Consider the following 72,089-nt stretch of genomic DNA (forward strand, 5'->3'; position numbering starts at 1 on the left):
AGAACATTAGTATTTGTGCACCAGGTTATAAGTGATCGTTTCATTCTCACAACACAGGAAAATCAATTTTATATGGAAACAAAAATTCACAGGCACAACTCCTTTCAGCTATAATTGTTAAATAAATAATTAAAAAGTTGTAATTTAAATATATATATTTTTAAACTGTTAGGAAAATAATGTGTGATTATTAACCCTTTTGCTGTGGGTAGGGGTCAAAGAGCATCATCATGCTTGTTGACTTGCATTTAAAATTTTACTGAGCTACTATGCTGTGAATTTGGTATCAACCTGTTGACTATAATTCAAAGTTTAGTATTATAAATTAGTTAATTTCTTTATTTAAAAAATAAATATAAAAAAAAAACAACAACAACTAAATGCTGATTTTTGTATGTCACGTGGTATGTTGAATGCAGCTTTGGTTCAAATCAGATGTTTGTGATGCCCAAATGTCTATAGTTTCTTCAGATTAGAAACTCAAATTGCTTATTTTGATAAGCTATAGAATAATGTAAGAATCTCCTATCTATTTTATTTTCTGAGATATTATTACATTTATTGAAACAACCTAGGTGGCCCCAACATCTCTTTTTTTTTTTTTTTTTGAATTACTTGCTTACATACATCTGCTTCATTCAGTGATGCATTTATAACCAATTGAAAATTCAGAATGTCTCCTATGCAGTTTCTAAGCATTTTCAAAGTATTTACATAAGAAAATCTTTCTTTTCATGGTAGAAACAAAGCAGAGAAGTAAGAGAAAATAAAGCATAAAATATCACATTCTTCAGATCAAAAACAGCTTAGTTATTAAGCTCTATAAATACAGGGGAATTCTGCAGCATTGACACAGTAATTTATGATTTTTTTATTTCAAAATACATACATAAAAACTTAATTTTTTTTTTTACAACAATGAAAATAACAGAAAAAATATAAAGTTACTCTAACAAAAATGTTTGATAAGTATCTGGAGGTTATAGAGGTCTCACATTACAAATTTGACAATTTTCTGATGTGTAAAAGTATTTTTGATCTTAAAATCTAAATTTCATTGCATATTAGAGAGTTAATATTTGAAAAGAAAAAATGCATGAGCAAATTGTTAATTTAAAAAAAATCTTAAAATATTTAAGACATCTGATATTTTGGGTATTAAAACTTTATAATATTTACTTATAATACACAGAATCTTTTAACATGTGTATATTTTAAATAGTTATTAAGCTCTATAAATACAGGGGAATATTGCAGCATTGACACAGTAATTTATGATTTTGTATTTTAAAATACATACATAAAAACTTAATTTTTTTTTAACAATAGTGAAAATAACAGAAAAAATATAAAGTTTTTCTAACAAAAATGTTTGATAAGTATCTGGAGGTTATAGAAGTCTCGCATTACAAATATAACTGGTTTTGGGGATGTGGGCTGAGTAAAATTCACCAACTTATAGTAAAAGTGTTTATGTAAAATTTCATCTTCATTTCAAAGGCAAATGTACAGTATAATTAAGTGAAAACCAAACTACAGAATGTACAAGTACTTAAAAAATTTAGCACTTGGGAAACATTTATATAATAACCACACCACTGGAAAACTAGCCAATTTTTAATACTGCTTTCAATATTATTTTCAATGGCTTAAAATAAAACAATAGAATCTACAAGCATTTCCTTATCAGCATTTTACTTCAACTAAAAGCATATTTTAATTTTCTGAATTCATGGATATACTATATTTATATTAGGATAGTTTCACATGCACACAATTTACTGACATTACATATCCATGCTTTCAATAACTTACAAACTACTGTATAAAAATCACCAACTTCCTTACTGTCATCTATAATGTCCTGCAAAACGACCATTTGTTGAGCATTAACTGGGCTTTTCCTTAGTTCTGATGACAGACTAATGAAGTACAAAACTAACTACATTAAGTTATCAACAGGTTTCCACCAGCTGAAAAAATATATACGTGGTTATGTGGCACGATAAGTTATTGAAGAAATGTTATATGTAGTTGATAACAATAGATGTAGTGTAGTATGAGAAACAGTAAAATGCTGAACTTTAGCATTTCTATAAAGTCTACAGATGACTTACAAATAATACATGATAAGTACAAGCTGTCAATATTTAAAAAAACAAAAAAACAATGCTTTCTAGGTCAAGACCTAAAAATATTCAATTGACTCTAGGTGAAATAGGTTATTTTTAGGTAATGATTAAGCATGAGAAATCTATATCTAGTGATAATTGGTCCACTTTATTCTTCCAACTTACACATCATAGATGAAGTAAAAGAGGGAACAAAATGTAGATTTTTACACGACTTGAAAAAAGGCCAACAGTAAATCAGCTGTTTATCCATTAATCAAATAACATTTCCAATTTATCCACACAAAGAAGTGTAAATAAGAGGAGTTAGAAAAATCTCTTACTAATGTTTGTGCATTAAGGAGCCATTAACCTGATGCCAGTCTGATGATATAAAAAGATTAGTTAAATTCTACTGAGCAGTGTGTCAAATTATCTTTCACTTCATACATTTCAGTTGTGTATTTGCAAAATCTCAACTTAATCTCAAAAAACATCCTACAGCCAACTTTTTGTAGTTTTTATTGATCATGACAATGTATAAAATCAGTTCAGCTGTAACAAACATCTAGCTTTACAAACTATATATCTCTCTCTCTCCACATTTAAGACTATACAGAATAAAATAGAAACTACATTCAGCTGTGAAGAATTTTTAACCAAAGAACAGACATTTCACACTTAGACAGAAATCTACCCTCAAGACTGTACATCAGGACTGTTTTCTGTTGCTATGTGCATCTTGCCCATTGCTGTTGTTGCCATAGCAATGTCTGGAATGGTGCGATGAAGATGACTTGTCATGTCTCTACCTGTAGCCTGGAAAGAATAGTATGCATGTTGAAAACAAATAATCAGAAATTAAATTTCAATAACTGAAATACTTTTCAGAAATTTAAGTTTATTTTAAACTTTTTGATATTAAGAGTTTCTACAAACATGCAAAGAAAAATAGGTTTATGAGTGACTAGTGGATCATTCTACATGTAATAAAATATCTTTTACATAAAATATGAGTAAAGACCCTATTTTCTACAAACTCTCACACTTTCAAGAAACGTAATTTAACTTCTCTGAAAGAACAGTCTTATTAACAATAATAATAAAAACAAGACAAGTTTCTTATTTTGCAGTCCCTCCTCAGTTAAAAAATTAATAAAGTTTTGGTCAATTAAAAAAAATTCTTATAATTACATCTTCCATTTAGGAACTACACTGACAGTAATGTACGAGAAAAAATGAGACGAGCAGTTTTCAACTTTATGTTGACAATACTGTTTTTTGCATATTCCTTCTGTAAATATTAACATTAACCACTGTCATAAAAATGTTTAACCTATTAAAGTAGCTAAAACCCTGAAGCATACAAGTTTAGAAACTTACACACACACATAATCTCCGTTACCAAATTGTGTTGTGCAACATACTTTAATAATAAATAGAAACTATTCTATAAGCTCAGAAACATCTGATGGAAAATTTAATTTAGCAGTAACTAATTTGTGGTTCATGAGCAGCACTCCACAAAAGATAAAAAATATAGTTATTTCAAAAAATGGTGTAAAATATTAATACCATAGACTTTTCTTCAAGATTTCAAAGGAAAAATATCAGTTATTTTAATTAATCTCACCTGATAACTCCAATGAGTCTCCCGGGAGTTGTAGCCACTAACATGTGGACTAGCATTGCCATCGTGTCGGATACGATCCTGGTGCACTGGACATGTTGCAAGTCTGTCACCATCATTCAGCTCCTCTACAAACAAATAAATGGGTCGGTGCAGAACTTCCACCACTGAATCAGGAAGGCCAAATTCACGAACAACTTGAAGTTGGATTAATCTGGTGGCTTCACAACGAATCTGCTTAAATGACATTGCTTGTCGAGCACTTTGGGAATGTCTTAATTCTTGTTCCCTCTTCCTCATTAATCTCAGAGTTGTATCACTGGGAACTGTTGAAAACTGATGATTAGACCAAATATATATCTTCTCCAAATTATTGTATTACACTATTACTTCAGAAGGCACATGAAGTACAGTGAAACATACTCATCTTTGGATCAACCAACTATGGATAGAAAACATTTTTGATAGATAATCAAGTTCTACTTTTCTGTCTTTTCACTCTATAATAATGTTTTGACTATATCTTTAACAAGTGCAAGAAGATCCATAGTCTATCAGTTTCATGAACATGACACAATAAACCTTGTAGTCTTCAATCCCAAAATGTGTATATTTCTGGCTTTTATATTACTTCAGCAAATGAGGCAAACCAACAGGTAAGATGTATCTTGAGATGGCTGGTATGGGTGTTAAAACATTGTTCTCTACTTTATTATAGTAAAGGTTTTAATGCCCATACCAGCCATCTTGAGATACATTTTTACTTCAAGTGGGTTTCTCATAATCATAACAGGTACAATGTTTTACATCCAAACTTAAAAGTTTTATTAAATTAATCCTTATCCAACCATAAAAGAATATATTCAGCTGCACAATATTTATTTATTGATAATTTTTATTCTATTGGTTGTACTTACATTTAAAAAGTAATAAATCATTTTCAACTGAAAAAACATAATTTATATTACCCAGACGTACACTGTTTGACTGCAAATAAATTGGTTAACATGAATCACTTGATAGCCATATTTAAATGTATAAACCAATAAACTTTTTAATCTCTGACTGATACAGGGCAATGTAACTTATTAAGATCACAAAACATGCACAGAAACACAATGTGGATATAATAAATTGAAACAGTAATATCAAATTCTCTAGAAAAACAAAATGTTTCAATCCTGTTAAACTCTATAAAAACAGAACCAAAACTGTAACATATACACTGCTGGTCAAAATCTTAAGGCCAATGAACATAAAGACAAAATATGCATTTTGCATTGTTAGACTCAACCACTTATTTGAATAGAGCTTTGAAAGATGATAATAAGAAAAGGGAAAATAAAAATAAAAAACCTTTTTAGCATTTAATAGGGAAAATGTGAACACTATAAAATTAGCCTAAATACTAGCTGGTCAAAAGATTAAGACCATACTAAAACAAAGTGTTAATCAGTAAACATGTAACGAAATTTAGTCATTTGTGTTCAAGCATTGGAGTTGTCAACATCTCCCACTGAATCTCCTGTGTTACATTGGATAAAAACATGGCAAAGGCTAAAAAAGTTGACAGAGTTTGAACGTGGCAGAATTGTCGAGCTGCAAAAGAAAGGTCTCTCTCAATGTGCCATTGCTGGTGTGATTCGGCATAGTAAAACTGCAGTTGCAAATTTCTTAAAAGACCCTGAGGGATACGGAACGAGAATTTCAAGTGGTCAGCCCAAAAAAATTTTGCTAGCATTGAGAAGGAGGATTCGACAGGTTGTCCAGCAAGACACCAGCCGATCGTCAAACCAGATTAAGGCCCTTACAGAGGCAGAATGCAGCTTAAGAACAATAAAATGACATCTACAAGAGAAAGTCTTTAAAAACCATAAACGTCTACAAAGGCCACGCCTCCTTCCACACCACGAAACAGCTTGGTTAAACTTTGCTGTGAAGCACCAAACATGGGACGTAGAAAAGTGGAAGAAGGTTTTGTTCTCTGATGAGAAAAAATTTAACCTGGATGGTCTAGATGGCTTCCAATGTTACTGGCACAAAAAATATATCCCACCGGAGACATTTTCTATACGACACAGTGGAAAAGGTTCCGGTTACATAGGGGTGTCAAACAGCAGCTGGCCACATTGGCATGTTGGAGAGAGCATCCTTATTGACTGAAGGCCCTTGCTTGTGTGGAAATGACTGGATCTTTCAGCAGGACAACACTGCAATCCACAATGCTCGCAGGACGAAAGATGTTTTCATAGTGAATAACGTTATTCTTTTGGACCATCCAGCGTGTTTGCCCAAACTAAACCCAATTGAAAATGTTTGGGTGTGGATGGCAAGGGAAGTCTATAGAAATGGACATCAATTCCAAACAGTGCATGATCTTCGTGAAGCCATCTTCACCACTTGGAATAACATTCCAGCCAGCTTTCTACAAACGCTTATATCAGCCATACTAAAGCAAATGTTTGCAGTTATTCGCAATGACGGCTGTGCAACTCACTACTGAGACCTCTTGTTGGGCATATCCTACCCTATTTAGGACTTCTTTTTGGTATGGTCTTAACCTTTTGACCAGCTAATATTTAGGCTAATTTCATAGTGTTCTCATTTTCCCTATTAAATGCAAAAAGTTTTTTTATTTTTATTTTCCATTTTCTTATTTACATCTTTTGAAACTCTACTCAAATAAGTGGTTGAGTCTAACAATGCAAAATGCATATTTTTTCTTTATGTTCATTCGTCTTAAGATTTTGGACAACAGTGTATTTGTTTTCACAGATTTTATTTACTGCCAAACTTAGTTTTATAAAATGTTTATAGGAAAACTTTAAACATCTTAAAAATGTGAAGCTCGACTGAACTTACACACTAATTGTGTCAAAGGATGAGACTTACAGATGTTTCAAATATAGTTTAGTATGTTCACGTGACACAGTTTAAGGTAGATAGTAATCATACAAATAAGTACTTAGGTTCTTTTTTTTTAATACCTTAAAATGCAATGAAATGTAAAATTCTGATAAAAGGGTGAAACGTTTCAAACAACTATACACATATTCTTATTCTACATTAATTTCAAATTTGTAAAACTAATTTCATATGCATTTATGAAACAAAATATTTGAGGTTGAGAAGGATAGTCAATTTATAGAATTTAATGCTAAAAATGTTCACAAGAATTCATACCAATGGAAAATAGAATAATACTTAGATCAGACTCGATAAAAAACAGAAATATAAAAGGGCTTCATTAAATTAATTAGATATTCATATACGAGAAAGACAAAAAATTAAGAATTTCATAAAAACCATATGGTAAAGCTGTCAAAATCAAATACTGATCACAATAACATATATATTAAAAAAAATTAATTCTTCAACACATTTACAGTTTCACCAGGAAAGAGAAACAACAGCTATTTTTGTCTAGGCAGTAGAAAGATGTATTCTTACTGTACTTAACTATTCCAGCTAATCAAACTGTACTTTGAAAGCTCAGAGCAACCATCAATCATGAAGCTGATATCAGCTTGATCTGTGAAATATACATTTTCTCTGAGCCCATTTAAACTTCAATTACAATGGAATAGTATTTATGCTGACACCTCTGCATGCCAAAGAGTTTTTCCATGTACTAAATTCCTGCTCCACGAAGAAGAATCAATATTATTTAACATTCCATCTTAGTACTAAAATGAAAACAGTCTAGAGCTTAGTCACCTACACTAGAACTACTGAAAAGTCAAAGAAAACAGACCTAAGAAGAAATACTCACCCACAGTCAGGAATACAGCATTTATTAAAATACAGTTTTAATCAACAGTCAATGTCCAATAAATAACAAGCATGAAACTGAATGCATATATTAAGAAATGTACAAAATATGTATTAACCAAAATCTAAACACTGAAGCAATCCATGATTATACCTTTCCAAGACATTACTTTTCACCAAGTATGCTGAATTACACATTTTCAATATGACATTAAATTGACAATAACATCTCAAAGGCTTAAGATCTTGTACAACAAAAACAAATAACAGGTTAGTTAAATAAATAAGGTAAAACAACAACAAACAATTCTATTGTTCAATTATCAGAAGTAATTGTTTCACATAATATCTCAACTCTCTCATTTAATCCTTTTGTTACAGACGGGTCTAAGGGTGCATGTCACTTCTTTTCATTAGTTACACTAAAAATTTGATTAAGCTGCATTGTTATCATTGTATACAAATAAAAATTGGCATCACAATGCAGTTAACATTTAAAATATTAATATTATACAAGTTTCAAGTTCTTAACTTCATACAGAAATACAAAATGTTCGGAAAGTAACTGTGCAGTTTTGTAATCATATGTCTATTCAGTCTATTTCAAATCAACTACTGATAGCGGTGTTTAGAAACAAAATAAGAAGGATCCAGGCCTGTATTGATGCCAATGGGGGTCACTTTCAACATTGTTTATAAGTGTCATTCATATTTACCTCCTGTATTCTATATTGAAACATGTCTGTTAATAAATATATAAGTGCACAGTGACTTTCCAAACACTCTGTATGTTAGAAAATGCCTCAATCTCCCTTAGTATGAGAATTGTAACATTTGCTGTTTTGGTCTTTCCTCTTCTCTAATTTATTTACCACTCCTCTAAGAAATCCAGAATTTAACATACATTATTATAATAACAATATTACTCAGGAACAGAATAATTTTTTATAGCCTTCAATTTTATTTGTTTACAAAGTCAAACTAGAAAATTAAACCCATTTGCTCTGCTTACATCCTCTCACAAATTGCCAATAGCTCTGACATTTTATATTACTTATAATTAATAGAAGACCAAAGTTTTAACATACAAAATAACAATTTATATCACATTGTTTTCTGTACAAAGAATTGTCTATTTTGTCTCCAGTTCAAAATTTATTATCATTAAGAATCACACTGACAAGTTTAGCTGAATTTTTAAAGGTTTTCTTAAAAACAGTTTTGTCTGTTAATCACACAAAGTCAGAAAAATTATGATAGTTGTAGGACATTTTTTGCTTTGTGTGTTATTATTATGTGTTCTTAAATGCATTATTTAATTAAATAAAAATTACTTAATGTAGTGTTACCATTAGCATAAAAAAGGAGGCTCAGAGTTTATTGCCAGTCAACAGCAAAAGAAATAAGACCCAGTTAAGTACTATATTTCTTGTTTTACATGCATTTTCTTTATCTATTATTATAACAGTAACTAAAATATAAAAATGTAAACTTATTACATTAGATAAAGTAAGATTAGGTAAGATAATAAAAGAGAACTTCAAGTGGTATGTTTGTGAATAGTACATGCAATATGTAATTTGATAGAGTAACATTGGTTGCAAATTCAAAGAAAAATTTATAATTTGTGTTGTGGAATCATTAGTTAGATATGGTTTAAAAACCAATAAAATTAATTATAAATAGATGAATACTGTTACAATATGAAATCTTTCTAAAAAGAAAGAAAGGAAAATTATATTTATTTCCTGATTCCTTATAATGGTTATGGGATCAGTTAATTTGACCAGTCACATATAGTTAGGGTAAAGAAAGTAAGAGAAAAAAATGTAATTTTTCTGAGAAAAAAACACTTGATATTTATTTATGTTTTACACATTATAAAATAAATATAAAATAAAATTTTACAATTTTCAGATGAAGAAAAAGTATTTTTAATCTTAACATAAAAAATAACTTTGCACTCAAAGCAGTCAACATTCTGAATTCATATATTCACTGACAAATATTTTTTTAAAAATACCTCACTAAAAATCCTGATTTTATGTCTACCAGAAAGTGGTACTGTTTACTAAATGCATGAACAATTTCATAAAAATATACAATACATATTACAAATTATAGTATAGAAATTCTGATGGACATTTTAGAGTAATAAGGTAATCCACTAAGCCTGTAGCAAGAAGGTTAAGACATGCAATAATTTAAAAAATCATTTTCATACTTAATTTTTATTGAAACTAGATCTGCCAGAACCAATCATTAGCATGTAAAGTTCATATTTTTATCTTTTACAATTTAATTACACAATTAGAAAATCATAGGATTAGTTTTGCTTTTATCACCTAAATAAAATTGAATTTATTTTTTTCTACCTATGCTTATAACATATTTTCATATTAAAAAACAAATACATAACTTGTAAAGCTGTAATAAATACAAAATTTTAAACAAACCTGGAATGTTTCCATCCAAAAACTCAATACCTTCTGCTGAATCTCTTGTGTTGAAAGCAGAACTTCTGCTTTGGTACAGAGAGGCTTTATCCCCTGTTGACTGACCTTCAGTGCTGTGAGAAGGAGTCCATGATTCCAACTCACGGGCTGAATGCTCATCAAGCCATGCCTATCAAATAATTCAAAACTAGTATCTTTCAAATGGTTAAATTGTTCTAAATGGGTTATCTAAAATAATAATTAGTGTGTGGATTTAAAATAAATAACAGTGACATGAAAAATAATGTATGCAACAATTTTTAACCCTCAATTTTATACACTGTGAAAATATGGTTGAAAAAATGTTTTCTTTGATATTTTCTATTTAAATAGGTCTATATTGCATGAAACATATGTTTGTGTGAAAGATATTTTAATCAGTTCTACACGGGTGCATTACCTAGAAATAACACTATTCAATTTGGGAACCACTGAAAATATTAGGTTGTTTAGAAATAAGTGTTGTTTTGAAAAGTATGAACCAGAGTTGTAAAACATGCTTTAATCAAAGTATCATTTGCTTCAACAAACTTTTGCCAACATGTAACAATGTTGTTAATGTCCCTGCTGTATAAATCAAAATTTCTATGATAAATGAATTCCCTGAAAGCTTCTTCTGCAGCTGCCTGGTTTTGAAAAAGTTTATTGTTCAAAAAGTTGTCAAGGTGCTTGAAAAAATGAAAATCTGAAGGGTAAATGTCTGGAGAATAAGGTGGATGAGGCAGAACATCAATTTCCAATTTGTTCAACTTTTGGAGCATCATCCTTGACAGTCAGCTTATGAGGAACCCACTAATCTAACTTTTTTGTCTTTCCAATTGCACTCAGCAATGCTTCATTTGTTTTTGTCTAGCTTTTCTGCAAGCTCACGTACTGTTGTGCAAGGGTCTGTCTCAACTTCTTCCCTTAATGTATTTTCATCTGAGGATGGCTTCCTTTCATGACTTTCATGGTCTTCAAGACTTTCATCTCCATGTCAAAACCTTTGGAACAAACACTATTATAAACAGTAACAGATCCATGGCTGAATGCTTGGTTGATGTTCGGTATAGTTTTGATCACTTTTCATCCAAGTTTGAAGTCATAGAGTAAAATCAGATGAAAGTCCTTCCTGTCCACACTGCCTTGAAAGTTGCAAAAGTCGCTCTGAGTACAGTTGGAACAGCAAACACTTAAGACACCTTGTAAGCAGCAAATGTTGGATTAAACCAATCAACCAATGGTAAGTTACTCAATATACAGCTTCTAAATGTCATTGTGAGAATTCCAACATTTATTTCTGTATAACCTAATAACTCTTTTATTTAGTTACTGTTACTTAGAAGAAAGAAGATTATACTATAAAACTGAAGCATTTGTATGTGTACTAAATAACAGAGACAGATTTATTACCTGTACATTACAATCTGCAATAAATTAAATCCTTTTTCTTTACCTTTAAAGTTCATATTCTGTTTATGTTGTCATTATCTATTATGACAAGACAGTCTGTTTTAATATCAGTTCTGAAATAAAAAATACACAAATGACCTGCATCATTTCTCAGATTATTATACTAACTTGAAACACAAAAAAAAGGGAAAGTGTTTAATACCAAAACAAAAACCATTTTAAGATATCACTCATTCTAGATTTGTAGGGTCTACAAACCCAAGGGGGGAAAAAAAAAGTCAAATAATAATATTAACTACACCTTTACCCGTGCTTCTTCCACATATGGCAAAAACAGCCTGGGAATGCTCAGTGGACCACCTTTTCTTCCATGAATCCAAGATGCTATTTTATGATAAACACCACTACTCTGTAAGTGGTCATCATCAAGCATACATGAAGGAGGGGATCGAAATAAACCTCGTTTCACAGCACTGGTTAAAAGTTCACTATCTGGTGGAACAATATGATCAACTCTAACAAAACATATCAGATCAGAGATTATATCCCTCAGCTCAGCAACACACAAGTCCCTTCGTCTGGGTCCTCTTCGACCAACCATGTAGACTGATTGTGGTGCTACTGATGGTTCTATAAAGAGAAAATTATTATATCTCTGAAAGATTTTATTCATGTTTAAAATTATAACTCAGAATTCCTTTTAAAAAAATACATTAGTACTATTTAAATAGCTCCAGCTGACTATGTACATATAAGGTTAAAAATAATAACCAAAATATACTTAAGAATCATAACTACAAACATCAACTTTAGATGTTTCAAAGTGAAAGGTAAAAAAAATTCCAAAATTGGAAATACTTTATAATGCACGTAAAATCACTCATGTAACTCTCTTCCATGTGCACATATATAGTATATATAAAAACATATCTTTCAAAAATTAACATTTACAATAGTATGTATTAAAATATCATCCCTGAAGCTTAAAATTTATGGGGGGATGACTGCTATGTTTTTCTCTGTATACAAAGAAATTGAATATAGGACAGTTTATTTAATGTTCTATTTTACTAAATACACCATTTTTCAGTTTAGTCATTTTCAAAAGCATGAACTGGTCTAGTTTTTTCTTGCATTTAATCTAAATGACTACTAAAATGTCAAGCTTAACAACACTGTATCATCAGTCCTATCATATAAGAAAAGGAACCTTTTTTTTGTTATTGGGCCTCCAACAAACATCTGCAGTTGCCAGCCTTTAAACCAGAGTAAAATTGAAAGAGGTAATCCAGCTTTAAACTTGCTGTGCTATAAGTAATTGATTAGTGAGGTTATCTGAGAAAAATAGTGTTTCTTCACAGATCATTCAATGAGAACAACATTTGATTTGTTACATACAAATTACCTTTTCTTCTAAACAGCATTTTCATCACTAAGTAAAACTAATCACTTTGACAACTAAAAACTTAAAACTTTTTTGTATATTAAAAGCATTTTGATATGAATTGTCACATGACAAATTTGTAACAACTCACTTACAGAATAAACTAGAAAAACAAGGAAAAAAAATTCTAACAGCAGGTTAAAATACTACTTGCACATTCCTGAGAAATAACTTTACATTTTCAAATACAATGTTTTCTTCTCCATAAGCTTCTTGCATTAAAAAGAAAAAAGTAACTTAATATAGTATTAACTTATGATGAAATACCTCTGTCTCCACTCTGTTTGGATAGCTGAAATTCACCCCATCGAAGTACAGCCTGTAGGATTTCCAGTTCACTTGCCTTAAAAAGGAAAATGCATAAGGATTTAGCACTAATCAGGTACTATGTGCTTTTATAGCATATACTACTGTCCATCAGTAAATCAGTTCATAAAAAACAGGCCTATGAATTTAAATGTCATAAAAGTTGTTTTGGTTTTAATAATGTTATTTTCCATAAATTAGCTAAGCAGAATTTGAAAATATTAATTTTTTCTATTACTTAAGGATTTTATTTACAAACTGAAAAAAACAAACTTAAATCAAAGTATTATTTTATTTACCACAACAAACAAAATTAATGAAAAACACAAACTGAAGAAAAGTAAACAAATGTTGTTGTGAAGCAAATATACATCTTCAAATCTCAAAACTCCATGTTGTAGTATTTTATGCGCTGCATCTGGAGCATCCTGTTTCAATTACCAGCAGTAATCAACCATCATGCTAGCATTTCACCTTTTCTGATGCCTCCTATCCATATTCCTGATGTCTTGATGAAACCTTCCCCTTGTTCTTCATTGACAGCCCCAAAATACACAGGGAAATAGACGACATACGAGTGCAAGAAATGAATTTAAGCTCATATTACACCTTACTCTTTGAATCTATCATGCATATTATTGACAATATTTTCATAATCTGGGTCACTGTTGTTTCTTAAAAATTGTCAATAACATCATTAAAGGCAATTCATGCTTTTTTTTTTCAATTTTTCTTGCTGTTCTTTTAAGCTCTTCATTTGAAGTTAATTTTTTTAATCTGAAGTTCAACGCAAACTGACGTGGCAGGGGGTTTAGTTTAGAGAGAGAGAAATCGTAAGAATTCTCTCTCCAACTGGGGTGTTCAGAACATTGTGGTTCCTCTTCATCCCCTTTCTTGGAAGGTTATTGAATTTAGCTTTTTTTCTTTTTTTTTTTTTTTAAGATAGTTTTTAAATTCTTTTTTGGGTGAAGGTGGTCATACTTAATATTATCCATGACCGAGGCAAAGGCAGCACCGGAGAAAACAGTCAGGTCCCGTCCTGAAAGGCAGATGTCAAAGTAAATACCAACACAAAACACAAACGACCTGATTCAGGGCCTGGCAATGAGTTGTCTGGGCTGGGATCTAAAGATCCAATGCCTAAGTTTTTGCTGTGGGGGGAAACAGGAGTGCCCTGAGAAAAACCCACTTTCACAGGACAGGCGCTGAAAGTTTTACCTGTCCTGTGCCGGAGACCTAAAAAAGAAAGTACATAGTATTAACTTGAGTTTTGTCCTTTAAGTGCTTTGTTGTGTGATTCTTGAAATATGTTGTAAGGTGAAATATATTTGGTTGGTGCACTAGTTAATTTGTGGAGTGATGCCGTTAGTTTGTTTCTGTTTTCTGCTTTTAAATAGTATTTGTGTGATATTTCTGTTAGTCTATTTCTTAGTGTTGGTAAGTTGCTGATTTGATGCATATAGTTTACTGGAATGAATGATGGTAGACTGAATGCAGATCTTAGTATTTTGTTTTGTTGAACTTGGATTTTCTGGAGTGTGTTATTTGACATATTATATGTGACTTGACATCCATACTCTATTAGTGGATGGATGCAAGCCTTGTATATTTGAATAATGGTGTTTGGTGAGCATTTCGAGTGTTTACTGGTTAGAGTCATTAAGTGTGAAATCCGTTTTCTAATTGATGAGCGTATATTGTTAACATGTTTTTTCCATGTTAGTTTTGTGTCAAAAGTGTTGCCAAGGAATGTGATGTTTTTGCTCATGTTAATGGGTGTATTTCCGAGTGATAATTTTACTTTTTCTAGATTTTTTTCTTTGTTTTTTCAGTTTCCTGTAGAAGGTGATTGCTTGTGTTTTGGTTGGATTTAAAACTACTCTCCACTTGTTACTCCAGGTCGAGACGTTGTTCAGTGATTCTTGCATGCGAGACATGGCCATTACTGGGTTTCTGGAGGTGCTCCAGATAGCGATGTTGTCTGCATATTGTGAATTATGCGTGTATGTTAAATTGGGGAAAGGTATGTCACTGACGAAAATAATATATAGAAGTGTTGAAAGGATTGATCCTTGGGGCACTCCTGCAGTTATATTGAATGATTTTGATATAGTTTTGTTGACTTTTACTTGTGCTGTTCTATCTGTAAGAAAATTTGATACCCATTTAACTATGGTAGGGTTTATCTTTAGGTGGTTTAGTTTGTTTTTTGATGGCATTGTGCCAAACGCTGTCAAATGCTTTTTTGACATCTAGGAATACACCAATGGTTACTTGGTTGTTGTTAAAAGTTTTATAGACTGATTCTGTGAGTCGTATGAGGTGATCTGTTGTTTGCCTGTTTTTCCTGGAGGCATTTTGGGATTCTGGATGAATGTTATTTGATTCACAAAAGTGAAGAAGACGGTTATGATGGCTATTTTCCAAGTGTCAGGGTAATATCCAGTTGTTATGAAATGTTCATGATGTTTGTGAGGTGTCGTAATAGGAGAGTAGAGCTTTTTTTCAGAATAATGTTTGGAATTTGGTCATGTCCGGGGGAAGTATTTCTCAAGTTTTTAATATTAATTTTTAGTTCATTTGTGGTTATTTTCCTATTAATTGAATTTGAGTATGCTTCCAGTGTCTCGCCAGGGAACCGTGGTGAGAATGAAGCTTGGTTTGTATTTATGAAGTTGTTGACATGATGTTGGTGTTGTGTGTCAAAGTCGACTGAATTTAGGTTGCTGAAGGAGGATTCGTTGTAGTCAGCTGATTGAAGTTCAACAAAAAAATTACCACAAATATAACAGAATATGTTTGAATCATTTATACAACCTCTTGTTGCCATAGCAATGAATAAATTATATTGAAAAGAAAAAAATAATGTCAAGGTGCATACACATATAAATACAATCCAGAAATGATGTCACACAGCCTGTTAATCATTTATGTACTCGTGGGTTCTAGAATGAACAATAAGACTCATGTTGTGACTAGTCTAGAGAAATCTAAATCCAGTGGTGTTCAACATTTTAAGCATAACAAAATTTAACCTGATTTCAATTAAAATGATTCACTTGTGTAAAAATACATATGACTCTTCATGAAATATCTGGACTTGATGAAGAAAAAAAATTTTTTTTTTCGATTCAGTGTACAGGAATTACTGAAGAACATATATAAATGTTTAAAAAATAAAATCATCACAAGACTGTGGAATTATCTCTAAATACCTCACATACACACATGTACATGTCTAAAAGTTCTATTTATTTTAAACTCTCTTTTTTAATGTTCACTTAATCTGTGACACTGGTTTCCTAAAACTTGATGAAACATTAAAGTATACAAATATTCTATATTCTTTCTTTAACTAAAATACCATTAATATCCTCCTGTAATATTTGTATTTTGATTATTATTTATCTAGAAAATATAAAAAAGTGCCAAATCCTAAATCAGTCCATTTCAATATGTAGGATTGTTTCAAGATATATTCTTACAAAGAACATTCATATTGGCCAAATTATAGAGAAATAGTAGACCAAAGTCCAAGGTCTGTAAATTACATTGAATTTTGACCTCTGTAAAATCTCACAAAAAGCACAAAACTTCCTATTTAGTCTATGAGGGTTGTTATGAGGCATCTTTGTGATTAGTTTCCATTTGCTTTCTACACCTGGTCCCTAAATATACATGAACATATATAAACACACGCATTTCTGAAATATAACATTTCTACTATTGAATCAAATCTACAGTTTTAAGCTTTAATTATTGAACAACTTGTGATACAAAATGTATTAAACTATTTAGTATTCATTCAAGTTTAAGATCATATAAAAAATTTGCAAAAACACAAAATAATTTCACAAGTTGGAGCTCACCTTCAGAGGTAGATAGTGTATATTCTAACACATATTCTAAAATTTTGAGAGTGATTTGATATGTTATATAGTTAACTAAATGGCACGATTATATATTTTATACGACCTTGACATCATCACTAAATCTTAGGTAAGTAAATATATGTAAAAACATAATTTTGAGCTTGAAAACATATGTACAATCAGTTGAAAGTCTTCACAAAAAAACATAGGCTTCAATCTAAAAAAATTGGTTAATTATGCCTTGTATTACACAACACCTTTTCAGATAAAAATGTGAAAAAACAGAGAAAACATAATAAAATGTACCAGTTTCACTTAAATATTTTAAGTTTTTATTAAATAACATTATTTCTCATGCAAAACTATGGAGCCTTTTCCAAATTTTTCCATCATGGTTCATTTACTGACTATCAAAAGTATAAAAATAATTCTAAATGGTTGTTTTGCTGTAATGGTTCCTCCTTCACATCCTTATTGTAACACATTGACATGGTTGAGCATTTTTTCTTTTAATACTAAAAATGTGTTTTCAATTTGGTTATAAGTAGGTTTGTATGAAAAAACTGTACTTATGGTATCAAGATAAACAAAAATATCAAACATGACTTTTCAATTGTGATATCAGATGCAATACAAATTTTAATCTGTGGAATATCTACTAAAATGTATCCTAGTAAATTACATTGAGTGATGAGACATGTATCAGTTCATGATTTTAAAAAATACATGCTAAGATACTATAGTCATTGTATTTATAAAGCATTTAAGTCTGTGTTCCAATTTATCTACAGTAGCAATGGTGGAGAAAAATATATTAGTGACCACTTTTTGTCTTGGTTTGGAGATTAGTGCTCTAGTAAAGGGGCCTCCAAACCTTTCTGGACAAGAGCCAGAAGGTAAATCTTTCCAGGTTTCATGGGCCAGATGGGTTGTGATAAAATTAAGAATACAATATCACAAATTTATTTCTCATAAGAGTACATGATGAAAATATTTAAGATGCACAATTGTCTTTTCTTAGCATTAGTGAGAAGCATGAAACTGGTGCTTTTCTGAAAAAAATTAAACTTAATTAAGGTTCAAAGTTAGTGCTTCCTATCATCAAAAGTGGTTTCAAATGCTCATCAGATAAGGCTGATCTGTAACTAGATTTCACATACTTCATCTATGAAAATGTCTATTCGTAGAAATAGGTAGTGCCAAAAACTGAAATGAATCCATGAGCAAAGTTTTTTTAAATGAACATATTGATCATTTGGAAAGCATTTATTAAACTCTATCAGTTTCCTTTTGTTGTATTTGTCCTTCAACACATCATTGGATTGCACATCAATCACTTCAATTTGAACTTCAGGTAGCAGTTCATCAATAACACAATCAAATGGTTTTTTGAAGATCTTTATTTCTGTTGCACTTGCATTAAGATTAGAAGAATGCTTCTTGAGCTGTAGTTTCAGGTCAGAAAGGATATATTGTGCAAACCTGCATGGGAATAGAGATCTTGCTTCTTGTTTGAACTTTTCAAAACATGGAAAGTTTGTAAAGCAACTCCTCATCAATTGGGACTCAAAACGAATTAGTTTTTGCCAAAATGCTTTTACATTGGTGTATACATAGCAAATAAGCATGGTTTTGCCTTGTAATCTAAGAGTGAATTCATTCAGGTACATGGTCAAGTCTACAGAAAAAGCTAATTTTCAAAACCATTAACCGTTTCTGAGTAACAGTTGAGGGCAGTTCTTTTTATTTAAGAAAAATTCAGTCTCAGTTCTAAACTCAAAAAATCACGATATAAACTTCCCACAGACAAGCCATTGAACTGAAGTGTGGTGCAGCAAGTTGGGATATGTTGCTCCTATCTACTAAAAATTCACAGAATTGATGATGGTTGAGTCCATGAGATCAAACAAAGATCACTATTGAAACTACAGGTTCCATGATACATAACAGATCCAGATATTTTCCACACAGTTCCTGCTGATAAATAATGCACTGAAGAACCATAGGCTTGGAACAATCTGCACCTTGAACAGCTTTGTAAATTTGCCCAACTAAATCTTTTCCTGTGCCACACATATTTCTACCATCATCTGTTGCAATAAACTTCAGCCATTTCCATTCCAACTTGTACCGAGTTAGTGATTTTTTGACTTCATTGAAAATGTCCTCACCTATGGGTGTTTCATGTATACTGTGCACAGAAACTAATTCTTCAGTCACTTCAAAATTAATTTTGACTTTGCAAATAAACAACAGCAACTATGAAGTGTTGGAAACACTCTGTTGACTCGTCAAGCACGATAGAAAAACACTTGAACTCTTTGGCCTCGTCTTTCGGCTGGGACACAATACTGCTCACAATGTCCTCGAATCTACGATGAACTGTATTTGCTGAAAGGCTAATAGCCTTAAATAAGTCTACTTTTTCTCGGCACATTTCTTTGGCTACTTCAATCATATATAATTTAATTAGCTCACCATTGGTAAATGGTTTTCCTTGCTTGGCGAACAAGTGTGTCACCTGGAAACTTGCTGTTGTTGCAACTACATTGTCGGCTTTCTTCCTCTTAAATACAAACTGTGCAATAGCTTTCCCATGAAATGAGAATAGTTTGATGAGTGCTTGGTTTCATAATGTGATTCAATAAGTAAGTAGTCCACAGTCCACTGTTCTTTAAAAACACTACATTAAGAACAAATTTTTCTCTTCTTCTCTTGTCTTGACATAATGACAAGGAATAGCTATGAACTCGAACATAAAGTAAACAACAGCATTCTCTGACACACACTGAGCTACACAGGGTAGGCATAGGAATTAACTTGCTGCTTCAGGGCACTGGGATGGATAAGTGAGATGATGCAGTGCTAAATAATATGACATTTTCCAGCAAATATAAAAGTGTATAACACTAAGATTGGCTTTAGCTCGATTATGTTTTATTTTTATATAAATAAAAATGAAATCATTTTTTTACTTTAATGGACTGTTGGCAGGCTGTATCACAACTAGATTGTCTTTTGCTCAATTACATTTTATTTTTTTGTTTTTATAATATTGAAAAATTATAATGCTACTTTAATAAGTTTTTTTGGTAAGCCAGATAAATCAAAGTTGTGGTCCATAGTTTGGAGAGTCCTACTATAGAATGCTGATAAATGTTAAATAAATTTTACTTTGTGCCACAAAAATAAATCTGAAGTTAAGAGGAACTGACTGTAAAATACTTCCAAAAGTAAGAAATAGGCATTAGGTTGGTATAAATTTATGCTTTAGGTTTTATTAATTCTTCACATACAATTTTAAATGCATTTAAAGACAAAAAACATTGAGTATGAAGCACGCAAGTCAATATTTGAAGTAAAAATAGAAAGAAAAGAAGATTCTTATGAGAAAGGTTGGCAGCAGATGGAAATAAAAAGTTAGATACCAGAAGAACTTGAAAGAAATATCAACACCTGGTGCTTTTTCACTGTAGACTGCTAGTACATGCTGCTTTATCCCTACCATTAAGGAATGGACATATTTCCATCTATTTGGATATTTAGGGTCTTTTGACAAGCACTTACCACCACAAATGAAAGAGTTGATGCTGAATTCATAGACTTACTAATTAAATCATCTTTTTTGAGGTGGCATCTCCTTGGAAGATCACTTACACCCAGTAAATTGTCATTATCACTAAAAGTAACTATTTAATGAGTAACTTAAAATATTTGTATTTTGAAATTTTATTGTAAATTTGGGATCTTTTTCTACACTTTCTTGCAGAACGTCTATGTGAAGAATATTTTTTTTATTCAATGTCAGATTCAATGATTTTCTTGATTGTCACTTCTCTTCTATTAAAGACTGGAATAATCTTCTAACATTTGATGAAACAGCTGAATGGTGTTACTGTCATACTTAAGCATTAATAAAGATAAGGCTTACAATAATTATTGTATGTCTTAAGACTAATGCATCAAAAACCATATTTGTAATATTGTAAACACTGAATGCTTTTCAACTAAAACATTTTGATTGGTTTTTGTATCCTTGGTCAAATAATTGATAAGACATATCAATGAACCAAGCATATGTCCTCACTTAGAGATTAGCTTAATTGTTTTTTTCATATCTCTATTTTACAACATTTATGAGTGTAGAAACCAATGCTCTAATGTGTCATATGGGTATCTGTCAGAATATTTAACAAAACATATTGAAAGATTCATTTCAGGAAAAAACTAAATAAATGAAATACATTACTTGCATGTATTTTTACAATTTGCTCTATTTTCAGAGCCTAACAACCTGACTATCAGTTAATATTACAGACTTAGGAATTGAAAGTAACCACAATAATTTTGATAACTAAGTTTAACACTTTTTTTTCTATAAAATAATATAAAGATTAATAACCTGTAGAAAATCAGAAGTGATAGCTTGTTTGAAATGATGTTTTTCTAAATGAACAAATGTGCCAGATGCTACTAATGCTGAGAATTCTTCTCGCAAATAATTCATGGCTTGACGATGAACCCACTGGGAACCATGAGGTTGTTCACTCCACTGTAGAATCTGGCTAAGGTTCTCATGGTTTAAACTCTCTACAAAAATATCTTCACAACCTGCAAGTTACACAAATTGTAATATAATGTAAACAGAAAAACATGAGGTATTTTAAAGACAACACTGAGACTGACCTACTTGTAACATTATCAACACAGCTTTTCATTGGATAACTTGTATATACAAGTACAATGAATGCTTGTGCAAAATACTAGATATTAAATCACATATAAAGTATCCTAAAATACATAGTGGTCATAAACATTTATATACACACACACACACACACAGGGGGGGTGGACCAAATGTGCCCCCCCCCCCAAATGTTGTTAATTTGTAATCACTTTTATTAGATAACAGAAAAATATGTACAATATGTTTTTAAAATACATTTGGTGATCTGTTCAAATATGATCTCAAATCCTAATTTTAACACTGGCTTTTGTAAATACCTAGAAATTTTCATGATTTTAATCATATACTCTCATAAAAAATCTTGTATACCTGTTGTAGTTTCTTAGATCTTATTCCAGTTAGCTTCCAAAATGATCAATGTGAAGCACAGTACTGAAATCCAAGGGAGTGCTGACTAAATATTTGTGAAACTTGTGATGACGAGAAACCCAAATGAAGTAAAAATGTATCTCAATATAACTGGTATGGGTATTAATGCTTTTGCTAATAAAGCAGAGAATTTTTTGACCTAAGAAGGTTGAAATGTCATTCTTTTCTTTATTAGTAAAATTGTTAATACCCATACCAGGCATCCCAAGAACATTTTTAACTTCTGAAATGGTTTATGTTACTTTGAATTTCATTTTTACAATTGATTATTGCATAGAAACTTGTTTAATCATTTTATATGCTAATTGGAATAAGAAGATCAAGGAAACTAGTGTAGGTGGACAACATGTTTTAAGAGAATATGTCACTAAAATCATGAAAAGTTCAGGTATTTACAAAATTGTTAAAGTTAGGATTTGAGATTGTATTTGAACAAATCTCATGAATGCTTTACAAAAACATATAATTTTATATATTTTTCTGTTGTCTAATAAAATATATGACAAATTAACAACATTTTGAAGGAGAGCCACTTTTTTGTCCACCCCAATGTATATATGTGTATGAATACAGTAACTGAGTCCTGTTGGTTCAAAATAAGTCAGTAGTAATATACATATTTTTACATATATAATGAAATATCTACAATAAATGATTAATTATTTGAGTATCTTAAGTATTTTAAAAGTACTTATCTGTGTTTTACAAATTATTATTAACTTCAACCAAACCAAATTATATTCAAAGGTTAGATTTAAATATTAGCCTTGTAATTAATACAGCTAATCTAGCTTTCTTGCTTATAATGATTAGAATGAATGTTCTTTAAATATCAAGGATTAATATTTATACAATTATCTCTGGGACCAAGTTTTATTTTTATTAAAGAATAAGGAAAACAACAAAGTACTACATTCAAACATATATACATATTACTTTTTGCTCATTATATGAAGTACTTATGTATTTGCTTATTTCTTTTTTAGTTGATTATACTTATTAACATTTCATAAAACACTTCAGGATCAGTTGGAGATTTCTGATAATTCTAACAATCCAAATAATTAAGGTAATGCCCTTGTAATTTCTCATTATTTTGATTAATTCAAGTTTGTTCAGCTTTCAGCCAACACAACTTTGTATGATAGTGAAGGGAGGGTTGCCTCATGATACAAGAATTTTGTGTTTAGTTCTCATTTTCACCCAGTTACAGCTATCTGCCACTGACCCTTATTTTGAACTCTAACATTATCTAACTGTTTAAGGTAATTTGAGATGTGCATGATTTATATGTTACAGTAAGTATAATTGCACTCAGCTCTTACTTGATGCCAAAGGTAAGTAATGAGTTTCCTTATTCAGTTTAATTTGCAGGTATTAATACACATAATGAGCCCATGTTATGATGGGTGATAAAGGAGGGTTCTCTTGTTGATTTCAAAATTCTTATAAACAGCTAAATATTTTTTGCACTATTATGTAATAATCAATTTGTGGAAGAGTTCAAATATAACATTTTTAAAACAAACTTTTAAAATGTGTATAATATTCTGAAGAATGTGCAATAATGTTTGTTTACTGAAAGTCCAGCAAATTGGAAATTCTTTGATTTTGGGATAGCAATAAAGTATTAATATTTATTGCCTACAGATAGTATGTTTTGAAAATTGGAGTTTATTGTATTTTACATATGATATTAACATAATAAAAAACTCATAATTGTATATATGTATAAATCAAAGCATTCAACACCTATATATTTCTGTGAAATAGAAAAAAAATGGACATCTTACAATCTTTACATATTTAGTTACTCTGAGAATTTTATTAAACTTTAATTCTGTTAATTTGAATTGAACACAATAATTCAATAAAGAACTACTAAATGTTATTATGATCAGAATTTATATGGTACACAAAACCAACTATAATTAATATTTCCTTAGTGTATTTAAATTTGAGAAATTCTGGATTATAAACAATGGGTTCAGTCTATAACTCACAGGCCTTATGGAAAGTAAATAAGCTGTAAGAAATTGTTTTCAAATGTATATTTACTGAAAGTTAAAAACTGCAAATAATTTAATTCTTGACTTGACACAAAGCATGAAAAACATTATTTATTAATGGTGTATTGTAATGTGTAATAATATTTAATAGAAAAAAATTGAAAATAAATTTCCTAACTACCAACTCAATTTTCTTTAAATAAGGTGATAAAATTGTTTCAACAACAAAGCTTTAACAAATGGTAATGATAAAAAGAATAAAAACTTTACTAAGCATTTGCTGTCATGCTGATGATAGTCATTCTTTAGCAGCATTAACAAACAAATTTTCCTGATAGTGTTACTATAAACATGTAATGATGGCATGTGTGTAATCAGCATTTTGCTAGTTCAAAGTAACAAACTGCTTACCCAGTGCACACTAGAATATCATTATGTACAAAACAAGACTACTATTTTACACATGATAATCTTATTCACCCTTACATTTGACAAGTTAAAGTGGTATCCACATGCTTGATCAAATTAATGCAGCATTTTGTAAACATTTGTTCACCATCATGTGACCAATCAGCTTCATACAGTTAGGTTTATATAAAATTATAAACCTTATCCCAACAACTAAGTGTATTTAATTTCTGTTAACCTGTACTTACTAATAATTTTACAAGTAACTTGCATTATTTTCCTGATTTATAATCAATCCCATGAAATATAATGACATTTTATAAAATGTTAATAAAATTTATCACTTCCACAATAAATAAAAATAAACAGAGGATTTATATATGTATATAAAACTTGCTTTGGCCATAGGCCTACTTGACATGTCAGCTAATTCAAAACATCTTTCCTTGTTGGAAAGACTTACCCAAGATAATTGCTTTTTCACAGTACAAAAGTTTTTTGTTTTAAGATTTGAAACTATAATATTACTAATCTTACCATATAATAAAACCATATCTAATCATAAAATGATCACTGGCTCCCACACATTCTCATTCACCCTCCAACCTTCTCAATTTTACCTCATTAGAAATTTATATGAACCTGACGATGACCGAAGAAGGTCGAAACGTTGTTCACTCTTCTATGTAAAATATTTTCTCAACCCAAACGAGCCGTTTGTGCATATAAATTTTTCAACAAGTGGGTTTTTCGACATCACTCATTAGAAATTGATATTAAATCTAAAACAGCTGATGGAGAGATCTCTATTGTACTAATTTAAATAATTTTACAGTCAATTAAGATGTGTGAGGGTGGTTAGATTGAATGACAATAGAGATAAGGCTGTAAGAATAATAGTGGATTCTAGGAACCAAGAGAGTCGTCTTGAATTCCAAACTCCTCTATTCAAAAACGAATGATTAATTAAACAATGTAACAGATTATCTGCATCAAATAAATGGATTAGTGTCATGTTAAATAAATGATTAAATCAATTAAACCTTTTGCAGTGGATCACAGGTTAAAGGCCATGTCATCCCGTTTGTTGATTCGCATTCAAAATTTTATTGAACTACTATTTAATAGACTTACATCAGCAAATTTGGAATTAAATTGTAGATCATAACTCACACTTAAATATGAGTTAATTTCTTAATTGAAAAGTAGATATTAAAAGAACCCACATTTAACTTATCTCTCTGATTGTAGGTTCGAGTTTTCTCTTGACTTACAACAATATTTAAACAAATTTTTTTCTCCTTTCAATGGAACACAATGGAAGTACAGAATAAAAATAGTAGACATCCAATTTTACCACAGTTCTCACTGAGACAGATACAAAAGGAAATATAAATTTTTTCTCTCACATGAAAGGCTCAAAATTTTAAATTTGTTAAGTGGAGACCACACTCACATATGTGACAGTCCTCTTATCACTCACTTAACAGTTCAGTATGAAGTAATTCAATTTTAAGTAACCATGAGTTCATTAAAGTTTGGATTTACATCTGACTGAACACAAGAAAAAAAAAGATCACAAACTAAAAGGTAATTCAAAGGAATATGAAAAAGAAAATACAGATTATCATTCTGTCAACAATGGTTACTTGAATTTCTAGGACACATTTAAGACAATGTTAACCCTTTCTTGGTGGGTTTGGTATAACATATACAAGTTTTTAAACTACAACTTTTGATGCAATATTTGCAAGCATCAAACAAGTACAAAGATCATCATAACTAGAAGATATAATTGTTTGTTACACCTATTTATTTATTGTTCAATGTTTTAAGAAAACTTCTACCAATTTCTGCCTTCACAAAATTTGGTAGAATTTTAGCAAAGATTGAAAGTCTTTTGTACATTAAAAAAAATCAAATTTCTCAATGAAGTGCACCACAAGTTACCATATCCAATAATATAAAACTGACCTTTAGTCTTCACAAAGTGAACTATTCTGGCTGTGCTTTAGGAGATTAAAATTTTGTAATACAGTCACATTTCAAGTATTAAACATTATACATGTATTTAGGTTATTTCAACTTACAAATAAGCTTTTATTTTTCTTAAAACACTGAACATTAAATAAATAGGTGTAGAAAACAGTTATATCTTCTACTTATGATGACATTTGTACTTGTTTGATGCTTGCCTTAGGTTGCTAAATCATTTACAATTTTGTACGTAGAGCACATAAAAACATGTTAGTTTTATACATACAGCTGAATAACCAAAAAAATAAAAAAATCACCATAGAATTCTACAATAATTTATTAATCTTAATAACTAAGGTGTATTTAGGTCCAAAAAAGGTATGAAACTTTGAGCAGACTAAAGGCACAACTTATCTCATTGAAATCTTGGATCAAAAGAATGTGGTAGCCTTTTTACAGATTAAAATAGCTGAGAAAACCATGAGGATGACATTCTGACGTGTTGAAAGGTTTTTCATGTCATATATTGAAGTAAGTGTATATAAGGGACTGTTTCTAAAAATGAAACGAGGTGAATGGGGCCACTGTGTTTGGTTCAGTACCTAGGTCATACCTCAGCAATGAATAATAACAAGGTTCTTATTTTATATTCTACCTTGTCAATATTAATTATTTGATTTCATATTTGTACAAATCCATGTATCACAAACATCTAATTTTAACCAATGCTGCATTCAACATACCATGTAACATACTAAAATCTGTGTTTAGGTGTTTTCTTTTAATATTTACTTTTAAATTAAGAAATTAACTAACATATTAAAGTGTTAATTATAATATAAAATTTGATTTCAAACTTACTGACGTAAATTCATAAAATAGTAGTTCAATAAAATTTTGAATAAGTGTCAACAAATGCAATGACATGACCTTTGACTCACGACCCATTGTAAAAGGGTTAACAAGCAGATGGGAAATGCTTCGATACCCATTTTGAATTAGGTTTCTCAACTGAAATGCATCCAAATGAAAAAAATAAACTAATAACTTATGGCACACACGATATTCAGTTCCAGCCTTTTTATCACATACTTTTGGACAGGAATTGATGTGACAGACAATAGCTTAGGCATGAATGATTGCCTTTCAAAACTTATGTTTTTGTCCATTACAGAGAAAGAAGACAATATAAGATACGTATCACAAAATGTTTACAAGAGGTAGCACTAGAAGTCAGTTTGAAAATGTTCTTCTACTACTAAGAATAGTGTTGGTTAAGCTAATATGAACTGCATAGGTTTAGGACTTAAGTGCTTTAAAATGAATAAGTTGTAAGAAGCCACAGCACTGCTTTCTTTTCGATGATACCTTATTTGTGTTTGGTAAGCCAAGGCTTTGATAACTATAAGCTATTACAGCTCTGGAAAAGAGGAGGTAAATAAGTCAAATAAAAAGAACCAAATTTTGAAGAGGACACAAACAGTAATTATGATGTCATTTTGAACATTTTTATACTGCTTTAAGATTACTAAAAATTATTTTGAATGTTTAAATATATATACGTGTGTGTGTGAAGACAAATATTTTTAAATATTTCTTTTTTTCAAATAACCACAAAAAATATTTATTCCAAGTTTAATTTTTACACATTATTTAGCCTCCCCTCTCCTATCGTATGCAAGCTATCCATTTTACAAAATTTTTTAACAAATGAAACTCATTGTCTAGCTATTCAATCTCCTTTTAAAATGTCAGAAACATTTCAACCTATCACTTTCAACTGACCTGCTTATGATCTCCTCACCACAATCAAACCTTAAGAAACTTAATGAAACTCAATCTACGAATATTTTAGGTTAGTTATTAACTTGTAGAATGGTTTGTCTAATGATTTGTTGTTATTAATTTATTTTAATCTTCTGTTGGAGATATACAGGCCATAATTTGAAGCTTCAGTGTTTAAAGTTGAAGCGTGACCTTGCTGAGCTAATTGGTATTTTGTTACATAGTTTTTGTTTAATTTACTTACAAATAGAATATTACAAGTGAGTTCACTAAACAGTTTCATTAATAACCTTCTGACTAGAAAATTTCCTTTTACAACTAAAAGAACTATCAATTAAGTGAGAAAACATTACATAAAATCATAAAAATAATATATATAGAAAAACACACACATTTCAATTAAAATGCACCTTACCATGTAAGAGAGAGTCAATTTCTAATAGCTGTGCAACTTCATATAGCTCCATTAATTGGTCAATAACAGAAGGCTGATAACTACGCACTATGAGGGTACTGTTTCCTTCAGAACACACAGAAGAAGTATTTCTTTCTACTTCAGTTAGTAGAGAAAACAAATCAAAGGTATCACAATAAAGAGCAAAAAGTATAATTTTTGCATAGCGCTTTGGAACAATGGCATCATCCAAAACTATTCGCATAAATGCTGGTTCTTTCATTTCATTGGACCTTCTCTGATATCGTTGAATCACATTTTTAAAAAATGGTGATCTTGAAGCCAAAACAACTTTGTGACATGGAATTTCATCTTCAAGGTCATTTCTGTATTCACCAACAGAAAATCCATGCCTAATGCCTACTTTACCAGTTAAGTTGTAAGAAGCCACAGCACTGCTTTCTTTTCGATGATAACTTACAGATGAGTGACGAAACACTAAACAGGCATCAACAAAGAGTTTGCTAGTCATTAAGTATTTCATATCCTCTCTAAGAGGATTAGGTATTCCAAACTGTTCACTTAGTTGTATTAAAGTATCAACATTTCCTTCATACTTGTCACCAACCAAGAGCTCTCCTGTATAAAGATACCTTAGTAATTCATTAAACATGCCCAAGCTAATACCAGGTATGTCAATTTCAATTGCAATCTGACTTCCACATGACAGAGGATCATTTAACATTTCTCTAAAAAAAGGACACCTAATGCATAAGATAGCTCTATGTGCAGGAAAACATCTTCCTTTATATATAAGGTCAACATCAGATGAAAATTTGCTTTCATATATAAGGCCCAGGTCTTGTTGACAAGTCTTAGCAGATGGACGAGCTAAATCTGCTTGAAGTACAAGTTCTCTTAATGCACTTTGTGCTTCATAATGTTCTACAAGTAATGCAACATCTCTAAGACTCCATTCTTCCAGAAATTCACGAAATACCTGAGTATGATCAAATGATTTACTTGTTCTACGTTTCCTAATAAACCTTTTTCTTAAAGTAGATAATACAAGTGGTGCTGCTTTACGTTTCTTTTCCTTTCCTGTTCCTCCTCCTTGAACACCTAAATTTTGAGTTAAATCTGAAGAGAGACTGGTGGATCCTGGAACAACAGCACTTGATTCACTATTAGTTTGGATGGATGACATAGAATCTGATGAATGATATCCTGTAGATGATGCTGCCCCCATCTTACTTTTGTTTATAAGAATAGCTCTAGTTGTAATTTAACATTTAAATTATTGATAATTTTACATCCTTTGGAATTCAATATAAGGTTTAAATTGACGTTACTTTGTAACACACTTTACAAGTTACACTTTTACAGTTTTTTTCAATAGACATTTAAATTTCAAAACCATGTACACGTATTAGATTACTTTCAAATACTACCTCAGTACCTATTACATTTTAACAACTTTCAACAGTCATGTTTCTAGCTGACAAATAATACTGTGAGCATAACTTAAGATAACCTAAAAGTAGGGCAGAAACACATTCTTAGGTTTACACCGTATCTTGGGTATTCCGAATTTTCTAGACATGAACTGGGTGATGAAGTGTTTATTATCACACTGATGTTTCATCATTTCTTTAATAACAACAATAGTTGGCAATTATTGTTGAAAATACTTGATAAGCATCAGCAGAAAATACCTTTGGGAGAACACAAATAGTCCTATACTCTATACAAGTTGTTAATTTGAAGTTCACCTTGAAAATTCAAGGCTTAGTTAATAACATAACGTCAATCTATATCACTATGGACTAGAACATAATTCAAAAAGTCAGAAGTTTTAATCAAGTTAAAGCTCCGACATTTTATAGGTATTTGATAATGAATACTAAAACTTAATTATAATAATACCACTACTTTTGTTAGAAACAAATGGATAATTTACGCACTAAAAAGATCTAAAATTAAGTAAGTACTTCAAAATAAACTGATAGTTTTGTTACGATACTTTCTAACACTGACTTTTAACTTATTAACCCTAACTTAGGCTTATCGCCTTTCCTCAATGTTTCAACTATAGTTCCAAACGTATCCTATGAGGGCGCTTTAATGATTTTTTGTTCACCTTTTGTGAAACATTTCCAAGAAGTTCTAAGGCATAGATACAAAAATAAATTGTTTTTTTATATTTATGCTCCAAACACATTAAGAATTCCTTACTGGTAGTACATTTTAAAACGCAATTAGCTGTGAAACTTAGTTTGTTTTGAATATAATGTTCAAGAAAATTAAAGTAAAAAAAATCGTATAGAAATGGTAAATGACTGAAAAAGTAACAGACGTTTCCATTACCCGGCGTAAACAGGTGGTTAGAGAGCTCGACTCGCAATCTGAGAGGCACGAGTTTGAATCTCCGTTACACCAAACACGATCACCCTTTCAGCCGTAAGAACTTCATAATGTGCGGTTAATCTTACTATTCATTGGTAACGAAGTTGCCCAAGAGTTGGCGGTGGGAGGTGATGAATAGCTGCTTTCCCTCTGCTAAATTAGGGGAGACTAGCAGATAGCCCTCGCATAGCTTTGAGCCAAATTAAAAAAAACAACAATAAATTTATTCTGCTTTAATGTATCTAGTAATATACTAATATGGATAACAACACTCTAAACAAACAAAAATGTGAATCTATTTTTCAATATTTAATACAGGTCCTATATTAAAATCATCTGCTATTTCAATTTTTTTTCTTCCAATAAAATGTTCATTTGTACGTGATCTTGAATTGCAAATTGGCCCGGCATGGCTAGGTGGGTTAAGGCGTGTGACTCGTAATATGAGGGTCGCCAAACATGTTCGCCCTTTTAACTGTGGGGCCGTTACAAAGTTACGATCAATCCCACTATTCATTGGTAAAATAGTAGCCCAAGAGTTGGCGGTGGGTGGTAATTACTATCTGTCTTTTCTCTTGTCTTACACTGCTAAAATAGGGACGGCTAGCGCAGATAGCCCTCAAGTTGCTTTGCGCGAAATTCAACCACAAACAAACAAATCTTTCTCAGAAAAAAAACAAAAACATATCATATGGTATGTATAAGACCAAATGATTTGTAAGCATACTGAAATATTTTAATACGTACATGTTCAACAGATCATTGGTCTGTCTTCTTCAGGGTATGATAAAAAAATCTAAACAACTCATTTATTTACAGAAAAAAATGAAGTAAAATTCTATATAACTTAAAAGAAAATTATTAACCATCTTGAAAAAAAGTCTAAAGAACGAACAAAAACAAGTCCTAGATAATATAGAATATGAATGTGATAAGAGATATGCTGGACAATATGCTCGATCTCTTGAAATAAGAAGAAAAGAACACCAAAGCCATATGCGTAGAGAATATTTAAAAAAAATGCCTTAACACGTAATTAATTTGAAACCGGCCATAGGATTATTTGGGTAAAAATGTCCTTTTTATACAAACCAAACATACAATAGATCGAAATATTATTTAACGCATTAAAATTATGAAAACAAGTATTTTATCTTTTAACCTTGATAATGGTCCTAGTAACAAAAATAAAATCTGGCAACGTTTATTCACCTAGCTCTCCTCCTAAATAACCTGCTCTGATCTTCCTTTAGGTAAGACCCTATCACAATTTATTGTTGTGACATGATAACGTCACATTGTTACATTACATTGCCCATAGACCCTTGAGACATTGTTGTTCTTTATTTATACAAATCTCTTTGTTTAGTTTCCTTCTTGGCTTCAACTACCATATAAGCCACGCAAGGGGCGAAGAGAAAATCTTTGCAGGCCAAAATAATAAACTCTACGCCTCTCGCTGGAAACTTTGCCTCCTTCATCTCACACCAGCTTATCTCGTCTATCCCTTTCATTAAAACCTTATACTCACGTCGCTCAACAACTACTCTTTCTTGATAGCACTTCAGATGTTCACTTCTCGTCAAACAAATTTTAATGACGATTATCAATTAGTCTCCAGCTAAATCAATATCAGATTAGTTAGTTAAATAAATTCAACAGATTTTTTACCACACTAGAGTTATTAAATATAATTACCTACCAGGATTGGATTGGATTTGTATCAAACCAGTAGAATGTTCTGTTGAAACGGGGTATGTATTAAAATATTTCACTGTGGGTCACAAATCACTGTCCTATGTATATACAAGTCTCCTAGCATGATGTGTTTCCCTGCAAATACATAAATATTCATAATAACAAACTACTTTGTTAGCTACAACTACTACTATATACTGAACACTAATATACAACAGTTAAGTGATTTCATAGTATAAAGGTCAATGGCTAGCACTCACCCCAAACTAAACTAATATATGTAGCTTCGTGCTTAAATACAAAGAAAAACAAAGCCAACGACAAATGTGTTTTTTAAAACAACAAACAAGTTAATTTCATATCATTACACCTAAAGTAATTGTTTACATTAATCTTGATAATGTGAGACACTTGAAGTTCATTATTTCTCAAAGCGGGACATTTTTGCTTCTGTGGTGTCTTTCTTCTAACATTGAATGCGTGCAACATTTTTCAATGAACTGGGGTATTTAATATTTTGTATTGATATATACATATATATATAATATTATTTTATATACATAATGAAACAGTAGATATAGCAGATTATTTTGTTTTTCTCTCCTGTATCAATTTCTTCTATTGGCTTCGTAAGAAAAAACATTAAGCTACCGTTTTTCAGCAAAGCATAAATAATCTAAATTAAATGTATATATTTTCTAAACGTACAAACATATAATAAACTTCATGTATAAATTAAATTTATTACAAATGTTCAAAAATAAATAAAATTAGTTAAAGTTTATCCAACATACTTTGGCGCCACTTTGAATATATATAAGAGGGTAGAAGTATCTGGTTGCGTAAAATTAATAAGAATTGTAAAGAAGATGAAAGAAAAACAATAAAGTAGGGAAAAAATATCAAATCGTGGAATAAATAAATTGCATTTGTGTAATAGTAAGAGAAAATGCAATTAGAATAAGATTTAGATTTTGAAAGAAAAGTTTATTGGATAAATTTTAATATGTTTGGAATATTTTTCATATACTTAATTTGTACATGGACGAGTGTTTTATATCATATGAACGTAAGTGTAACGTTTGGATATAAGGGTATTTTAGTTTATTCATGTTTAATTGAAAAACGGTATTTGAGTACTTTTGTTATAGATTCTCAGGAAAATTATATTCTGCAGAGTGACTTCTAAGTCATGAAACTGGTTGAAAAAAATAAAGGGGAGAGAAAATAAAGAATGGTCTAATTTTTTAATATTCATAGCACGTGTGAGTCTTACAGATAGTGAATCAGGGCAAACTTATGAAGTGATTCGTACACGTTAAACGATAAAAGGGAATTAAAATTTAACGTGCATTTGTTTATTTATTATTAAGAATGAATTATCTGTGTTTTACCGATCATGGGTATTGAAACCTGGTTTACAGTATTATAAACTTTTAAACTTAGTGCTGAGAAATTTTACTTTGAGAGAGCAGGTTAAAATAGAAACTAACTTGATCTCTGATAGTTTGCTATCCATTACTAAAATTAAAAACAATAGCATAATTTCAGTAACAGTCATGCCAGTCCTCTCCGTTTTTCTGTGTTCATACATTAAATGAATGTTTATGTATTATGCGCATAATTTGTAATGTGCACTTGGTGACAAAGGCAGTGCATGAGGATGCAATATGAGAAGAGGTACAGCCAGTTACATAAAGAAATTTATGATATTTCTTTGTAACTGAAATTATTTGTAAACAGTGTACTCAAAGATGTGATTTCTAACAAAGTACTAGTCTGTAGTGTATATAAACCACACTCAGTATACTTTGCTACATACACAGTTCAAGAAATCATATCAATTTGTTAAAGTTATATGTGTAGTGCCAATAAAACTAGAAGTAGATGTACATTCAAGATACAATAAATTGTATATCGAGGATGTAGTGTAGCATGAAAATTATGCCTAGAACAGTAGAAGTTGGTTGATGTAAGTTTAATTTTACTATGAAGGAATATCTTGTTATAAGTGGCCTTTAGGAGATGTAGCTGGTCATCTGGACAAGTTATGCTTAGTCATTTAATAATTCAATATGAATAACTACTTCCCCTTAGTTTTCAGTGATAAGTCCATGGACTAATAATGGTGAGAGTCAGATTTTAACATCTGTAGCAAGGAGAGCACAGATAGCTCTTTGTGCAACTTTGTGCTTACCTAACACACAAACAAATGTACAATTAAGATGTTATGTCTTAAGAGATTCAATGTTACTAATTAGATTAAATTTTTACTGTTGGGAGTATTTACAGTTTGCTTCTTTTAACATGATATTACAACAAAGATTTGTCTAAAATGTAGTAGTATGGTTACATATATTGTAAAATCTCATTAAGTTAGTTAAATGTACTAAACTGCTAAAAACTTAGTTGAAGATTTCTTACGAGGTCTATAATTTCCACAATTTTCAGGAAATAAGTGGTAGAAATTTTGACAATTCAGTAAAGTGAAGAATAGAAAATTAAATGTGTTTTGTTCTAATTTGCAATATGTACTCAGTAACACACATTATGAAACAACATATTAATCCTAAATAGAATGTGAGTGAATGACTGGTAACATAAAAAGACTTAAGCTTAGGATATAGGTTTAAAAAAAGATTATTTGCTAGTTGAAATGTCATTCAATAAAATATTTTAAAAACAATTGTGTATTCATCTTTTAGGTTTCTTTTTAATGTATTATGCTAATTTTAAAGTTTTTTTAACTTATGGGTAATATATGTAAAATTCAAATTGTTAAATAATTTCAATAATGGTTAAACTTAAAAGAAATGACAATAAATCTATATTTAATTTGTTTGCATGTAGAATTATTCGTAGGCTCAACCAAGTCGAAATCACTGTTCAGTAAACTAGTCAGCCAACAGGCAAAAATTATTCCAGACTGTATATGTTGGGACTTTAAATAAAGAGAAAAAGCATGGATTCTGTAAAGTAAAAGCTGAAGTCTGGAAAGAGATATGGGTGTAAACAAAAATCTTAGGAGGTGTTTGTAATTTTCACTGAAATTGTTACAATATCATACTATTTGAGGCTGTATTGAAATCTTAAAATATATCTTTTACATACATGGGCAATATTTAAGGGGTGCAATCTTACATCATGCACTCACCCACTACCATTATGCATATATTTTATGTATGGCCTCAAACATAAACATATAATAGGAAAGTGGTTACAGATCAATGTTTTTTTTTTTTGTGCAACAGTTTAGTATCACAGAATTTTCCACTAGCAGTGTAGTATGAAATTTAACAAAGATAATCATATGGGATGATCAGCAGCTAATTAGAAGCTAGTGATTACTGAAACTATATATATTGGCTAAATATCCTTGAATTAACAAAATAAACATGAAGATGAAAGCATGCAACAATTATACTCATAAAAGTTTAAAGGGACAAAAAGGAGCCTATCAGCCCATCAAGGATGGCTCTTCCAGTTTCTAACTGTAACACCAACCCTCATGTATTCATCCAATTTTTTTTTTTAACTTAGTTAAATTTTCTGCCTCTACCACACCTGAAAGTAGCTCATTCCAAAAGTCAACCACCCTGTTTGTAAAGTAATACAATCCAAACTGCAGGTGACTTCTATGATGCTAAAATATGAACTTATGACCCCTTGTCCTGTTGTTTTCACTGCTAACTATAACAGGTTTGGATTTATATTATCAATACCCTTAATCTTAAACACCTCAATAAAATCCAGTCTGACCCTTTGTCTCTCTAAAGCAAACAAGTTGAAAGATTTTAGTCTCTCCTTATAGGATAACTCCATCATCGTAGTGGCTCTTCTCTGAATCTTCTCCAACAATTCAATGTCTTTCTTGTACACAGTACTTCAAGTAAGGCCTTATAAGTAATCTATACAGTGAAACAGTAATATCCTTTTTCTTGTATTCAATGTTTCTGTAGGTGCTACCCTAAATCCTATTAATTCTGTGATTACAAGTACACTGTTTAGATGAGTTAAGTGAGTTTTTTTATTACAACATCAAGGTATTTTTCTTCCGTCACAGTATTTAATGAACTCACATTTAAATTGTAACAATAATTTGAATTGTGAAAAACAACATGCACTATCTTACATTTTGGATAGTTATACATCATCTGCCATGAACTGACTCAATGCATCAAATAATCTAAATTTTCCTTGTAAGTCTGAAGCATCTTCGATACAGTTACCCATCCCAAATATATTAGGGTCATCTGCAAACTTCAAAATTCTATTAGTCATTCTAGAGTCAGTATCTTTAATATCAGTCATAAACAGCAGAGGATCCAGCACAGAGCTCTGAGACACACTGGCTGCAATTGTGATCCACTCAGCTCTAACTACATTCATTACTACTCTATGCTTTCTACTCTTTGGCCATTTTTCAATTCAATTTAATAACATTTTCCCCATGCTGACAGATTTGATTTTTGTAACAATTTATTTTGTGAGGCACCTTATCAACTTCTTTTTGAAAATCAAGGTAAACCAAATCCACAGTATTTCCCTCATCAACTCTTGTAGTAACATCTTCAAAGAATGTCAGAAGATTTGTTAAACAAAACTTTCCCTTTGTGAAACCATGCTGGCTCTTTGGTACTTTATCAAACGGCTTTAAATGACTATGCAATACATCTTTAATCACACTCTTCAAAACCTTTTCCATGGTTAGTGGGCACCAAAACATTCTTTCTTTATTATGGATCCCCATAATCAAATTAAAAAAAATATAATAAAAGTGAAAAAGCAGACCGCTGGTAAACAAATACATTCTTGAAAATTCTGAACAGCAATCTTCAACATATTCAACACCTGTACCTCATTTTCTAATATCTACTTTCTTTATCAAAATCTTTAAGGCAAATGTCTCCCTTTTTTATTCAAAAGGGACTAGAGAGACTTGCTGGCTCTCCTAAGTCAGTCAAAAAGCTTTGTGGTAACATATTGGTGGAAACGTCCACTTCCAAACACAGTGAACTCCTCTTGCAATCAAAGGCTATTGGGGATAGATCTATTGAGGTTACTCCCCATGCTACTTTGAATTCATCATGAGGAGTTATTGTTAAGAGGGATTTGAAGAACATCCCCGAGATCCTCGCTGGTTCCTCCACCCAAAGAATTTCTGCAGTGAGGTGTATCTCTACTCGTAAAGATGGAATTATGATGCTGACCAATGTCCTAATTTTGACATTTACATCACCATGCCCACCTGCCACCATCAAGGCAGGTTATCTTAATTGAAAGGTATGGCCATATATTCTGAACCCTCTCACACGTTTCCAGTGTCAGAGGTTTGGTCACTTCAAGACCATGTATTGTAGTTCCTTGATGTGTATTTGCAATGGTAAGGACCATGATTCCTGCGAGTGTGAAATAGACCCTTGTTGCATTAATTGTAGTAGCTCTCACCCATCTTACTTTCGTTCATGCTCTAGATGGATGGAAGAAAAAGAGGTACAGTGTTTGAAAACGATTCACAACATTTCTTACCCCGAGGCCTGAAGGTTACTATCCATCACTACATCTTAAACGTATGCTGCTGCACTTTGTTCCACTGCTACAATGGGAGTGCAGGCAGATCTCTCCATGCCTCTGAAAGAATCATTCTCAAACCATGTGAAAAGTCTTCTGACCTCCATGATTAAGAAAGTTGATGAATCAACAGCAACACCCATCTCTGTCCCTACCATTTATTCCAGCAGACCTCCAGATCTACTTCCTTTGGTACCAGGTATGGTCATTTCTTTGAGTCCATCTTTTTCTCTGGCCCCCGAGATGCAGAATGGTCATTTGTTTATGCCCTCAGTAACTGGTCTCTTCTACCATCAACAGAGACCTGCCCAATTGACTCAGGGCAGGAACCATGGAGACTCTCCGCACAATTTGCCTACACTTTAGTAAAAATGGCCACTTTGATACAGTGAAACTGTCAAGGTTTATGTTCCAATCCCAATGACATAAAAGCATTGATTGATTCTTACCATCCTGTGTGTCTTTCCCTACAGGAAACATTTCTGAAGTCTACTAATACAGTCATTTTTCAGCAGCTTTCTTTGTACAGAAATGACAGGTTGTGTGATGGACAAGTGCATGGAGTGGTGGCACTGCTGGTCAATCAGCATGTGTCCAACCTGTCCTTACCACTCGACACACCCTTGGAGGTTGTGGCCGTCTGTGTTTCCTTGGATTGTACCATCACTGTTTGTTCTTTCCATCTCTCTCCCAGAAGAACCTATGACCACTTAGACCTTGATGCTTTCCTTGAACAGTTGCTGTCTCTGTTTTTAATCCTGAGAGACTTTAATGGACATAATTTTTTCTGGAGAGGTGCTAATATTGATGGAAAGGGTCACTTCGTATAGTGTATGCTCTGATATGATAACCTTTCTCTCTTCAGTACTGGTTCTTGTTCTTATTTTCATGCACCTAGTCAGTCTTTTATTGCTATTGAAATCTCAGTCTGCTCCCCTTCACTGTTCTCCCATTTTTCATGGAGGGTTGACAGTAACCCACGGAGCAGTGATAATTTTCCTATTATTTTGAGAGAGACTGGCTGTAGTCTTGCCACCCAACCCATGTGCCTTGATGGAAGCTGGATCAAGCCAACTGGCCTTCTTTTACTGCTCTCGTGGAATGTGTTCTTGTTGTCATCTGTAAGCCATCGATAGACAACTGCATGGCAGTAGTAACTGACAGTATGATCTAGTGGCAACTTAATGTATTCCTAAAAAGTTTGACGTTTTACACAGTATCCTTGTCCATGGTGGAATTCTGCCTGCCAAATGGCACGGAAGGCTTAAAAATAGGCCTGGGATGCCTTTCATAGGTAACTCACACTTTTGATCCTAATTGCTTTTTAAGGGGTCTGTGCACATGCTCTCCAGGTAAGATGTCAAAGCTAGAAGGAATCTTTGAATTAATCTCACAACCAGCATCTCTTCTACCACCAGTTCCAAAGTTATATGGATCAAGATTTGGAAGGTGAATTGGCAGCATAATTTTTACCTCATTTGATCTCACTTTCTGATGGCCAGGAACTTGCTGATGCCCAGAGCATTGCTGATACTCTAAGCAAAAGCTTTTGTCAGGTATCTAGTACTTCTGATTCATCTTTCACCTTCTAAGTCATCAAGACTCAGGTAGAGCAGTTGCCTTTTTCCTTTTGAACTGACAATCTCTTTGACTGTTATTGCCCTTTTACACTGATGAAACTCATGGTGTCTCTTCATTGGTCTGGCAGTACATTAGTTGGACATAATGATATGCACTGTGAGATGCTGCCCCATTTCTCTCCTGCTTCGTTTGCTATTCTTCTGGTTGTTTTGAACTGATCTGACAAGATAATGTTTTTTCCTGATGCATGGTGCCAGGCTATTGTTCTACCTTTCTCTATGCCTGGGAAGGATTCCAAGATTTCTTCAAATTACCATCCAATTGTTTTGATGAGGTGTCTCTGTAAGACTTTAGAGAGCATGGTTGATGCTCATCTTGTTTGGTTCCTCAGATCAAATAATCTCCTCTTGCCCATCCAGTGTGGGTTTTGATGACAGTGCTCCACCACAGACCACCTAATTTGACTTTAAATGTTGATCAGAGAAACCTTTCCCAAGTGACATCTTCTGTCAGTATTCTTTTACCTTGAGAAGGTTTAAAATACTATGTGGAGGTATGGAATTTTGTGAGACCTCCACTTATATGGGTTGCATGGCCATTTTCCCATTCTTATTAAAATTTTTTTTAATGGGAGGGGATTCTAAGTTTGTGTGGGTTTGACACTTTCCCTTTCTTTCTTACAGGAGCTTGAAGTCCCTCAGGGCTATGTCTTGTGTGCCACACTTTTCAGTATAAAGATTAAAGCCATCACTGGACAACTCCCTCTTACTGGTGCAAACAGGCTCTGTGTTGACAACTTCCACATCTCATGTCAGTCATCGAATATGAAGTTTATTGAGCTGCAGCTACAGACTGCCCTCAATCATTAATTGAAGTAGACTACAGTTTGTGTTGACTGCCAAACTGTATGCCATTTCTCTTGCCCTGGATCACATAGAAGCGAAGCAGTACTCGAATTGTACTATTTATACCAACTCACTTAATTCTTTACTGGCCTTGGAATTGCTTTGTGTTAGTTCTTACCTTATTATTGCCGATATTCAAAACCAAGTGGCCTATTTCTCTTTAACATCTACTTTTATTTAGTTCTTCTGGATAGCAGGCTACGTTGGTATTTGCAGGAAAGAGCTCATTGACACCACAGCTAAGTCTCTCTGCTCTGGTGCTCTCACTGCTATGTCTGTTCCACACATGGAGTATGGTTCTGTAATCAAGACTTGGCTCCATGCCAGTTGGCAGTTGACATAGAGTGAGCAACATGAAAACAAGCCTTTCCAGATAAAACCCCTATTGAAGTAATTTTCCTGACATAATTATGCTCTCACTTTGAAACAAACAAATGGTAAAACTTGGTACCTGTGTCATCACAAGGGGCCAGAGCTATTATGATACCAGATCAGGAGGCAGTTGTTACTGTAACAACTGGAATATTGAAGAGTTTTTTAAGCAAAGTTTAGATATTGTGTGTTTAAATATAATTTATTTTGTAATTTGGCTCCCATAAAGTGTTCTGTTTTGGTTTTTATGTAGGCTTACATGATGGCTTAGATGTTAGTAATTATCTTTTTTGCCTATTAAGTGATTTATATATCTTGCAGTATTTGAAGGCCCAGCATGTGCAGATGGTTAGCAAACTTGTATTCTGAGGGTTGTGGGTTTGAATCTCCATCACATCAAACATTTTCACCCTTTCAGCCATGGGGGTGTTATGAAGTAACAGTCACTTCCACTATTTGTTGGTTAAAGAGTAGCCCAGTTACACTGCTAAGTTACGGAAAGATAGGTCAGATAGCCCTCGTATAACTTTTCATAAAGTTAAAAACAAACAGTGTTTTAATACATATTTTAGGAGGTATGATGATTTCAATAGGCAAGTAGCCAGACTTCAACTAATTTTTTTTAACTTTAAGATATTTTATATTTATTTTTGTTATACTGATTTATATTTCTTTTGATAGGTAATATGTTGATGAATATAAACATTGCTAATTATATAAAGCTTGTTTAGAAGATCATCATGTGTAAGAGATTAAAAGAACCAGTTAATTTATGGAATGTTAACTGTGTATTTAGCATGTGAGTTACTAGTGCATTTTGGTACTGAAGATGATACGACACAGCAAGTTGCAACTGGAAGTTCTCCGGCTTTATAAAGAATTTATGAAATCCGTTAAGGATAAACCAGGAGCAGTGTCACAAGTACGCTATCAGTTCAAGAAGAATGCGGCCTTACCTAAAACTGATGTTTTGCTTATAGATCATTTGTTGAGAAAAGGATGTAGGCAGTTAACTTTAGTGAAAGGGCAGTTTGTTACAAGATTAGGAATGTTTCAAAGAGACAAATGACACTGTTGGGTTGCAAAAAATGAAAAATAATAGAATTGTTTCTTTCTGTGTAGATTTTATTCTGACAAAGCAATTATAGCAGTATTTTATCAAATTTCACCAATACATTTGTGCTGACTTTTAACAAAACTGCTATACATTAAATGTTTACAGTGAAAATATGGTACTATACACAATTTTATCGTACAACACTACATTTATGTAACATTTACACAGAAATAGCTAACTGCTCATTGTATGTTGGTAAATGCTGATAAATGTATCTTCTAGAAGTTAAATCTGAATAAATGTTTTAGGAGTATATTTTCTAAAATTGAATAATATTATAGGAACAATGTATATATAAAAAATGTTTATTAGTTTTTCTAGTATTATGCAAAAATATTTTATGTATTCTCTAGATGGTTTGTGATTAGAATTTTGACTTTTGAATTTGTGTTATTTTCAAATCTTGATAAACCTTATATGATGAACTATATAAAGAAACTGGTTTTCAAATAATCCTACATGGTCAAATGTCTGGCTCTGCAATTTATTAATTATGATGGCAAAGCCAATGAATTTTGTGGTGAAGGGGAAATGCAAAGAAAAGTACAACTTTTTGTGAAATGTTTGACTAAATTTTAAAAAATATCTAAAGTGACAAACATCAATAACAATGAATTGAACCACTGTATTTGGCTGAAAAGATATTTAAGTTTTTGACCCATGCAGTCACTTGTGTTTATTGTGTAATATGTTATCTCTTATTCAATTTATAATTGTATTTATATTGTTTCTATTATAATTTATTTCAGTCAAATCTCCAATTTATTATGTTGTATGTTACGTATTATTCTTTCAAATAGATGGAAATTTGAAGTTAGAAGGAAATGAAATGTTAATAAGTATTAAATTTATGTTATTTGTGAAAAAGTCTGATACGCACAATTTTATTTCTTTACACAAATATATTTTAATATACAAGAAACAATACGGTTTATAATAATGGTCATTACTGATAGTTATTACCAATGATGGTTTATATACAAGTTTAACAAACTTACAAACAATACTGAGTCTTATATTCAGTCTAGAACTTAATGTTATATCAATCATCCAGGTCCATAAGGTGAAAATTACTTATTTGCTGATACACAGGTATACTTCACTTGACAGAAGTGCAATCTAACTCTATTGTTGTTTGGCCTTGCATCCTTACAAGCTGATTTTTTTTCTGGTGAAAATATTTAAGTTTTTGTAGAAGTAATAACATCTGAGGTAATTTACTGAAGTTGAACAGTTTGTAATGTTTGAAATCTATAAATGATCCTGGCCAAATTCTGTAGTTTTCCAATTAATAAGTGTCAGTGACAATTAAAGCTTCCTAGGGCTATAGCACACTGACTGTAGCTGACTAGTAGTAATCTTAATAATAATACTATCTCTTGTTTATATAGTATAAAGCAAGCTTATAGAATGTTCAACAATTTCACACCAGCATTTTCAGAAAATAAATATTGCTGAATCTTGCTCTCAAGAATCTTCTACAAACTTAGCGAACAGGTGGTACTTGTGGCATACACATCCAACAATATATACCACATGCATCAAACTGAAATATATGTAGGTATTAGAGGTATAATGGTAATCTGTCACAATATTTATCTGGTATTATTATAAATATAATGATAGATACTTAAGAAAATAAATATAATAATAAAATAAATTAACATAAAATTCCAACTTGACTGAGATCTGGATGCAAGCCTTTCCAGTAATAGACGAGTGCTATAACCACCATGATATCCAGTTTTTGTAATAATGTTAAGAATTAATTCACATCCGTAATGTAACTTATAATGTTATTGTTGTTATTTTTTTCTAACTTTATAATATTTTGCTTTAAACACAGGGAGTTAATAATTAATGTTATCAGAAATCGTGATTTGATTGGAAAATAACCTGAGAAAAAAACAAAACTATTTGAAAGTTATTAACAGGGTTGGGCATTATGAGCAGAGAGTGGCTTTTAAATGATTAGATACCTGGAGTGAATATAATGAATAAATTATTTATGTTTCAAAATAATTAACTGAAATTAAACAGAAGTTTATGTAGGTTTGTTGAAACAGATTTTGTTTCATTGCTTGCTTAAAGGTATTTTCATGATTCTCATAAAAACAATAGTCCAATTAGTAACTCAAGTTAAAATGCAGTGAAAAATGTCATACTATTAAGGAATTTATTATCAAATGATACTTCTGAATTGTTCTTTTGAAAAGTAATAAAAATAAAAGCCTCTTAAAATGTTTTCAACAACATATATAGTCAAGTTGGAAAATCTTAAGACTTTAAATGTCAGTTTAGTTTACTGGATAAGAAAACTGTTTAAGAGTATTAACTGATTTGGCATGAGGTGAAATATTCAGAAAACTATCTTCAGAAGAAGCAATTCATCAACAAATTATGAAGTGAATTATGAAAGATATACATTTTTGAACATAGTAAAGATAAAAAAGGGAAAAGTTAAATTTTGAAAATACTGACATTTCTAGCAATGTTAGTTGTCTTCAAGAAAAATCTAGTTATTTTTTTATGTATATTTGCATTTAAAAATTATATACTAATTTTATATTAGTTTGTCGTATAAAAAGCTTAAACCATTTTGTTAATGTGATTAGAATGATATCACACTGAACTTATTGTTATCTTGGACAAAGCAAGATTGATTGTAAAACTTTATCTTGAATGAAACATATATTTAGTTATACATCCATTAAGTTTAATTAAAATCTCATCATTTTTGATAGTTATAGAGCAAAAATAGTGTGAAAAATTGGTCCCCATGGTAACAGATGGGGATTTTGTTTGGTTCTTGTGATTTTGCCATGACCTTTTATTAGTGTACAAAATGAACCATGCATCAGTTGCTCACAATATCACTGTGTTCAAAGAACAAAACCAACAAAACATGAATTTCACATAAAAACAGAACTCAATGAATATTTGCTGCACATCAGTGTGACTTTTGCTGTTGCCTTTCAGAGACAAGTTCAGAAATGCACGGCTTCACCTTGGCAAGTGCCACTCTCATATCATTTTTGCAACAAAGTCTGTTCCTTTTTTTCGTTTTTATGTCTACAATTCTGGAAAGGATTGCTTGCAAAGATACGTTGTAACAAACAGTATGAGTATCTCAAGGGCTTTCTTAGCAATAAGACTGTACGCTACGATTTGGCGTCACCAAAATGTTGAGAGCGTTGATGTTCCGAAAAGTTGCTGTTGAACCTGGCTCTGCTGAAGTTCAACGATTTCGTCGAGGTATTCATCATTGACATCTGCTGTCCCAACTAAACCTAAACGGCTGTCTCACCCATGCTGGATATGACTCTCTGATTGGAAAGTATCCGTCGAGAGACTTTGTGAGTTCATCTAAGTGCATGGCAATTGCTTGCTTCAGTTCCTCAGGTACAGAAATGTCTCTGATTTCAGACACATCTTAGATCTTACTTGCACAGTCGTCCAGCAGGGGAAAGTTTGCAAAGTTTTCATTCTCTCTTCATCGTTTCCATAACTGTAGCCTTTTTTTGGAAAGCCTTCAGGTTTTTTCTACTTCAAAGATGTTTACTCCAATGCCCTGCATCTGTTGATTGATATGATTGAGAGCATTGAAGATATTGGCCATGTACGCCAAAATGAGAATGAACTCAGATTTTTCGAAGCAGTCTTCATGGCAATATTGATGCTCTCGCAAAAACAGGGCTAATTCCACACGCATGGCAAAAACACTATTCAGCACCTTTCCCCGGGATAACCACTGAACGTCAGAATGGTACAAAAGTACCTCGAATGCAGAGCCCATTTCATTGCACAGCTCTTTGAAGATGCGGTGCTTCAGGGCACTATTTTGCACAAAGTTCACACATTCCACTACAATTTTTAATACTTCTGCCAGTTTGGAAGGCAAGGTTTTTGTTGCCAATGCATGCCTGTGCAGAACACATATTCACTAAACTATGAGAGAACTTGCAATCAAATTTAATTTATATTATTCAACAGTTTTCTGACATCTTGAAGCAATTGGTAAGGTGAAAAAGCTTTATAAATGAGTACATCACGAGTTTACTGAAAACCGTCAAACAAGTCAAGTTGAGATTTGTTCTTACTTGCAACAATAATTACCTGTTTTTCTATAGAATTGTAACATGATAAAAAAATGGATTCTTTATTACAGTCAATAACAATCTGGACAGTGGACTAGTTATGAAGAAGACCAAAACCGACTCTTCATTCCAAGAAACTTGTGGCCAGTGTTTGGTGGTCATCAGCAGGTGTGATCCATAATTCAATTTCAAACCTAGTATATAAATAGTGTTTTGAACATGAAATTATGCTTCAAAAGTTGTCACAAAAACATCTAGCAATAGACAACTGCAGTGGAACCACACTGCTTCATGACAATGCTCGATCTCATGTCTTGTGCATTACTGTGTAGTAATTGCCCATTGCGACAATCACATTTAATGTACTAAGAATCTTAACACTTAATCAGAAAGCCAGATTTGGGCTGTTAAACTCACGGGTAAAATGCAGAAATTTGAATGCTAAATAGCCATTTTAATTTTTGTATAAAAACATTTTCTAACAAAATGGTTCCTTTTAATCTGTGTCTACACTTTTCTTGGGCTTGTAATGCATATTTTTTGCATATTTATGATTTCTATGCTTATTCCTGAAGAGTTTGTGACATTATATATTTGTTAAGTCATTGAACTGAGTTTACAGTAGGTAAAATAATTCCACACTTTTACAAGTTTCTTACCAAGTTATCAAGTCCTCATTGTCTTTTGAAATATGTATAAAAAAAGATCAACAAAGAGTGAGAAAAAAATATATTACTTAACACATGCACACAAACAGAAACTTTATTTGTCTGTTCTACAACTTCGAAATTCTCCAACATGAAATTGTTTCTCATTACTTTTACTTGTGGTAGTGGTGCAGTTTGTCCTGATTTGAAAGTACAGGGAAGAAAAGAAGTTTCACAAAATGTTTAAAATGACTGCAGATACACCATATTTTATCTATAAAGTTATAAAGTAAAAAATATTTGTGAACACATAACTTTTGTTTATATAACAATTGTGAATGTTTTTGTTTTTCTTACATTTAACAACTTACATGTCACTAGCGTATTATTATGAATAAGAATTGTAAAGTTTTCAAAGCAATAACTCTCTTAATAAAAACTTTAACTTATTAGAAGGTACAGTTAAGTTATAATTATCTGTTATTAGAGTATATGATTACAATAAAAGTAACTGTTATTGGGTTCTATGAGAAAAAGTATATTTTAATCTCACGTAATCTAAATAATTCTCCAATTTTGAAAATGGTGAAAAAAGGCCTTAAAATTACTTGTACATAGTAACTTTACAGATAATGTTCAGGTTTATAAACTTTATTGAAATGTATCACAACACTTGTTTACACATTTACAAGCGTATAATTCAAAGCTTGAAAACCATTACAATTGCATGTAGGTACTGTATATATGAGACATTTATGGATGAAATGTCTGAAAAAAGCTGTGCAGGAGATTTAACCCTGTTGTAGCACTGTTCAACAGGAACTTATTCTTAAAGCACAATAAACAGAAATACGAAGTAAAATATATTGGTTTATATGTTATTTCAATAAAAAGTGGTATCACTTACTTATCGTAGAAGGCTCGGCATGGGCAGGTGGGTTAAGGCGTTCGAATCCCCGCTATAACAGACATGCCCCTTCAGCCGTGGGGGCGTTATATTGTGTTAGTCAATCCCACAATTCGTTGGTAAAAGAGTAGCCGAAGAGTTCTTGGTGAGTGGTGATGATTAGCTGCCTTTCCTCTAGGCTTACACAAATAAATTAGGGACAGTGAGCGCAAATAGGCGTCGAATAGCTTTGCACGAAATTCCAAAGAAACAAACAAACTCATCTCAGATGTGTTTCTTGTCTCTGTTTGGTATTGGAAAACAAATGAACTAATCTCACAAAAGCTATTGGTATCCATTTAAAATCAGTTAGTTAAGACAAGATGCTACAGGATAAAATGAAACTGTATGTAAGGTATCTCATTACGGCTGGTATGAGTATTAACACTTTTACCAAAATTAACTTTAAATGGGGTGGAAGGGTAGCAAGTGTGAGAGAAGAAAGAAAATCAAAAGAAGAACCCAAAGTAAAGGCTCAGATAACAGAAAACTCCTTCAAATGCATTTTAGTAGTAGAATAGATGTTCCCAATGAATAGGGTTCTTAATGTGAGGTATGTAACAGGCAAACGCAAACTAACGTGGCAGGAGTTTAGTTTAGAGAGAGAGAAATCGTAAGAATTATCTTTTCAACTGGGGTGTTCAGGAACGCTATGGTTCCTCTTTGTCCCCTTTCGTGAAAGGTTATTAGGTTTAGTTTTATTTATTTATTTATTAAATAATTTTTGACTCTTTTTTTTTTTTGGGTGAAGGAGGTCATTCTTAATGTTATCCTAGACCGAGGCAAAGGCAGCACCGGAGAGAACGGCCAGGTCGCGTCCCGAAAGGCAGAAGTCAAAGTAAATATGAACATAAATCAAACGACCCGACTCAGGGTCTGGCAATAAAGTTGCCTGTGCTGGGATCTAAAAATCCAATGCCTAAGTTTTTGCTGTGGGGGGAAACGGGAGTGCCCCGAGAAAATCCACTTTCACAGGACAGGCGCCGAAAGTTTTGCCTGTCCTGTGCCAGACGTCTGAAAAAGAGGATACATATTATTAACATGAGTTTAATTCTTTAGATACTTTGTTGTGTAATTTGTGATTCTTGAAATATGTTGTAAGGTGAAATGTATTTTGTTGGTGCACTAGTTAATTTGTATAGTGATGCCGTTAGTTTGTTTCTGTTTTCTGCTTTTAGATAATATTTGTGTGATATTTCCGTTAGTCTATTTCTTAGTGTTGGTAAGTTACTGATTTGATGTACATAATTTACTGGCGTGAATGACGGTAGACTGAATGCAGATCTTAGTATTCTGTTCTGTTGAACTTGGATTTTTTGGAGTGTGTTATTTGACATATTGTATGTTACTTGACATCCGTACTCTATTAGTGGACGGATGTAAGCCTTGTATATTTGGATAATGGTATTTGGTGAGCATTTTCAGTGTTTGCTGGTTAGAGTCATTAAGTGTGAAATGCGTTTTCTAATTGATGAGTGTATGTTGTTAACATGTTTTTTCCATGTTAGTTTGTGTCGAAAGTGATGTTTTTGCTCATGTTAATGGTCGTATTTCCGAGTGATAATTTTATTTTTACGTTATCGAATGGTTTTTTGACATCTAGGAATACCCCGATGGTTACTTGATTGTTGTTGAAAGCTTTATAGATTGATTCGGTTAGTCGTGTGAGGTGATCTGTTGTTTGCCTATTTTTCCTGGAGGCATTTTGAGTTTCTGGTAGGATGTTATTCGATTCGCAAAAATGGAGGAGACGGTTGGAGGTAATTCTCTCCATCAGTTTGCCAAGGCAGCGTAACAGACTGATGGGGCGGAAATTATCTGGATTGGTTCTGTTGGTTTGTTTCTTTGGGATCGTGGTTATGATGGCTTTTTTTCCAAGTGTTGGGGTAATATCCAGTCGTTAGTGAAATGTTCATGATGTTTGTGAGATGTTGTAACAGGAGAGTAGAGCTATTTTTCAGAATAATATTTGGTATTTGGTCATGTTCGGGGGAAGTATTCTTCAAGTTCTTGATATTAATTTTTAGTTCGGTTATGGCTATTTTTCTATTGATTGAACTTGAGTATGCTTCTAGCGTCTCGCCAGGGAATCGTGGTGAGAATGAAGCTTGGTTTGTATTTATGAACTTGTTGACATGATGTTGGTGTTGTGTGTCAAAGTCTACTGAGTAGAGGTCGCTAAAGGAGGATTTGTAGTAGTCAGCTAGTTGGTCGGCTTTCTCTACGTCCGTCCTTGAGATTTTATTGTTGTGTGTGATATGTTGTAGCATGTGATTTGTGTTTTTGTCTGAAGCAATACTCTTGAATTTTTTCCAAAATTCTTTTGGATTGTTCTTGGTTTTTTCTAAGTTTTTACAGAAGTTATGCCAATTGTTTTTTTTTAATTTCTTGTTTAATTTTTTGTATTTGTTCTATTGATTTCTGTTTTAATGTGTGGATCGCGTGTGATGTAGTGTGTTCGTCTTAATTGTCTGCGTTTGATTATTAGTGCGTGAATTTCTGGTGTTAGAGTCCATTGAATAAGTGATTGTATTCTTTTTGATTTAGGAATTGTGTTTTTTATGGCTTCTGTAATTTGATCAACATAGTTGTCTAGTTCTGTTTTGTTATTTACATGTTCGATTGGATGGGGTAGGTATGAGTCCAGAGAGGCATTAAAAGTGAGCCAGTCTGTTTCAGTGTAGGTGTATGCGGAAGGAGTCACGTACGCCACAGCAGGGTGGCGCGGGTGAATCATACATGACATGGGGAAGTGGTCACTGGTGATTTCATCATGCACTTTAAAGTTAGATATTCTGTTCACCATGTCCTTGGGTGCGATGATGAAATCGAGTACATCGTATGAGCCGTTAGCGGCTGAAAAGTGTGTAGGTGTATTGTCATTAATTAGGTGCATTTTATTGCTAGAGATAAAATTTTTTTATGCACGATCCTCTGCGTGTGTCTTTATTACCCCTTAATTCTGTGTGCGGTGATTAAAATTTCCAATAATAATTGGTTTGGGTTTACGATTAACACATTTTTGAAGGAAGTTAATGTCGATATCTTTGGTTGGTGAGCAATATATGGCTAGAATCGGAATAGTTAGCAGGTTGTTAAAGTGTATATTACAAAAAATGGTCTCATTAATGTTAGATTTAAAGGAATCTTCTATCGAGATTAAATGCGATATTTTCGTACTAAATTAAGCTATTATACCTCTGTTGTTTTCTGAGTGAGGTATGCTGTGTGTGATGAATCCGGGGATTGTGGTGTTTTGTTTCTCTGTGCAAAGTGTTTCTGAAACGATGATTATGTTGGCGTTTATATGTTTGTTTATGTTGTATATTTCTATCCTTTTGTCTTTGAGATTTCCTTGGCAGTTGATGTGTAAGATTTTAATGTGTTGTATCATTGTGTTGTTTTATTTCTCTTGCATGAATTTTGAGTGAAAGATGGTGTGGTTTGAGGTGAGGAAGGTTAAAATAATAACTTGCAAGGCTACACACAGTCTTGAGTGATTCGTGCCTAGATTCGAATGTGGGGAGATCACTCAATTCTATTAGCATTGCTAATAAATTTGTGGTGAATTCTGTGGGGTTGAATGCTTGTGTTGTTTTCGAGCGTGTGACGTCCGCGTAAGTACGTGTTGGTTGAGATTGAGAGTGTTTGATTTGCGAGTCAGCTGGAGTTTGTAGTAAAGGTTGTTTGGTGATGCGGGTGCCGTGGTTTTGATTATTATTGTTCATGGTTTTAAAAAGGAATCTGTTGCGTATTTGGGGCAGTCTTTGTAACTGGCTGCGTGGGGTCCCTGACAGTTGGCGCATCTCACTTGGTTACGCTCGTTAGGACACTGAGCGACCTCGTGAGATCCGCCACATCTAACACATCTGTCCTTGGCCATACAATTAGTTTGTGTGTCCGAACCGTTGACATTTGTAGCATTGGATAATGGGTTTTTGATGTGTTTTTTCCGGTTCGGTCGTGTGTCTTTTGAAAAATAAAAAGCAACCGTTTTTTAATAATTTGTCCTGATCGTCTTTTTTTGTTGACGGTTACCTTGATCAGTGGCGTTTTTTGTTTTATACTGAATGAGATAATTCTGTTTGATGATACAATGTCGAAGCCTTGAGTTATTAGTTCGTCAGTGATTTCATGATCTTCGATGTCGAAATCGACACCTCTGATAATGACCGTTAGTTTTGGTGTGTTGGTTTTTAGTGTAGTAATAGTGGCTTGAACCCCAAAGGCATCCTTGGGCCAGTGGGCCAAAATATGTGAAAACTCTTGTGGTTCAGAACATTTAAGGTTGATTCATCCATTAGGAAGACGTTTGAAGTCTTTAAACTGAATGCCGGGTAATAGGCCCTCAGTTGTTTGACAAACTGTGGGATGCGTGTTGTGTTATTTACTTCTTCGATGAACAGAGTTGGGATTCTGTAGTAAGGAGAATCGTGTGTTTGTGTGACAGTGGTGGTGTTCTTAGAATTAGTGGCGATGGTGGTGTTGTTAGTATTCAGGTTATTTTTGTTAGAACAAGTGGCTTTGTCGTCATTAACACTTTGATTTTTAGTACTATTTGTAGCGTCGTTAAGGTTGGGGTTAGTAGAATTGTCAGAAACTATACTTACCATGTCCTTTTTCTTCTTCAGCCTCCTCTTGTTTGATGTCTCGTTTGTTTCTTGAACTTCTCGTCTCGGTGATTCTTCAGCTCCTGAGTGTTCGCTTTCAGAACTCTCAGTTGAACTACTCAGTGATTCTGAGGCTGGTCCTTCGATTGCTTTGTTCAGCATTTCCATTATCTCTTCGTTCGAAAGGGCTTTTCCGTTGGATCTTCCTTCGCTTCATAACAAACTAAACAAACGCAGGCAATTAAGATGAATACACTTTATAACACGTGATCCATCTATCAAAACACAGATTAACATAACAAATGCAAAAATTAAACAATAAATTAAAATAGCAAAACACACTAATTGGCAAAACTTTGTAAAAACTTAGAAAAAATAAAAAACAATCCAAAAAAATTCAACAGTATTTCTTTAGACAAAAACACAAACAACCTGCTACAACATATCACACACAACAATATAATCGCAAAGACGGACGTAGAGAAAGCCTACCTATTAGACGACAACTACGAATCCCCCTTTTGCAACCTAAATTCAGTCGACTTTGACACACAACACCAACATCATGTCAACAACTTCATAAATAGAAATTAAGCTTCATTCTCACCACAATTCTGTGGCGAGATATTGGAGACCTACTAAAATTCAATCAACAGGAAAATTACCATCACTGAACTAAAAATTAATATTAAAAACTTGAAAAACACTTCCCCCGGACATGATCAAATAACAAACATTATTCTGAAAAAAAGCTCTATTCTCCTATTTCAACACCTCACAAACATCATGAATATTTCACTAACAACAGGATATTACCCCGACACTTGGAAAATAGCCATCATAACCACGATTCCAAAGAAACAAACCAACAGGACAAATTCAGATAATTTCCGTCTCATCAGTCTGTTAAGCTGCCTTGGCAAACTGATGGAGAGGGTTATCTCCAACCGTCTTCTTCACTTTTGTGAAAGAAATAATATCCTTCCAGAATCCAAAATGCCTCCAAAAAAAACAGGCAAACAACAGATCACACCACACGACTCAACGAATCAGTCCACAAAACTTTTAACAACAACCAAGTAACCGTTGGTGTATTCCTAGACGTCAAAAAAGCATTTGACAGCGTATGACACAATGCCATCAAATACAAAGTAACTCATCTAAAAAAAACCCACTATAGTTGAATGCATATCAAACTTCCTGAGAGATAGACCAGCGCAAGTAAAAGTCAATAAAACTATATCTAAATCATTGAACATAACTGCAGGAGTGCCCCAAGGAACAGTAGTGCCTCCACTACTATATATTATTTTCGTCAACGACATACCTTTCCCCAATTTAACATACACGCATAATTCACAATACGCAGACGACATCGCTATCTGGAGCACCTTCAGAAACCCAGTAATGGCCATGTCTCGCGTTCAAGAATCACTGAACAACGTCTCGACCTGGAGTAACAAGTGGAGAGTTGTTTTAAATCCAACCAAAACACAAGCAATCACCTTCTACAGGAAACTGAAAAAACAAAGAAAAAATCTAGAAAAAGTAAAATTATCACTCGGAAATACGCCCATTAACATGAGCAAAAACATCACATTCTTTGGCATCACTTTTGACACAAACTAACATGGAAAAAACATGTTAACAACATACACTCATCAATTAGAAAACGCATTTCACACTTAATGACTCTAACCAGCAAACACTGAAAATGCTCACCAAAAACCATTATCCAAATATACAAGGCTTACATCCGTTCACTAATAGAGTATGGATGTCAAGTCACATATAATATGTCAAATAACATACTCCAGAAAATCCAAGTTCAACAGAACAGAATACTAAGATATGCATTCAGTCTACCGTCATTCTCGCCAGTAAATTATGTACATCAAATCAGTAACTTACCAACACTAAGAAATAGACTAACAAATACTATTTAAAATCAGAACACAGAAACAAACTAACTCTATAAATTAACTAGTGCACCAACCAAATTTATTTCACCATACAACATATTTCGGGAGTCACAAACAACACAACAAAGTACTTAAAGGGCAAAACTCACGAAAACATTATAAATTTTCTTTTTCAGGTCTCGGGCACAGGATAGGTAAAACTTTCGGCGCCTGTCCTGTGAAAGAGGGTTTTATCGGGGCACTCCCGTTTCCCCCCACAGGAAAAACTCAGGCATTGGATCTTCAGATCCCAGCCTAGGCAACTTTATTGCCATGCCCTGAATTGGGTCGTTTATGTTCAAATTTACTATGACATCTAACTTTCGGGACGGGATCTGGCTGTTTTCCCCGGTGCTACCTTTACCTCGTTCATGAATAATATTAATTATGAAGAACTTCACTCCTTCACCCAAAATAGAGTTAAAAAAAAACCCAGCTAAATTCAATAAACTTCCACGAAAAAGGATGAAGAGGAAGCACAATTCTTCTGATTTCTCTCTCTCTAAATTAAACCCCTGTCACGTTAGTTTGAGTTTGAGAAGAATTCTTTTCTCAAATGTGGAAAATACAAAATACACGGTAGCGTGGCCGAGCGGTCTAAGGCGCTGGTTTTAGGCACCAGTCCGAAAGGGCGTGGGTTCGAATCCCACCGCTGCCATTTTTTCTTTATTATGCCACTTGTTAGATGAACAAGAAATGTGGGTAATATATTTCGAAGGAGGATATTTTTGGTGGGCCTATTACAACAAGCGAAGAGCGTTTCTCGCCAATTAAACAGGAAACAATTACTACATTCATGATGGTTTAGGTAACTATCAGCTAACCGCAGAAAGTTGCGACACATATAATTCACAACTAATAGGGTGAAAAAAATGCTAAATAATTAGATAAAAGACAGGATTGACAGAAATGCAAATGGCAGGAAATCCAGAAGAAAAATCTGCTTGATGGTAAGATAAGACGAGAAAACAAATAAAGCTTGCATAAGGCGGGGCTAGCAAGATCAAAGGCCCAAAAGAGAGACAAAGGGATGAAACAATGTCATGTGAAGGGGAATATAGTGAAATGTGTCTAAAACAACTGGAATAAGCCAAGCAGCTTCTGTATTAGAGGCATGGAAAACAATCCATGATATAAGGTGGAGGAAAATTGACAAAATTAGGTTCATCTGAAAAATGATATAGCCTAAAATAGCAGTAGTTCGTAAGGGTAAAGATTGAATTCAAATTATCAACTGTGAGTGTATTATAAGAAGAGTCGATTGCACTGTTTTATTAAAAGCAGTAGTTTAGATGGCGCTTGCTGAATTTACTTTTTCTGGCCAGCATTTCTAAAGTAGGAACGCCTAAACGTCGGTGTCTTATATAAAATAACCCCTACTCGTATGTAACATTAATAGAAAAGAATTGAATCTCTAAAGAAAGTGAGCATATAAAGTTTTATGGTATTTTCTATTTTACTTTTAAAACTTGTATCTCTTGGAAAATATGCTCGTCTACTAAAACAAACCCTTCTTTGACGATTTGTGGGTTCAACTTGCGGTCTAAAAAATAAGTGAAATACGAAAAATTTAAAATTCTTTTAACATTGAACCTCGGCATTAATAATTTAAAGAAATAGGAACGTTCATCTTTATATAATGCCAGAGGTGACGTATTTTAAATAAACACACATTTCTATTCACACCTTACACTAAGAACGTAAATACTCTTGATAGTATTTATTTTGTGAAGTATGCATTGCGGTTAACGCCAGTGATTTTGAAACTTTATCACAAAGAATCAGCAAACAAACTATTTGTGGAATTAAAGAAAGCAAAGTCACTTTATTAAGAAATGGATTACGATAGTGAATTTGCAATTTACGTCAAACGGTATATCGCTAAAAATTAAAATAGGCTGCCCGAACATTATAATTCGCGATATCCGACAGAAGATCTTGAGCACTGTGGACGTCTGAGAATGGAAATATGATATAAACAAATTAACGACTTTCCTGGGAAACCATATCTCGTGCTCACACTCTTTATAATATTCATCTGAAATACAAAGAGATGTCGGGGTGCAAATCTGCGGTATTTGCATCCTGTAGGTTTGAAAAATATTTAGTTGCAATTATGGAACAGAAGTAATAGAGGATATTTTCGAATATATGAAATATTTTTCAAATTAATTCCAGATCCAAATAGGCATTTATCATCCTCAGCCTCCTTACGGACACTGAAAGTCTATCACTGCATGTGTTGACTGCCTTCATATATTTCTTTAGTCAAGATGAAGTGTTACCGTATTGTTTCTGTTTTTTTTTTGAATAATATTTAAGGGTTTTTTATCTCCCGCTTAACTGCCAATCAAGACGTGTTCTTTTTATTCTGCTTTCGGATAACTAGCACGATAAAATCTAAAGATATATACATCTGTTCCATCAATTAAAAAAACAAACCTTATCGACTGCTATATTGATGTAAGTAGATTAAATGTTTTAGTTAAATACACTTTTCTCCGTAAATCTTTAGTTGAGATTCTATAGAAAACCTTGAGAGTATGAAAAAGAACGTGGTTTCCTGCAGTAAATCTGGTAAACACTGGATAATGTTTATCACTGATCGTTATACTTCCATTTAGAATCTGGACACAAAAAATAAACTTGTGGTGTGCAGAATGTGGCTCTAACTGCCTTCTCGTATTTCTTCTACACCTGGAACACACTTTCTGAAGCTATGTTTCGTGAAAGGTCGATTTTACGGATAGATTAAGAAGTTTGCAATGCCAACTTGTTCTCTCAAAGACGTACGGTCATCAGATAGTCTGATGTGGCTTTGCTATAAGAAAAACACACATGTGAAGACGTACGAACTGTCAGCTCCAGTGTTGTGATGAATTGATCTTTTTGTTTTCATGTCGCAATCTCCACGATGTAACACTGTTTTGTGTAAAGAAGGATGACGTGTAAAATACGGCTTGAAACATTTTGTTGTGGGAGACAACCTGAATGATTTTGTAGGGTGTCCGAACATAGTGGTACGAAAAACTGTGATCGTGTCAGCAGCGTTACGACAGAAAGGGTAAGAACCATAATCATAAAGAAATGATTCGAGACATCAGTATCCATAAGTTAAGAAAAGGATTAATCCCTTTCAATACGTCTTTGTCATTTAACACATAAAATCAGTGCTTTCTTTTATACGTTATTGCTAGTGAGTTTTGCCACAGAATACAGTATCTTGAATGTGGAAATTAAGTGAACATTGAGATATAAATATATACACATATAAAGGTTTTTAAATGTATACAACTCTCAATAGAAGATTCTTTTAGATCAAACATAAATGAAACCATTTTTTGTAATATACACTTTAACAACCGGCTAACCATTCCAATTCTAGCCATATATTGTTCACCCACTAAAGATATCGACATTAACTTCCTACAGAAATGTGTTAACCGTAAACCTAAACTAATCATCATTGGGGATTTCAATTCTCCACACACAGAACTATGGGGAAATAGAAACACACGGAGAGGGTTGTGTATAAAAAAAATTCTTTCTATTGAGAAAAAGCACCTGATAAACGACCGCACACCTACACACTTTTCAGCCGCCAACGGCTCATATGACGTACTTGATTACATCATAGCCTCCAAGGACACAGTAAATAGAATCTCTAACTTCAGAGTGCATGACGAAATCACGAGTGACCACTTCTCCATTTCCTGTATGATTCACCCGCGCCACCCTGCCGTGGCGTACGTGACTTCCTCAGCATACACTGACACCAAAACAGATTGGCTCACTTTCAACGCTTTACTAGATTCATATCTACCCCACCCAATTAAACATGCTAACAACAAAACAGAACTAGACAACTATGTAAATCAAGTTACAGAAGCCATACATAAAGCCATAAAAAACACAATCCCCTGAAACAAGGAGAAAGCATTCACATAATCAATGGACTTTAACACCGGAAATTCACGCACTTATAATCAAACGCAGGCAATAAAGACGAATACACTTTATAACACGTGATCCATCTATCAAAACACAGATTAACATAACAAATGCAAAAATTAAACAATAAATTAAAATAGCAAAAGACACTAATTGGCAAAACTTTTGTAAAACTTAGAAAAATAAAAACAATCCAAAAAAATTTTGGAAAAAATTCAACAGTATTTCTTTAGACAAAAACACAAACAACCTGCTACAACATATCACACACAACAATATAATCGCAAGGACGGACGTAGAGAAAGCCTACCTATTAGACGACTACTTGAATCCTCCTTTTGCAACCTAAATTCAGTCGACTTTGACACACAACACCAACATCATGTCAACAACTTCATAAATAGAAATTAAGCTTCATTCTCACCACAATTACCTGGCGAGACATTGAGACATACTCAAGTTCAATCAACAGGAAAATTACCATCACTGAACTAAAATTAATATTAAAACTTGAAAACACTTCCCCGGACACGACCAAATACCAAACATTATTCTGAGAAAAAGCTATACTCTCATATTTCAACACCTCACAAACATCATGAATATTTCACTAACAACAGGATATTACCCCGACACTTGGAAAATAGCCATCATAACAACGATTCCAAAGAAACAAACCAACAGGACAAATTCAGATAATTTCCGTCTCATCAGTCTGTTAAGCTGCCTTGACAAACTGATGGAGAGGGTTATCTCCAACCGTCTTCTTCACTTTTGTGAAAGAAATAATATCTTTCCAGAATCCCAGAATGCCTCCAGAAAAAACAGGCAAACAACAGATCACCTCACACGACTCAACGAATCAGTCTACAAAACTTTTAACAACAACCAAGTAACCGTTGGTGTATTCCTAGACGTCAAAAGAGCATTTGACAGCGTATGACACAATGCCATCAAATGCAAACTAACTCATCTAAATATAAACCCCACTATAGTTAAATGGATATCAAACTTCCTGAGAGATAGACCAGCGCAAGTAAAAGTCAATAAAACTATATCTAAATCATTGAACATAACTGCAGGAGTGCCCCAAGGAACAGTAGTGCCTCCACTACTATATATTATTTTCGTCAACGACATACCTTTCCCCAATTTAACATACACGCATAATTCACAATACGCAGACGACATCGCTATCTGGAGCACCTTCAGAAACCCAGTAATGGCCATGTCTCGCGTTCAAGAATCACTGAACAACGTCTCGACCTGGAGTAACAAGTGGAGAGTTGTTTTAAATCCAACCAAAACACAAGCAATCACCTTCTACAGGAAACTGAAAAAACAAAGAAAAAATCTAGAAAAAGTAAAATTATCACTCGGAAATACGCCCATTAACATGAGCAAAAACATCACATTCTTTGGCATCACTTTTGACACAAACTAACATGGAAAAAACATGTTAACAACATACACTCATCAATTAGAAAACGCATTTCACACTTAATGACTCTAACCAGCAAACACTGAAAATGCTCACCAAAAACCATTATCCAAATATACAAGGCTTACATCCGTCCACTAATAGAGTATGGATGTCAAGTCACATATAATATGTCAAATAACACACTTCAGAAAATCCAAGTTCAACAAAACAAAATACTAAGATCTGCATTCAGTCTACCATCATACACTCCAGTAAATTATATACATCAAATCAGCAACTTACCAACACTAAGAGAAATAGAAATAGCACACAAATACTATTTAAAATCAGAACACAGAAACAAACTAACTCTATAAATTAACTAGTGCACCAACCAAATTTATTTCACCATACAACATATTTCGGGAGTCACAAACAACACAACAAAGTATTAAAGGGCAAAACTCACGAAAACATTATGTATTTTCTTTTTCAGGTCTCGGGCACAGGATAGGTAAAACTTTCGGCGCCTGTCCTGTGAAAGTGGGTTTTTTCGGGGCACTCCCATTTCTCCCCATAGCAAAATCTCAGGCATTGGATCTTCAGATCCCAGCCTAGGCAACTTTATTGCCATGCCCTGAATTGGGTCGTTTATGTTCAAATTTACTATGACATCTAACTTTCGGGACGGGATCTGGCTGTTTTCCCCGGTGCTACCTTTACCTCGTTCATGAATAATATTAATTATGAAGAACTTCACTCCTTCACCCAAAATAGAGTTAAAAAAAAACCCAGCTAAATTCAATAAACTTCCACGAAAAAGGATGAAGAGGAAGCACAATTCTTCTGATTTCTCTCTCTCTAAACTAAACCCCTGTCACGTTAGTTTGAGTTTGAGAAGAATTCTTTTTTCAAATGTGGAAAATACAAAATACACTGTAGCGTGGCCGAGCGGTCTAAGGCGCTGGTTTTAGGCACCAGTCCGAAAGGGCGTGGGTTCGAATCCCACCGCTGCCATTCTTTCTTTATTATGCCACTTGTTAGATGAACAAGAAATGTGGGTAATATATTTCGAAGGAGGATATTTTTGGTGGGCCTATTACAACAAGCGAAGAGCGTTTCTCGCCAATTAAACAGGAAACAATTACTACATTCATGATGGTTTAGGTAACTATCACCTAATCGCAGAAAGTTGCGACACATATAATTCACAACTAATCTTTGCGTCAACACAGTTTGACAAAATATTCGTTATTTACAACACCCTACGTTTTGTTCAATTATTATTGATTAACGTGTCATTATTTATACACTGAGTATTGAGCAATGATGTTTCATTGGAAACAGGAAAACGCGGATTGAAAAGCCGCTAGAACTGACAATGGCAAACGCCCAGATACCGAGGGAAAAAGGTACATCAAAGAAAGGAGTTGAAAGGTAAACATTGACTGTAAGAGAATTAATAGGGTGAAAAAATGCTAAATAATTAGATAAAAGACAGGATTGACAGAAATGCAAATGGCAGGAAATCCAGAAGAAAAATCTGCTTGATGGTAAGATAAGACGAGAAAACAAATAAAGCTTGCATAAAACGAGGCTAGCAAGATCAAAGGCCCAAAAGAGAGACAAAGGGATGAAACAATGTCATGTGAAGGGGAATATAGTGAAATGTGTCTAAAACAACTGGAATAAGCCAAGCAGCTTCTGTATTAGAGGCATGGAAAACAATCCATGATATAAGGTGGAGGAAAATTGACAAAATTAGGTTCATCTGAAAAATGATATAGCCTAAAATAGCAGTAGTTCGTAAGGGTAAAGATTGAATTCAAATTATCAACTGTGAGTGTATTATAAGAAGAGTCGATTGCACTGTTTTATTAAAAGCAGTAGTTTAGATGGCGCTTGCTGAATTTACTTTTTCTGGCCAGCATTTCTAAAGTAGGAACGCCATAACGTCGGTGTCTTATATAAAATAACCCTACTGTATGTAACATTGATAGAAAAGAATTGAATCTCTAAAGAAAGTGAGCATATAAAGTTTTATGGTATTTTCTATTTTACTTTAAAACTTGTATCTCTTGGAAAATATGCTCGTCTACTAAAACAAACCCTTCTTTGACGATTTGTGGGTTCAACTTGCGGTCTAAAAAATAAGTGAAATACGAAAAATTTAAAATTCTTTTAACATTGAACCTCGGCATTAATAATTTAAAGAAATAGGAACGTTCATCTTTATATAATGCCAGAGGTGACGTATTTTAAATAAACACACATTTCTATTCACACCTTACACTAAGAACGTAAATACTCTTGATAGTATTTATTTTGTGAAGTATGCATTGCGGTTAACGCCTGTGATTTTGAAACTTTATCACAAAGAATCAGCAAACAAACTATTTGTGGAATTAAAGAAAGCAAAGTCACTTTATTAAGAAATGGATTACGATAGTGAATTTGCAATTTACGTCAAACGGTATATCGCTAAAAATTAAAATAGTCTGCCCGAACGTTATAATTCGCGATATCCGACAGAAGATCTTGAGCACTGTGGACGTCTCTAACGAAGTTATGACAAGTTACGTGTTAAACATTGTTCTTTTAAGTACATACTATCAGAGGATTTTTCGTTAAGTCTTTATGAAACTGAGAATGGAAATATGATATAAACAAATTAACGACTTTCCTGGAAACCATATCTCGTGCTCACACTCTTTATAATATTCATCTGAAATACAAAGAGATGTCGGGTGCAAATCTGCGGTATTTGCATCCTGTAGGTTTGAAAAATATTTAGTTGCAATTATGGAACAGAAGTAATAGAGGATATTTTCGAATATATGAAATATTTTTCAAATTAATTCCAGATCCAAATAGGCATTTATCATCCTCAGCCTCCTTACGGACACTGAAAGTCTATCACTGCATGTGTTGACTGCCTTCATATATTTCTTTAGTCAAGATGAAGTGTTACCGTATTGTTTCTGTTTTTTTTTTAATAATATTTAAGGGTTTTTTATCTCCCGCTTAACTGCCAATCAAGACGTGTTCTTTTTATTCTGCTTTCGGATAACTAGCACGATAAAATCTAAAGATATATACATCTGTTCCATCAATTAAAAAAACAAACCTTATCGACTGCTATATTGATGTAAGTAGATCAAATGTTTTAGTTAAATACACTTTTCTCCGTAAATCTTTAGTTGAGATTCTATAGAAAACCTTGAGAGTATGAAAAAAGAACGTGGTTTCCCTGCAGTAAATCTGGTAAACACTGGATAATGTTTATCACTGATCGTTATACTTCCATTTAGAATCTGGACACAAAAAATAAACTTGTGGTGTGCAGAATGTGGCTCTAACTGCCTTCTCGTATTTCTTCTACACCTGGAACACACTTTCTGAAGCTATGTTTCGTGAAAGGTCGATTCTACGGATAGATTAAGAAGTTTGCAATGCCAACTTGTTCTCTTAAAGACGTACGGTCATCAGATAGTCTGATGTGGCTTTGCTATAAGAAAAACACACATGTGAAGACGTACGAACTGTCAGCTCCAGTGTTGTGATGAATTGATCTTTTTAGTTTTCATGTCGCAATCTCCACGATGTAACACTGTTTTGTGTAAAGAAGGATGACGTGTAAAATACGGCTTGAAACATTTTGTTGTGGGAGACAACCTGAATGATTTTGTAGGGTGTCCGAACATAGTGGTATGAAAAACTGTGATCGTGTCAGCAGCGTTACGACAGAAAGGGTAAGAATCATAATCATAAAGAAATGATTCGAGACATCAGTATCCATAAGTTAAGGAAAGGATTAATCCCTTTCAATACGTCATTGTCATTTAACACATAAAATCAGTGCTTTCTTTTATACGTTATTACTAGTGAGTTTTGCCACAGAATACAGTATCTTGAATGTGGAAATTAAGTGAACATTGAGATATAAATATATACACATATAAAGGTTTTTAAATGTATACAACTCTCAATAGAAGATTCTTTTAGATCAAACATAAATGAAACCATTTTTTGTAATATACACTTTAACAACCGGCTAACCATTCCAATTCTAGCCATATATTGTTCACCCACTAAAGATATCGACATTAACTTCCTACAGAAATGTGTTAACCGTAAACCTAAACTAATCATCATTGGGGATTTCAATTCTCCACACACAGAACTATGGGGAAATAGAAACACACGGAAAGGGTTGTGTATAAAAAAAATTCTTTCTATTGAGAAAAAAGCACCTGATAAACGACCGCACACCTACACACTTTTCAGCCGCCAACGGCTCATATGACGTACTTGATTACATCATAGCCTCCAAGGACACAGTAAATAGAATCTCTAACTTCAGAGTGCATGACGAAATCACGAGTGACCACTTCTCCGTTTCCTGTATGATTCACCCGCGCCACCCTGCCGTGGCGTACGTGACTTCCTCAGCATACACTGACACCAAAACAGATTGGCTCACTTTCAACGCTTTACTAGATTCATATCTACCCCACCCAATTAAACATGCTAACAACAAAACAGAACTAGACAACGATGTAAATCAAGTTACAGAAGCCATACATAAAGACATAAAAAAAACAATCCCTGAAACAAGGAGAAAGCATTCACATAATCAATGGACTTTAACACCGGAAATTCACGCACTTATAATCAAACGCAGGCAATTAAGACGAATACACTTTATAACACGTGATCCATCTATCAAAACACAGATTAACATAACAAATGCAAAAATTAAACAATAAATTAAAATAGCAAAAGACACTAATTGGCAAAACTTTTGTAAAACTTAGAAAATAAAAAACAATCCAAAAAATTTTGAAAAAATTCAACAGTATTTCTTTAGACAAAAACACAAACAACCTGCTACAACATATCACACACAACAATATAATCGCAAGGACGGACGTAGAGAAAGCCTACCTATTAGACGACTACTTCGAATCCTCCTTTTGCAACCTAAATTCAGTCGACTTTGACACACAACACCAACATCATGTCAACAACTTCATAAATAGAAATTAAGCTTCATTCTCACCACAATTACCTGGCGAGACATTGGAGACATACTCAAGTTCAATCAACAGGAAAATTACCATCACTGAACTAAAAATTAATATTAAAAACTTGAAAAACACTTCCCCCGGACACGACCAAATACCAAACATTATTCTGAGAAAAAGCTATACTCTCATATTTCAACACCTCACAAACATCATGAATATTTCACTAACAACAGGATATTACCCCGACACTTGGAAAATAGCCATCATAACAACGATTCCAAAGAAACAAACCAACAGGACAAATTCAGATAATTCCCGTCTCATCAGTCTGTTAAGCTGCCTTGACAAACTGATAAAGAGGGTTATCTCCAACCGTCTTCTTCACTTTTGTGAAAGAAATAATATCTTTCCAGAATCCCAGAATGCCTCCAGAAAAAAACAGGCAAACAACAGATCACCTCACACGACTCAACGAATCAGTCTACAAAACTTTTAACAACAACCAAGTAACCGTTGGTGTATTCCTAGACGTCAAAAGAGCATTTGACAGCGTATGACACAATGCCATCAAATGCAAACTAACTCATCTAAATATAAACCCCACTATAGTTAAATGGATATCAAACTTCCTGAGAGATAGACCAGCGCAAGTAAAAGTCAATAAAACTATATCTAAATCATTGAACATAACTGCAGGAGTGCCCCAAGGAACAGTAGTGCCTCCACTACTATATATTATTTTCGTCAACGACATACCTTTCCCCAATTTAACATACACGCATAATTCACAATACGCAGACGACATCGCTATCTGGAGCACCTCCAGAAACCCAGTAATGGCCATGTCTCGCGTTCAAGAATCACTGAACAACGTCTCGACCTGGAGTAACAAGTGGAGAGTTGTTTTAAATCCAACCAAAACACAAGCAATCACCTTCTACAGGAAACTGAAAAACAAAGAAAAAATCTAGAAAAGTAAAATTATCACTGGAAATACGCCCATTAACATGAGCAAAACATCACATTCTTTGGCATCACTTTTGACACAAACTAACATGGAAAAAACATGTTAACAACATACACTCATCAATTAGAAAACGCATTTCACACTTAATGACTCTAACCAGCAAACACTGAAAATGCTCACCAAAAACCATTATCCAAATATACAAGGCTTACATCCGTTCACTAATAGAGTATGGATGTCAAGTCACATATAATATGTCAAATAACATACTCCAGAAAATCCAAGTTCAACAGAACAGAATACTAAGATATGCATTCAGTCTACCATCATACTCGCCAGTAAATTATATACATCAAATCAGTAACTTACCAACACTAAGAAATAGACTAACAAATACTATTTAAAATCAGAACACAGAAACAAACTAACTCTATAAATTAACTAGTGCACCAACCAAATTTATTTCACCATACAACATATTTCGGGAGTCACAAACAACACAACAAAGTATTAAAGGGCAAAACTCACGAAAACATTATGTATTTTCTTTTTCAGGTCTCGGGCACAGGATAGGTAAAACTTTCGGCGCCTGTCCTGTGAAAGTGGGTTTTTTCGGGGCACTCCCATTTCCCCCCATAGCAAAATCTCAGGCATTGGATCTTCAGATCCCAGCCTAGGCAACTTTATTGCCATGCCCTGAATTGGGTCGTTTATGTTCAAATTTACTATGACATCTAACTTTCGGGACGGGATCTGGCTGTTTTCCCCGGTGCTACCTTTACCTCGTTCATGAATAATATTAATTATGAAGAACTTCACTCCTTCACCCAAAATAGAGTTAAAAAAAAACCCAGCTAAATTCAATAAACTTCCACGAAAAAGGATGAAGAGGAAGCACAATTCTTCTGATTTCTCTCTCTCCAAATTAAACCCCTGTCACGTTAGTTTGAGTTTGAGAAGAATTCTTTTTTCAAATGTGGAAAATACAAAATACACTGTAGCGTGGCCGAGCGGTCTAAGGCGCTGGTTTTAGGCACCAGTCCGAAAGAGCGTGGGTTCTAATCCCACCGCTGCCATTTTTTCTTTATTATGCCACTTGTTAGATGAACAAGAAATGTGGGTAATATATTTCGAAGGAGGACATTTTTGGTGGGCCTATTACAACAAGCGAAGAGCGTTTCTCGCCAATTAAACAGGAAACAATTACTACATTCATGATGGTTTAGGTAACTATCACCTAATCGCAGAAAGTTGCGACACATATAATTCACAACTAATCTTTGCGTCAACACAGTTTGACAAAATATTCGTTATTTACAACACCCTACGTTTTGTTCAATTATTATTGATTAACGTGTCATTATTTATACACTGAGTATTGAGCAATGATGTTTCATTGGAAACAGGAAAACGCGGATTGAAAAGCCGCTAGAACTGACAATGGCAAACGCCCAGATACCGAGGGAAAAAGGTACATCAAAGAAAGGAGTTGAAAGGTAAACATTGACTGTAAGAGAATTAATAGGGATAAAAAATGCTACATAATTAGATAAAAGACAGGATTGACAGAAATGCAAATGGCAGGAAATCCAGAAGAAAAATCTGCTTGATGGTAAGATAAGACGAGAAAACAAATAAAGCTTGCATAAGGCGAGGCTAGCAAGATCAAAGGCCCAAAAGAGAGACAAAGGGATGAAACAATGTCATGTGAAGGGGAATATAGTGAAATGTGTCTAAAACAACTGGAATAAGCCAAGCAGCTTCTGTATTAGAGGCATGGAAAACAATCCATGATATAAGGTGGAGGAAAATTGACAAAATTAGGTTCATCTGAAAAATGATATAGCCTAAAATAGCAGTAGTTCGTAAGGGTAAAGATTGAATTCAAATTATCAACTGTGAGTGTATTATAAGAAGAGTCGATTGCTCTGTTTTATTGAAAGCAGTAGTTTAGATGGCGCTTGCTGAATTTACTTTTTCTGGCCAGCATTTCTAAAGTAGGAACGCCATAACGTCGGTGTCTTATATAAAATAACCCCTACTCGTATGTAACATTAATAGAAAAGAATTGAATCTCTAAAGAAAGTGAGCATATAAAGTTTTATGGTATTTTCTATTTTACTTTTAAAACTTGTATCTCTTGGAAAATATGCTCGTCTACTAAAACAAACCCTTCTTTGACGATTTGTGGGTTCAACTTGCGGTCTAAATAATAAGTGAAATACGAAAAAATTTAAAATTCTTTTAACATTGAACCTCGGCATTAATAATTTAAAGAAATAGGAACGTTCATCTTTATATAATGCCAGAGGTGACGTATTTTAAATAAACACACATTTCTATTCACACCTTACACTAAGAACGTATATACTCTTGATAGTATTTTTTTTGTGAAGTATGCATTGCGGTTACGCCAGTGATTTTGAAACTTTATCACAAAGAATCAGCAAACAAACTATTTGTGGAATTAAAGAAAGCAAAGTCACTTTATTAAGAAATGGATTACGATAGTGAATTTGCAATTTACGTCAAACGGTATATCGCTAAAATTAAAATAGTCTGCCCGAACGTTATAATTCGCGATATCCGACAGAAGATCTTGAGCACTGTGGACGTCTCTAACGAATTTATGACAAGTTACGTGTTAAACATTGTTCTTTTAAGTACATACTATCAGAGGATTTTTCGTTAAATCTTTATGAAACTGAGAATGGAAATATGATATAAACAAATTAACGACTTTCCTGGGAAACCATATCTCGTGCTCACACTCTTTATAATATTCATCTGAAATACAAAGAGATGTCGGGGTGCAAATCTGCGGTATTTGCATCCTGTAGGTTTGAAAAATATTTAGTTGCAATTATGGAACAGAAGTAATAGAGGATATTTTCGAATATATGAAATATTTTTCAAATTAATTCCAGATCCAAATAGGCATTTATCATCCTCAGCCTCCTTACGGACACTGAAAGTCTATCACTGCATGTGTTGACTGCCTTCATATATTTCTTTAGTCAAGATGAAGTGTTACCGTATTGTTTCTGTTTTTTTTTTAATAATATTTAAGGGTTTTTATCTCCCGCTTAACTGCCAATCAAGACGTGTTCTTTTATTCTGCTTTCGGATAACTAGCACGATAAAATCTAAAGATATATACATCTGTTCCATCAATTAAAAAAACAAACCTTATCGACTGCTATATTGATGTAAGTAGATCAAATGTTTTAGTTAAATACACTTTTCTCCGTAAATCTTTAGTTGAGATTCTATAGAAAACCTTGAGAGTATGAAAAGAACGTGGTTTCCTGCAGTAAATCTGGTAAACACTGGATAATGTTTATCACTGATCGTTATACTTCCATTTAGAATCTGGACACAAAAATAAACTTGTGGTGTGCAGAATGTGGCTCTAACTGCCTTCTCGTATTTCTTCTACACCTGGAACACACTTTCTGAAGCTATGTTTCGTGAAAGGTCGATTCTACGGATAGATTAAGAAGTTTGCAATGCCAACTTGTTCTCTTAAAGACGTACGGTCATCAGATAGTCTGATGTGGCTTTGCTATAAGAAAACACACATGTGAAGACGTACGAACTGTCAGCTCCAGTGTTGTGATGAATTGATCTTTTTGTTTTCATGTCGCAATCTCCACGATGTAACACTGTTTTGTGTAAAGAAGGATGACGTGTAAAATACGGCTTGAAACATTTTGTTGTGGGAGACAACCTGAATGATTTTGTAGGGTGTCCGAACATAGTGGTATGAAAAACTGTGATCGTGTCAGCAGCGTTACGACAGAAAGGGTAAGAACCATAATCATAAAGAAATGATTCGAGACATCAGTATCCATAAGTTAAGAAAAGGATTAATCCCTTTCAATACGTCTTTGTCATTTAACACATAAAATCAGTGCTTTCTTTTATACGTTATTGCTAGTGAGTTTTGCCACAGAATACAGTATCTTGAATGTGGAAATTAAGTGAACATTGAGATATAAATATATATACATATAAAGGTTTTTAAATGTATACAACTCTCAATAGAAGATTCTTTTAGATCAAACATAAATGAAACCATTTTTGTAATATACACTTTAACAACCGGCTAACCATTCCAATTCTAGCCATATATTGTTCACCCACTAAAGATATCGACATTAACTTCCTACAGAAATGTGTTAACCGTAAACCTAAACTAATCATCATTGGGGATTTCAATTCTCCACACACAGAACTATGGGGAAATAGAAACACACGGAGAGGGTTGTGTATAAAAAAATTCTTTCTATTAAGAAAAGCACCTGATAAACGACCGCACACCTACACACTTTTCAGCCGCCAACGGCTCATATGACGTACTTGATTACATCATAGCCTCCAAGGACACAGTAAATAGAATCTCTAACTTCAGAGTGCATGACGAAATCACGAGTGACCACTTCTCCGTTTCCTGTATGATTCACCCGCGCCACCCTGCCGTGGCGTACGTGACTTCCTCAGCATACACTGACACCAAAACAGATTGGCTCACTTTCAACGCTTTACTAGATTCATATCTACCCCACCCAATTAAACATGCTAACAACAAAACAGAACTAGACAACGATGTAAATCAAGTTACAGAAGCCATACATAAAGACATAAAAAAAACAATCCCTGAAACAAGGAGAAAGCATTCACATAATCAATGGACTTTAACACCGGAAATTCACGCACTTATAATCAAACGCAGGCAATTAAGACGAATACACTTTATAACACGTGATCCATCTATCAAAACACAGATTAACATAACAAATGCAAAAATTAAACAATAAATTAAAATAGCAAAAGACACTAATTGGCAAAACTTTTGTAAAAACTTAGAAAAAATAAAAAACAATCCAAAAAAATTTTGAAAAAAATTCAACAGTATTTCTTTAGACAAAAACACAAACAACCTGCTACAACATATCACACACAACAATATAATCGCAAGGACGGACGTAGAGAAAGCCTACCTATTAGACGACTACTTCGAATCCTCCTTTTGCAACCTAAATTCAGTCGACTTTGACACACAACACCAACATCATGTCAACAACTTCATAAATAGAAATTAAGCTTCATTCTCACCACAATTACCTGGCGAGACATTGGAGACATACTCAAGTTCAATCAACAGGAAAATTACCATCACTGAACTAAAATTAATATTAAAACTTGAAAACACTTCCCCGGACACGACCAAATACCAAACATTATTCTGAGAAAAGCTATACTCTCATATTTCAACACCTCACAAACATCATGAATATTTCACTAACAACAGGATATTACCCCGACACTTGGAAAATAGCCATCATAACAACGATTCCAAAGAAACAAACCAACAGGACAAATTCAGATAATTCCCGTCTCATCAGTCTGTTAAGCTGCCTTGACAAACTGATAAAGAGGGTTATCTCCAACCGTCTTCTTCACTTTTGTGAAAGAAATAATATCTTTCCAGAATCCCAGAATGCCTCCAGAAAAAACAGGCAAACAACAGATCACCTCACACGACTCAACGAATCAGTCTACAAAACTTTTAACAACAACCAAGTAACCGTTGGTGTTTCTAGATCGTCAAAAAGAGCATTTGACAGCGTATGACACAATGCCATCAAATGCAAACTAACTCATCTAAATATAAACCCCACTATAGTTAAATGGATATCAAACTTCCTGAGAGATAGAACAGCGCAAGTAAAAGTCAATAAAATTATATCTAAATCATTGAGCATAACTGCAGGAGTGCCCCAAGGAACAGTCCTTTCTCCACTACTATATATTATTTTCGTCAACGACATACATTTCCCCAATTTAACATACACGCATAATTCACAATACGCAGACGACATCGCTATCTGGAGCACCTCCAGAAACCCAGTAATGGCCATGTCTCGCGTTCAAGAATCACTGAACAACGTCTCGACCTGGAGTAACAAGTGAGAGTTGTTTTAAATCCAACCAAAACACAAGCAATCACCTTCTACAGGAAACTGAAAAACAAAGAAAAAATCTAGAAAAGTAAAATTATCACTGGAAATACGCCCATTAACATGAGCAAAAC

General features: G+C 33.1%; 1 protein-coding gene and 2 non-coding genes across 4 annotated transcripts; 2 read left to right on the forward strand and 1 right to left on the reverse strand.

Moving 5' to 3' along the window:
- Positions 1-789: 789 nt before the first annotated feature.
- LOC143249390 (BTB/POZ domain-containing protein 7-like) lies at positions 790-30,807 on the reverse strand. Of its 2 annotated transcripts, none has more exons than XM_076499159.1 (7): positions 28,732-30,807; positions 21,424-21,632; positions 13,111-13,186; positions 11,701-12,029; positions 9,969-10,137; positions 3,745-4,067; positions 790-2,930 (listed from the first exon to the last, which is right to left on the reverse strand). In XM_076499159.1, the coding sequence occupies exons 1-7, from the start codon at positions 29,957-29,959 to the stop codon at positions 2,811-2,813; spliced, it is 2,454 nt and encodes an 817-aa protein (XP_076355274.1). In that variant the 5' UTR covers positions 29,960-30,807; the 3' UTR covers positions 790-2,810. The 2 variants fall into 2 exon arrangements, with proteins under 2 accessions (XP_076355274.1, XP_076355275.1); XM_076499160.1 differs by having other exon boundaries at positions 11,707-12,029; positions 28,732-30,803.
- A 24,392-nt stretch (positions 30,808-55,199) lies between these two features.
- Positions 55,200-55,279, forward strand: TRNAL-UAG (transfer RNA leucine (anticodon UAG)). The gene has a single exon. It is a non-coding gene; the product is annotated as a tRNA-Leu (tRNA).
- Positions 55,280-60,932: 5,653 nt separating this feature from the next.
- Positions 60,933-61,012, forward strand: TRNAL-UAG (transfer RNA leucine (anticodon UAG)). The gene has a single exon. It is a non-coding gene; the product is annotated as a tRNA-Leu (tRNA).
- Positions 61,013-72,089: the final 11,077 nt, after the last annotated feature.

The sequence above is a fragment of the Tachypleus tridentatus genome, chromosome 4 (genome assembly GCF_004210375.1).
Source record: "Tachypleus tridentatus isolate NWPU-2018 chromosome 4, ASM421037v1, whole genome shotgun sequence".
Taxonomy (NCBI): Eukaryota; Metazoa; Arthropoda; class Merostomata; order Xiphosura; family Limulidae; genus Tachypleus; species Tachypleus tridentatus.

Excerpts from the sequence above, each read along its gene's own strand:
- LOC143249390 (XM_076499159.1), bottom strand. The coding sequence starts at position 29,959 with ATGGGGGCAGCATCATCTACAGGATATCATTCATCAGATTCTATGTCA. Across the intron at positions 12,030-13,110 it reads CAAACAGAGTGGAGACAGAG|AACCATCAGTAGCACCACAA; the intron begins GTATTTCATCAT and ends TTCTCTTTATAG. Across the intron at positions 10,138-11,700 it reads TGGAAGAAGCACGGGTAAAG|GCATGGCTTGATGAGCATTC; the intron begins GTGTAGTTAATA and ends ATTATTTGATAG.